A 72,089-nucleotide genomic window follows, 5' to 3' on the forward strand; every position below is an offset into this window, starting at 1 on the left:
CTCTAGCCAATTAAGCTATGGAACGATGTACTCGCTAGATCGAAATTTTCGATATGATGATTTTATATACGGTCTGAGATCAAAGTCGGTCTAAAAATGTTTAGGATTTCCTAATGTGTGGGGTGAACACAAAAATAAAATCGTACTAATTCTTTATTTTTTTGTTGGAAAGGATATCCTAAGTGTGGTACCATGAATAAACCATAATGAAACAAGGATCTGACGATGGGATCCCAGAGAAATCGACGGAAACCCTTGAAAATCCGCGCAACTTTTTACTGGGTGTACCGATTTTGATGATTTTTAATTTAATCGAAAGCCAATGTTTATCATGTGGTCACATTTAAATTTCATCGAGATCTGATTACAAGCTTAGGATTAATCTTTGATAATGGGTATTTACTTGATTATTTTTTCGTCTACCTACGTTATATTACGTGTCGATGTAATTGAAGTCGGTTTTTTTCGTTTGCCAGCAAACACAATTATTATTTATTAATTCATTTCGATGCAAATATTACAAAAGTGAAACCGAATACCAAGGCTACTTAACAAAATTTGCGAGGATTTTAACCTAATTCCAATCACCTGAAAACGACAAACGAGTACTGATGTTTAATTAAACGCCGATCACACGTGACAGATGAAGGCCACTTGTTCGACGACGCGAGATTCGTGTACCATGAGACGATTTTATTGAAAATCAATTTAAAACAATTTTCAAAGGTAAACTTTTTAGAAAATAAGTTTTAGGTTTTGTAACTATAATATGTAACAATGACGAGTTAGCGCAACGGTTTCACAGCACTGGTTTGTGGCTGCTGCGCTGGCGGTTGCGGGTTCGATCCCCGCACGTGACAAACATTTGTATTAGCCATACAAATGTTTGCCGTGGTCTGAGTGTTTGTGTAGTCCTTGTGGAACTCCCCACTGTGCCTCGGAGAGCACGTTAAGCCGTCGGTGGATTAACCTCAGATTCTTCCCCTTCTACACGGGGAAGGAGGCCTATGCCCAGCAGTGGGATATGACAGGCTGAAGCTAGCTAGTATATCTATAAAAATGTACCTATTACTGAAATGAATGTATGCGGATGTAAGGATATACACTCATGTGTGTATGGATGATTCTTTTTTGTTGTTGTGTGCTTTATTATCAGGCCGAGGTTTGTATATATGTAATTTAAAAAGAAGAAGGAAAGACATCATATTAAATCAAAAACATAATCTAATATATAAAATTCTCGTGTCATGGTGTTAAACATTGAACTCCTCCGAAACGGCTTGACCGATTTTAATAAAATTTTGTGGGCATATCGAGTAGGTCTGAGAATCGGCCAACATCTATTTTTCATACCCCTAAGTTATAAGGGGGGGGGGGAATTAAGGGTGTTAATAACATATATGGCAAAACAACGTTTGCGGGGTCAGCTAGTTTTTTTATAGATAAGGGCCAAATATCTGAATCAAAACTTTAAAGTCTTAATTGAAATATATCCAAATTATCTCGCTATCCCATCTCACTATCCCAAACCCACCAGTGCCCTGGTCACCGTTTAAAAAGTAGTCTGTGGAGTGGTCACACGTAACAGCTATGCTCTGTCAGTTATGATTGCGCTTAAAACTAGGGCTGCTACCGATCTGTGACGAATTTATGACAAGGAAAAACATTTTTAAAGAGAAAGTGCAGTTTTTTGCGCATTCTTCTCTTCAGAATCTAAATTCCTAACAGCTTCATATTAACTAAATATAATTTATTTATTAAAAACGAATATAATCCGAATTCATAAAATGACAAAACAAGACAATGACAAAAGAGACACAGGTTGTTTTTGATGCCTACTTGATATTTATGATAATTAATACGAATAAGAAAAAAAGATAGGAACACGTTTTTTTTTATCACACATATCCATCAGCCTTTAACAGTCCACTGTTGGACATAAGCCTTCCCTAATTTTCGCTACTCCATCCGGCCCTGCACCCTTTGAACCCAGCGGCTTCCCGCTGTCTTCTTTAGGTCGTCAGTCCTGGTTGACGGCCGGCCCGTGCTCCTTTTGTCTCCTTATAAATTTCTCGCTTTATAAATTTCACTCGGATACTTTTAAAAACCCTTTGCCCGAATACTCCTAAAATAAGAATATATCCGGTAAAATCTGGTTTATTGACAGCCCTATCGAAACCCATACAATACGGTAGTCGTTGGTTTTGACAACTCTTCGATTTTCAAGCGCTTTACCATTGATTGACGTCTCGTTAGCGTCGAGATTAACGCTGACCATTGTGGTCCTGAGTTCGATCCCATCTCGTGACAGTTGTTTTTAGAAGATGAGACAAATATTATGTTGATCTTGATTTCAGGTTTTTACGTATTTCGTTTTAACTTGAAGAGTTTACATTGATATAAATACGAAGAAAAGTTCGTTACTTGCAAAAAGTACTAATAATTCGGTTTTATCAATTACAATGAAACAACTTTTTTGGATTTTATCACGGTTTATTACGTTTTTTAGATGACCGACGTTTCTGATACATACTTTACAGCAATCATGGTCACGGGAAGACGCGTGACAAATCGTGTATATTATAATATAATTATTATTATTATTATTATATATTATTATTATTATTATTATATAATATTTCGTGTCCTAACTTTGCTTTTGTATTATACATTAAAAATTACAAAAAAAAAAAAAAAAAACAATATATCCTTTAATTTCTTTTTCTATTGATTTTTTATTGTTACAATTATTACTTTTTTCCTTATATATATCTACCTTAAGACTATTTCTTGTACGTCTTAAGAACGACTGGTAGTTACGGGCGTATGTATGCCTTTGAATGCTTTTGCCTCGTATGACTTTTGCGATCTTCTATCTATATAAATAAAAATGAATGTTGCTAAGCGCATAACTCGAGAATGGCTCGAACAATTCGGCTAATTTATGTTTTGGTATGTTCCTTGAGACCCACGAAAAGTTTTAATACCAAAAAAAATAAGCAATTGAAAAATTCTATAGACAATACCACCAAAAACTAACAATAAGTATGGAAAGAGAATTGACGACTATTTGATACCTGAATATGTTGACAAACTGCCCAGAGAACTGCAAGAAATGTGTAAGAGTACCACGAAAATAAAATCACGTTTTAAAAAATATTTTTTACAAAAACAAACTGAATTAACTGAGTGACTCTCTGTAGCCAGATAAACCCGCGAGGTTTTCGTGGTACTTAAATTGCAAAGTATAATATATTTGTAATGTATTGGCCAATAAATTTAAAAAATATATATATAATCTTTTAGTGGGATTTTTTCTCAAAATTACGCGGATGAAACCGTGGGGCTCAACTAGTAAATAATTAAAATATAATATTACCATGAGTCAAAAATATTCTTCTCAGCCTGTCTTAAATGACAGGACATGTCATTAAAATGAAAGTCTTAAGGACATTGCTTTGATAGCGAGTTCAAAAGCGAGGCAAGGCGAGGCTAGAAGAGATTCTTTGTTCTAAGTTAACGTGACCTCGGGGGCTTGACGACAGCTGTCCTGCATTCTAATACTGTAAAGGCATCTGTTTATTACGTTGTAAGCCTTTAAACAAATTTGTACATGACATGTGCCCAAGAAAGGGTTCAAATCTGAGTTTAAAATGGTTAATTTTGCTATGTTACTTTGATGTCACGCTCGGAAAAAGGAAGGAAAGCGTGGTCAAGAAAACGTATAGCACTTGGCGTGCTACGGCGGCTGGGGATCTAAGGGATCGTAAACAAAAACATGACAGTATTCTGATCTACGTATCGACCACCGATATCGGCGTCTGATCGCTTGATCGCTCATTTCTTTAAATCATTAATCTTACAACTATACCGCGTAAATAAATTTTTAGCGCGATCTATTTTGATCCGCACGCCATCTATCCGAGCGTTGGACAACTTTTATATACAGCGATATTTAATCATACACAATATTGGTAAACGTTTTAAACAGTTTGTACTAGTATTACCTAAAATATTTATTTAAGTATTATGTTGTACAAAATAGACAAAAACACTTAATCCCATTATTTAAAAAAAGATGAGGGGATGGGAGGTAACACTGGCGCTTTTTCTTTAAGCCAAGCTGAAGAATTTCAGAAACATATACATTATCCATACAAGCTCTTGTCCGCAGATCGCTCGCGTAAAACTAGGTTATATTAACAAAGAGGTGCTGAGTAGTACATAATTATTTAATTACAATGATTGAGGAGGTAATGGTATACCGCATTTATGGTTCGACTTTCGTGCACTAGAACTACCAGACTGCTCGTTGAGTTCGCTCTTGATCAGGCTTCATATAATATGTCAATTATCATTACAGCCTATACAGTCCACTGCTGGACATAGGCCTCCACAAGTACGCCACAAATAACGTGAACTCATGTGTTTTGCCCATAGTCACCACGCTGGGCAGGCGGGTTGGTGACCGCAGTACTGGCTTTGTCGCACCGAAGACGCTGCTGCCCGTCTTCGGCCTGTGTATTTCAAAGCCAGCAGTTGGATGGTTATTCCGCCATCGGTCGGCTTCTTAAGTTCCAAGGTGGTTGTGGAACCTTGTTATCCCTTAGTCGCCTCTTACGACACCCACGGGAAGAGAGGGGGTGGCTAAATTCTTTAGTGCCGTAGCCACACAGCATAATATGTCAATTAATGTCGCGACAAAGTCAGCCCTTCGGTCATCAACCCGCCTGTCCAGCGTGGTGACTATGGGCAACACACATGAGTTCACGCCATTTTTGGCGCGAACTTGTGGAGGCCTATGTCCAGCAGTGGACTGCGATAGGCTGATGATATAATGTCGCAGCATACCTTAAATTCTACTAATTATGTAAGTAATAAGTATGTTCATGTGGTACTGTAAACTATTTTCGAAGGAACTCTCAACTCTCTATAGTTTTATTATTATTGAAGTAAAACGACTTTATGCACGCTTGACTTAGGGAGTAAGCTGGTGAATGCGTGACGAGAGTGTTACGAAAAATATGATCACTTGAGGCGAACGGAACTTGAAAGGGAGATATAAGTTAGTGAAGATAGAAACAGAGAGAGTTGCGTTTCGTAAGTTTAACTTCGGCAATAAAAAACTTTACAAATTATGATATGGTGACAATAGACATCCTAAATTAATCTAGTACGTATAGACAAAATTTTTTGGAGTAAAACCTCTTTAGCTGCGTTAGGCACTTTATGATAAGGGAAAATCTAATGGGTTCACGTCACCGACATGCTCATGACTCGCGCGCAGCGACTGTGTGCTGTACGCGTAAGACTCTTTTTGGATGTGTAAAATCGTGCGTCGCGTCACCGACATGCAAATTTTAATACTAAATTTCTTAGTGTTCACTTCTATTGGCAGTCTCTATAATAACCGACAATTTTTTAAATTAAATCATTACATCAGCGCAATAATAAGCGTATAATAATAAAAAATCTCAAAAGAGAAACAGAAAGATCACAAACAATAAGATAAGCTTATGGATTAATAAGTGAAATCATATTTAAAACGTAAAATTGATAGAAGAAATTCTCAAAATTAAACTGATTTTGTATTTCGGTTCATCACAAGCTGTCATCAAACGGGACATCCCTTTACCTTCAACCTGACTGGCGTTGCTTTGTAAATATCTGACACAGCCGGGAGGTATGTATGTAACTTGTGTCAAATCCGTGGCTTGGGATTAAAGATTATATTTTGTTCTCTTAAATATGCTTTAGACATATTTCAAGTGTATAAGGACATCTGGAATCCGTCGAATTAATTTTGTAACGAAATTATGCCGATAAACGGTCAAATTTTGAGGTTAAATTTTTTTAATCGACGGGTCTTAATGATTTTTAATTTAATCGAAAGCCGATATTTATCATGTGGTCACATTTAAATTTCATCGAGATCTGATTACAGCTTTTGGAGTAATCTTTGATAATGCGTATTTACTTGACTATTTTTTCGTCTACCTACGTTGTATGACTTGTCGATATAATTGAAGTCGGTTTTTCTTCGTTTGCCTGCAAACACAATTATTAAATGTTCACGATCACTATCACATCTTTCTTTTAAAATTAACTTTATGAAATTATTGTTTTTAGGTTACAGATATTGCCAGGTCGTCTTACGACTATGGCGTTTGCAACGTCGCCAAAATATCGGGAATTTCAATACAATAGTCACGGTAAATACCGATCAAATGAAAATTATGAAACTGTATTGATATAATTTTTAACCGTAACCACAATTTTGACCACGAAACGCATAAATACGTACATATATACCTATGTTATAAGTATATATCTTGTGGTTTATGAATATAACTGTTCAAATATGTAATAATTGGGACTTTTATACTAATATAAAGTTATTCGGGTTTTCCGATGCTTGTTTTGTCATTGTGCGTCACCCAGAAAATATTTCAGAACGCATTATAGGAGTATAAAACTTCGAGCATTTCAGGATTTAGTCAATATAGTCTTCTGGCTAAAAATCGGCGTTCTGCAGGGTTCGATTTTGAATCCTTTTCTTTTTGTAATCTATATATTAATACGCGAAGCACTTTGTAAACTTTTTTTACGAAAATTGCGCGGAAGGAGGCGTATGAATTTTCGTACACTTAAAGTTTATATAGAGAAAAATACAGAATACTAATATATTTCTTTTTAATTATGCATTAAAATATAATAAATCAATAAAAAAATATTTTTTGATTACACACACTACAATGTATTTGACACACACGCGCATATTATATATACTTTTTTATATATATACTTTTTTGTTGATTGTCAAAGTCTGTAGTCAAATTGAATTTTTTAAAAAGGTTCTTTATTTTCATTATTTTTTGGTATCCTTTAATTTAAATTTTTAATTGTGGTCGAATTTCGACCTCTGGGCGACTACTAGTATACATAAATAGTCTTTCATTTTATGTTAACGATATTTGTATAGTGTTATTTGCTGATGATACATCGCTTATTTAATAAATTAAAGTTGATAGGAAAAGGGAAATTATGACATTAATGGAACTTTAGCATAGATACAGGACATGTTTAAAACAAACAACTAAGTTTGAGCGTTGTTGCGTTCCCGTAGAGTAAAGATTGACGTATTCCTAGACCGCTCCGTTACACAGGAATTTTTTTTTTTCAATTGCTTACGTGGCATTTCATTTTATATAAAGGAAGGTAAAGGCTTACGAGATATTTTGCCACTACTGCATGATTGTTAGTGTACACGAAACCGCGTGACTCGTATAGTATACTAATAACATCCGTTGATGTGAGCGTTATGATTCAATGATTCAACACATGACGCATCACGAAATGACCGTAATGAGTGACAAATATATAGATTTGCTTAAAAGCAATGTACTTTGATTACCATAAAATTTCGAAGAACTAACTAAGGCTTTTACTGTTAATGTTTATTCAATTCCTACTACAAGTTCACTCTCACTATAGCTAAATGTAAAATATATATTTAATTCTTGGATTTAATGGCTTTAAGTAATAATAATAATAAATATCTACACATTACACACACGGTCGTCTGTTTCTAAAGAAGCAACTTAATGCTTGTGTTATAGGTAACAGACGACTGGTATAACTGCATTTTTTTTTTTTCGATAAACATACTTATAAATAAAACTTATATAAATATATAAATAAATATTTATATTACACCCAGACTTAAGGTGGGAATCGAACCCACAACCCTCGGAGCAGAAAGCAGGGTCTACAAACTGCGCCAACAGGCTAGTCAAGTGTCACAGTATTTTAGTTTTTGTTCATCCACTCGAGATTAAACAAATATTTTTCAACTTATTATAGATTTTATCATGTACACCTGATAGCGATCGTTACTCATAGTAGGGAATGTATCCGCCAACCCGCATTGGAGCAGCGCAACGTTGTAGATTAAGCTCTGATCCTTCTTCTACATGGAGAAAAAGGCCTGGCTGGCTGGCCTGGCTGGCAAGGCTGAAGCGTAGATGATAATAATAACAATAATCAACCACTTTATTGCAACTAAAGATAATATACATAGCAAACCTTAATATTAGATACATGTAGTGCAATGGGCGATCTTATCACTAAATAGCGATCTCTTCCAGATTACCCAAATCTGGAAGAGATCGCTGATGATATTTGATGTTAACAAAATGTATTCGTTACTTAAATTTAATTCTTATTATCTTTTGTTCTTTGTGCTAAGCAAGAATTAACTTTAATTTTTTTTGTCAAAATTTCAAAATACCTACCTACTTATATAAAAAAATTTTTCAGCCTATAAGATCTAAAGATGTAAGTGTAGGTTATGAGACTATCACTTGAGGACACACACGGCGTAAGGGCTTGGTTTCTACTCCATTTTCAGTCCTTGTATACTGGCTCCTAGACTATAAGACTTTTTTGTATCACAACTCTGTCGACAAACAAATTACCGTAGTTTATAGACGCCTGTAACACCGGGAAATGCTCCTGCATTCGCAAGCGCATTGTTGTCACCATCGCTAAATCGGTCCCCACTCAGTCAAAACTTGAGGTAACGTACATAGAAAAAAAAAATACGATCGAATCGAGAACCTCTTCCTCTTTTGGAAGTCGGTTAAAAAGTATGTAGTTATCTAAATTCCGATGTCCACTTATGTTTTCCATTTTTCTATGTAAATAAACGTAAAGAAACTTTGTAGCTTTGTCAGAATTCTAGAAAGTTCCCGACTAAGTACAAATGTAAGTACATTCACAATTTTTTAATAAGTGAATGTTTCGATAAGGTGACATTTTTTCCTTATAGTCTATTATATTTTATGTAAATAACGTGTCAATACGGAAGTTAGTCCACAAGCTGGTTTTCTCGCGAGGTCTTTTTGATCCAATCAAGCTAATTTTAAGTATTTTATCTTTCCAAGCCAACATTTTAAATAGTTTTTTCATTAATAATAGTCCTTGACGATTTGAATATCAAAGTTAAGATTCATATATCCTAAAGAATTAAATTAACATAAAACACTAAATAACAAAGAGAGGTTTAAAAAAAGCGACATCTCCATGATATCATGGAGGATATTACCTCGATAATACCTGTTTATAAGTTTGATTGTATGTACATACTATAAATGTTCGAATATTTGTTCACACATGTACATAAGTTTTTACATATATCTACTTGATATCTCTTTCACGTACTAAAGTTATCTGGTATTATAAGGGCCTGTTCCATTAGCCTGTTCCACCGGTTGTAGATAACCATTGGATAACGCTATTTGACAGATGACGGCAAGCAACAACGGCAGGTAACCGTTTATAATATATTCTTTTTTACCATCGAATTCAACTATATTTGTGTGTGTAAGTGAATTTAAACGTTGTAGTTTATTTATCGAAGAGAAATAGGTCTTAATGACCTTATGTAATGAATGAGGAACTTATGTGTAGGATCAACATTATCCACAAACGGTGAATCTTTTTTTAAAAATATATACACTAGCGCTTGACTGCGATCTCACCTGATGGTAAGTGAATGGAGCCTAAGATGGTGTGCGCTTGTCTAGAAAATGCCTGTTCACCCTTTTAAATGAATAAATATATAATATGAATCCGGCCCTAAGCTGTTTAATTTACGATTAGTCTGCCTTTTACACTATGTTGGTACTATGTATACTTGATAATTAATGATTACCTGAATTGATTAATGATATCCTGTCATTACAATACTATAGTGAAATCTTTTCTAGTTTTTACTTTTTACCAGTAACTATTTCAAGCCTACACAAATCATTATACATATAGGTAGACTCTATTCACTAAATTGTCACTATTATACTAGTCAAAAATCCTAATAAATAAATAAAATGAAACATTTCCACAAGTAAAACCGCAGAATTAAAGTAGATTATCTCAGGAATAGCATCGTAAGTTCAAAGTGGAACGCAATAGCGCGTACACGGTAAGTCAACTCGTTTCAAATTAGTCATTGAGTGATATCGCAAGCAGACATGCGTTCCTTAGTGAGTTTTTTTTTTATTATTTTTGTTATATTGTGTTATTATTTTAAAATATTTTTTTAAAAATAATACACAGTTAAAGTGATTAATATATTTTTAATGTGTTATAATGAGTTTGTTTGTTGTTGTTGTTGAGTGGACTATATAGGCTGTAATGATGAATGAGTTTGTTTAGTTTTAAAAATTTAATATTTTACTTATTTCTAGTAAAACTAAAACGACAATTACAACTTTTGTGTTTGTCAGTTACCTTTTTAAACTTTAATATCTCGATAAGTATAAATATAGCTTGTTGTAAGTATCGTTCTGGTGCAATGGTGTAGTTGTCGGTGTATTTTTTATTTGTATATTTGTTATGTTATACAAATGTCCGTTTATGTCCGTTTCTGGTTTGGGTATCTGTCCTCGACCCTTATTGTCCCCGACATTACCTCGGCGAGCACGTAAAGGTGTAATGTTTTCTTTTTTTATATTTATTGACATGACTTCCGTTTTCCACTGATTTTTGTTGCCAGTGTCTTTTTTGTATATTAAAATTTGAACAATAACGTAATGTAATAGGTACTTATTTTTGTGCGTTAATTTGTTCATATTCTGTAAATAATTATATTATTATTACAGAAAGATTTTATAATAATTTTTGAACAAAATAAAACCAAATTTTTTGTACAAAAAATTTAAAGGTATTTCAAAAGTGTTAACGTGTATTAATTAGGTTTAGTCACTTCATGACTAATTGATTACTTGTTGTAAACAAATAATGAATGACTGTGTAGTCACAGGTGTAGGAAAGCGGTAAATAAAATTGAACCTAAATTGGTATATGCCACATTATTATAGATGTATATATGATGTGTATAATATACATTGCACTATTTTTGATAATAAAATTGCTCCAGCATTATTATGAGTTAGTAATTGTTTGCTCCGTTGCTCGCAAACGAAAAAGAAAATCGACTTCAATTACATCGACCAGAAATATAACGTAGGTAGACAAAAAAAAAATGGCCAAGTAAATACGAGGACCGGATTTAAAGGTCTGGAGGCCTAGGGGCAACAAAGGAGTGGGGGACCCTTGGCCCCAAATTATTTTCCAAATAAAATCGACAATTTTTTAAAAGGTAAAACGCGAGTTGTTCACTAGTCTGAATTTGAATTTTTTTTCCTAAGTCTATTGCCCCTCTTTTGTGAAGACCCCGGGGCTGTTGCACTCCCCTAAATTCGACCCTGGTAAATACCCATTATTAGAGATAACTCAAAAAAAACTTGTCAAATCTCGATTAAATTAATTACATGGCAATTTTAGTAGACGTTTGCTGCACAGCCATAATTTATATTATAAAATATCAAGTTAACAGAGTTGTTTCATTATGCCTAAATAACAGAGTGAAACTGATTTTTTTTATAAAGTATATTTATTTCTCTATGATTTAATGTAAAAGAGTAAAGGGAATATGTAAAAAGCACAAAGTTGTACATGGAATAAATTAATTAATTTAACTGATAAATTAAGAACTGAATTATGGAGGATAATTTAAGTTAATAACAATAAATTTAGGCACTAGAATTTTTTATTATTATATTTTTTTTAATTTTAGAAATAAATATTAAATATAATTTATAGTAAAAATTAACAAAAGTTAAGATATATTTAATCATCATTTTTAATCACAGTTATAATTGGTTTGTAGTAACTAAAATATGACACATGAGATCTAATTTTATCTAAGTTTCTAGAAAAGATGGCATCGACGGTGGTTTTTGTTTCTCGTTGTAGATTGTGTTTTATTATTATTAATTTTTAAGTACAATTCTTCTTCTAAAAATTGTATTAGTTGCTCTGAAGATTTAGAAGATGAGAAATTTATGTTAAAATCTCTAGAGAAGATAAGTGGAATTATGAAATTCCATATATGATAATTTTTATTGTCCGCTAAATATATGACATCCATCCTCATAATATTGTAATAGAGCTGAATGAAACTCTTGAATGTCTCATAATTTCTGACACGGTGATACGTAGATAACCGCCATGATGAAAAAAACATTATCCATTACGCACTGCACAACATATATAACTATAACTGCAGTACTTATTCTTCTTACGTGCATATCCAGCATATTATTCATGATTTTCATCCTTATTTGGTGTAATTAGATTGCTTGTATTTTGATATATTCCACCTGCACGAACTGAATCACGTTTTAAATGAGTAATATATTTGAAATTAGGTATATCACATGCATTTTTATTGTTCAGCTGTGTCTCGCATAGTAAGCAAATGTTACTTTCGTTTGTAACAGACTTATTTCAACCAACGCAATGTTTTAGGAGACTGATTGCTGTAGCTTAAGCTCCATTTGTAGTTGTAGTATTTGCTTTAAATGAAGAATTTGTTTTTCAAATTTTTTCTTCTGTCTATATTCTTTCATGTACTCATGACGACTTTTGCTGTTAAAAAAATAAATGATTAAATACAATTAAAACTATATTTGAAAAATAAAAATATTATAAAATGTACGTTAATACAGCCAGTTATTACTTTTTAACTAGGTCGACAAACAAGCGTACAACTCACTTGATGGTAAGCAATTACTGTAGCTTAGACATCTGCTACACCAAAAGTATCGCAAGCGCGTTTCCGATTCTATCCCCAAATATAAATCCCAAATATCAAGAGCTCTGATCACCTAACTCACCAAAACGAACATAGCACTGTTTGAAACAGTATTGTTTAGCTGTGATCTTCTGTAAAGTCGAGGTACAGCCCCAGCCAGGCTGCACCATATTTGAGCAGGAAATTTCCTGCCGTGCCCTACCCCAGTTAAAGTTAATAAGGATACAATAATTATGTCATAAGATATAAAAGGTAAATATTAACATTAATTAATTGGTATCTTACTTTGAAATTTTGTTTTTCTCATAATAAGTTTTGTTTATCTGTGCCTTGCTTTTGACAGATTTTTTTCTTTTGCAGTTTTTAGTTTTTTTTTCTCACGATATTCTTTACATTTCTGTGCATTGCTCTTTGGTTTTGATATTACCACTGGCACATCAATAGTCGATATTCGAGCTGATTTGCTGTCAATAAATATTTCAAAACATCAATAATTTTACGAATAATATGATAATTAAAGACAATTCTATTGTTATTATTACGATATATAGAATGTAAACAACGAAAAAAAACGATCAACAAATCACTGTAATATAAATAAACTATTAAAGAATTATTTATTTATCAGTCTTTATCGAAATATTATTAAACGTGAATCTATTAACTATGAAATGTTTTTAGCTTATTTTTCCAATCAGCTGTTTAACAGTCGTCGACCGCCGTCGGTCATTCATTCTGGTTGTCTCGTACATTTATCATAAATGTGTACACAAATAACTTACTTTATTTTATCACCACTGTCTTCAACTGTTACTAAATCATTTTTACACTCCATTGTATTGAACAAAAGTTAACGATGGATAACAAATTTTTGAGCGATCGACAAGCCGCGAGGTAAATACATAGGCATATTAATATGAAAGATGAAAAAAAGAGTATATATAAAAAAGATGTGACTTTTTACACAGCCAATCAGGCGAGTTAAGCTATACAATATATATATATACATAATTCAGTACAATTTTGAACTTATCAATGTACTTAAGGTGCCGCTCAAACTCGAAGTTTCGCTTTTTAGTTTTGAACTTTTGACTGGTTTTGACTTTTGTGCAGACGGCGCTAGGGTAAGTATTGAGGAAAAAAATATCGATATTTAAAAATATCGATTTTATTTAGAAAACGATTGATAGATATCGTCGATATTTTTAATGTCGAACTATCGATATTCTGTATTTATTTCAACCTAGAAGTCACGCTGACGTCACCTGCACCCCGCCGTAACCCTCGGAGGATGGACCGCGGCAGGTATGAGCTCCTGACAGCGGAGAAACTCAAAGGCGTCGAACTACCCGATAACCATGAAGGCACGGAGGACATTGATAATCATATCAACCAGATAACTGACTGCCTAATCACCAGCTTTGAACAAACATGCCCACTTTCATCACCTAGAGCGCGACAGTTCTGCAAAGGGCACTGGTGGGGACCGGAGCTCGAAAAGCTACGACGCAGGGTGAGGAAGTTGTTCAACAGAGCAAAGAATACTCGTCTAGAACACCACTGGGATGCCTACAAGCAGGCCCAATATCACTACAAAAGGCGCATCAGAATAAGGAAGAAGGAGTGCTGGAGGCGCTTTTGTACCAACATAGAAACGAACAATCAGGCGAACAGAGTTAAGAATATATTGTGCAGCGAACCGGTGCACAACCTGGGTAACCTGAAAAAACCGGATGGAACATACACCAAAACGGATCTGGAAACTTCAGAACTGTTAATAACTACACACTTCCCAGGATGCCAAATCGAAAGAATTGCGGCATGGGAGGAAGAGCCAAAGAAGACACCTGTAATGGTGGACTGGATCACCGCCAAGAAAATTGTCACACATGACAAAGTAAAATGGGCCATCAACAGTTTCTTACCATACAAGTCGGCAGGACTGGATAAGGTGTTTCCAGGTCTGCTAAGATGGAGTGATAGGAAACTTATCGACCACCTTGTCTCCATATATAGGAGTTGCTTAGCTTATTGCTACACTCCAAAGTTATGGAGGGAAGTTAAGGTAGTCTTCATACCTAAACCCGGCAAAGGAGACTACTCACAACCAAAATCATTCAGACCTATTAGCCTTACCTCCTTTCTATTGAAAGTTTTGGAAAGGCTAATAGATCGGGAGCTGAGGAGCACAACTCTGGTTGAGCAACCCCTGAATCCCAACCAACATGCCTACTCAATGGGCAAATCAACGGACTCTGCCCTACACAAGGTTATATCCTATATAGAGGGCAATCTCCATCACAAAATATCAACCTTAGGCGCCTTTATTGATATTGAAGGGGCCTTTGATAAAACTAAGTTCACCAGCATAAGCCGTGCCCTGACCAAGCATGGAGTCAATAACACGATTGCCGGGTGGATTGACAGCATGCTGAAGTACAGGGCTATCCAATTCACTGTGAATGAAATAACTAGAGGCGTTGTAGCGAGGGGGTGTCCGCAAGGGGGGGTCCTTTCCCCACTTCTGTGGAACATAGTGATCGACGAACTGATCACCTTGCTCAACGACCGCAGATTTCTAACAGTGGGCTATGCAGACGACTTAACTGTACTCATCAGTGGACCATCTGAGAGGACAGTCTGCGACCAAATGAGGGCCGCACTAAAAGTCGTTGAACAGTGGTGTACGGACCACGAACTAACAGTGAACCCCGCAAAGACGGAACTTGTGATATTCACAAATAAACGGAATTTAGGAAACCTTAAACTTCCTAAATTATTTGGCACCAGTCTTGCCCTAACCAAGGAGGTCAAATATCTTGGAGTAATCCTAGATAGTAAGCTTCTTTGGAACAGGCATTTAGACTCAAAAATCAACAAAGCCAGCATAATCCTCTGCCAATGCAAAAGGCTCCTCGGCAAAAGCTGGGGCATATCACCTAAAATTACTCTATGGCTTTACAAAACAATTGTCAGGCCTATAATCACCTACGGTGCGGTAATCTGGTGGCAGAGAACAGAACTTACAACCGTTAGAAACAAACTCCAGCGGTTTCAGAGAATAGCATGCTCTGCAATCACTGGCTGTATGCGTACCGCCCCCACAGCAGCTCTTGAGGTTATGCTTGACCTGGCACCGCTTGACTTGTTCATACAACAGGAAGCGGCTATGTCAGCTATCAGGCTGAAACACTTGGGCTTGTGGTGCAACCAGGAGGGTCCACACAATAGACTTTGGAGCAACCTTGTGAGCTATGAGCCACTCCTTGCTGCTCCTTGTGATAGGATTCCCAAACAACATATTTTCGAAAGAAAGTACCATATACAACCGTCTGAGGCTGAAAGAGACCAATCCGGCATACGCGAGGTCCGCATCTACACGGATGGCTCCAAAATGGGGTCTGGCACCGGTGCCGGAGTGTACTCACAAGACCTCAATATCAACTTATCACTAACGCTGGGCCAACACAGCTCCATCTTTCAATGTGAGTGTGTTGCGATAACCCATGCAGCCACCGCCGTCCTGTCAAAAGGCATTAGGGATTGCAATATCCGTATTCTGTCGGACAGCATGGCCGTACTTAAAGCGCTAGAGAGCAGTTCGACTAACTCTAGTCTTATATACGAATGTCATCAAACCCTGGAAGTATTAGCCTCACACAATGAGGTAATCCTCCAGTGGATAAAAGGACATAGTGGATCGCACGGAAACGATGCTGCCGACGAGCTTGCAAGACAGGGGTCCAGTACAAAGGTTGCCGGCCCAACCATCCTATTGCCGCTACCTTTTGGACAACTGCGCTCGTGGGTAAGGCAACGTACACGTGCAAATCACAATGCCCTTTGGGCAAACCAAACCGGCTGTAGACAGTCCAAATTGATACTCACGGAAGTATCACCGCACCTAGCGTGCCGACTGCTCAGTCTCAACCGCCTGGACATCAGAATAGTTGTTGGCACGATTACCGGCCACATGGCACTCAACCACCAACTATTCATCATGAATGCAACAGACAGCCCTCTTTGCAGGGGCTGTCTGGCTGCTGAAGAAACAGCCGCCCACGTAATCCTGGAATGCGAGGGAGTGGCCGCACACCGGGCTACCATCCTTAAGGATATAAGGACGCTCCGAGAAGCCTGTGAACGCCCCAGGAGGCTTCTGAGCTTCTGGAAGGAGCTGGGCTGGCTGAACTAGTCAGCCCACTTTTCACGCATAATGGACCACCTTTGCGTCTAAATGCGGAAAATCGAGCCCAACACAAATACAAATACAAATACAAATCTGTATTTATTTTTAAATATCAAATTCGATATATTTTTTAAATGTACTATTATTTTTTAACCACCCTTCAAATATATTTTTTAAATGAAACTTGTTTATTACGCACGCTTGACTTGGAGAGCTTGGAGATCGTTACGAAAAGTGTGATTGGGCGAGGCGAACGGAAGTTGAGAGGGAGATATAAGTTAGTGAAGAAAGAAAGTTATACTTCAGTCGTTTACTCTATAGCACACTCATTTTTTTGTATCGAAAAGGTAGTGCGTCATGTGGTAGGGTAGTGCGATCCGATTTAAATTTAAGTAAGATCTAACACGTACTTTTCACGTTGTATTATTTGTCGATGTAACTGAAGTCGGTTTTTTGTTTCGTTTGCGAGCAAACCTAATTTTTTTTAATATGTAGGAGGAAGATTTGAAAATTTATCCACCACACTGCTCCAATGCGGATGGCGGTTATATTCCCTACTATGTAATGATCGCTATCAGGTGTAATGAATGATAACAACCGGGACCGACAGCTTAACGCGCTCTCCGAGGCACGGTGGGGAGACCCACAAGGACTGCATAAACAATCAGACCATGGCAAACATCTGTATGGCCAATACAAATGTTTGTCATATCCTGGGGATCGAACGCGCAACCGCCAGCGCAACAGTCACAAACAAAACAGTGCTGTGACCGTTGCGCCAAAGCGTCGTCTACGCCAAGGTGTCGTACAAAAAATAATACAAATAAATAAGAAAAATACTTGTGTAACAAAAAAAAAAACTAATAAGAATACTTGTGTAACAAAAAAAAAAAACTAATAAGAATACTTGTGAAACAAAGTTTGAATATTAAATTCCAGATCCTACTTTTCACCGTTTTCTTGATGTCGCTATTGGTCTGTACGACCGCGATCAACCCCAAACGAGTGCTCATCAACCGTCCAACTGAGCGCTATCTATTCAAAAGATCGGCGCAACTGAAAGGAGCAAAACCCGATGTCAAAGGTATGATCAAAAAATTAAGAATTTATAACTTTTACGCGCAAAAAAAATTTACCTCATGTCATAATCAAATATAATACCACAGTTAAATCTATATTTATGACGATTGACTCAATAAATTATACTCTATTGTATAAAACAATAAGGTGAACATGACCATAAGAAATTATCAAGTAATGTCTTTAGTAGCAAAGGCTTACACTTTGTGTTGACTGCTGAATCGCCAGTGACAAGAGAAACATCGCATGCGTTGCTGACTCTAACCCCCGACCCTCCCTAGGATCTCTGGTGACCTTACTCACCACAGGAACACAAAAATACTTGAGGGTAATGCTATTTAGGTGTGACCTTTTCTAAGGTTGAGATATTTCCCCAGTCGGGCTGTTCCAAATTTTAACCAAAATATTTCCATCTGTCTTAGCTTATTACCTTTTATTAGTTAACGCAACTAACAGTATAGGTAACTAGTAATTTTAGTATTGTTTAGTCAAGTTGTTATTACTTTCAGTCGATTTTTACTTGTTTATTCCTAAGCTGAAACAATAATTGTTTTTGGATTTTTGGTATCATAAAAAGCAGCGCACTGCCATTCATAGTTTAATGATTAAAATGAATTCTCGAATTTTTTAACAGCTATATCACTATAAAAAAAATATTTTCTTTATTCTTATTTTTTTTTTTTTTTGTTTTTTTGATAATGCTCGTGTTAGAATCACAAAAAGGGCATAATTCGACTTGTCACTTATCACAGGAAGCCCAGGTATATATTTAGTGTTGTAACTAGATACTGGTTGTCCTTTAATAAATATAAATACCTAATACGACAATATCCAGAGGTTTTACGCTAGATTAATAACTTTTACAATTTTTTTTTATTTGGTTACAGGCAACCATCACGTACCATCCTTAAATCTTAGGAAGGGAGAGTATATATGCGGCAACAAGGTATGCAAACTACAACCAGGAGTAGTTCCTAAGAATTGCAACGGAGTCTGCCAGTATCCAGTATAGACTGAACTGAATTAAAAAATATGACGAAGAAAAAATATTATACACCTAAATATTTTTTATATTAGTTAAAAAAGGTAAAAAATTATGTTTTTAATTTATTTAAAATAAATATATAATAATAGTCGACATAATTACAAAAACGTGTATGTCAATAGGAAATTGTGTCTTTGGCTTCTAAGTAAAAGTTAATTATTTTCGTAAATAAATTAAAATTTATAATAATATGAGTATTTATTACTGTACTGTGTGGCTACGGTACTAAAGAATATAGCCACCCCCTCTCTTCCCGTGGGTGTCGTAAGAGGAGACTAAGGGATAACACAGTTCCGCTACCACCTTAGAACTTAAAAAGCCGACCGATGGCGGGATAACCAATAACCAGGCCGAAGACGGGCAGCAGCGTCTTCGGTGCGACAAAGCCAGCCCTGCGGTCGCCAACCCGCCTGCCCAGCGTGGTGACTATGGGCAACACACATGAGTTCACGTTATTTTTGGCGTAAACTTTTGGAGGCCTATGGTCCAGCAGTGGACTGTATAGGCTGTAATGATGAGTATTTATTTATCAAATATGTCTTGAAATCATTATTCAATTATAAAATTACTAGCGACCCGCCCCTGATTCGCACGGTTGCAAAAACTATCAGTGTCCCTCTACTATATTATGCATATATTATACATATAATTCTTCCTCTGGGATCACTCTAAAGAAAACCACATCAAAATCCGTTGCGTAGTTTTAAAGATCTAAGCATACGGACAGCGGGAAGCGACTTTTTTTAAATCGAATTCCAAAAAACGGGGTTCGCGATCCGACTGCATTTTTATGTTTTACCTCATAGCTTTTTATGGGTGTGTGTGTGTGGGTCTTCCTAACAGGCCCGAGGGTCTGTCCGGGTACGGGCCTCGAGGTTACCCTCTTTACCCGGGTTTTCACGGGCTTTTTATGGGTATAGGTACTGATTTTGATGATTATTTTTAATCGATAGCTGGCGCTTGTTGTGTGTTCCATTAAAATTTAAGCAAGATCTGACAAGTAGTTTTGGAATTATCACTAATAATGCGTATCTAATTGACTACTTCTTCAACTACCTACGTTGTTGATGTTCTCGTTTTTACACACACACACACACACACACACACACACACATCAGCCTATCGCAGTCCACTGTTGGACGTAGGCCTCCCGTGGTTGTGCGATGGGCGTAGTTGTGGGTCGTGGTGCGACGCTAGCGGTATTTTCCTATTACAAAATTTGTTTTATGGGGGTAAGGGGTTGAAAAGTTACTAAAAAAACTCGAATAATGGACGACCCCTTACTGATAATTAAACTAAACTAGCGGTCGCTCAGAGGGCGAAAATCGACCATAATTAGGTAATTTAAATTATAAGTTTAAACATTAAACCTTTTGACCGCCACGCCTCAAAACCATTCCCGTGCCCTGTACGCCAAGGCATAAAATAAACAAAAATACCTACGAAAAAAATAGTGCTGCCAAGAGTCGTTATCGAGTACCACACAGTGACTTGTTTTTGTTGGTTTTTATGCAATAAATGACTACTTATATAATCTAGGAAGGTTTATTTTTTAATATTTTTCTTGTGTTATCTTGCACTCGTTATATATACTTACAACAACATAAATAAAAAACAAACATTACAAAAATAATCGTAGTAAAGCACAACACTCTTTTCTATCGCCATGACGTCATTGTCACGACTGGACGACTACGGCGCAGCTGACCTACGGTTATGAAACTCTCTTTAGAGATGTCCTGTGTCGCACGCAAGGAAGCCGCAGGCTATATATCGATTTCGAATCGAATCGATATATACATGAAAAGTAATTTAGAAAAAAATTAACCGAATTCAAATTTGTAATTTTTTAATCGACTTCAAAAAAGGAGGAGGTTACTCAATTCGACCGATTCGATATATATTTTATATATTTTTTTTTTATTTATGTTCGGGGATAACTTTGTCGTTTATGAAACGATTTTGAGAATTCTTTTTTTGTTGGAAAGGAGATAACCCCGGTATAGTACCATGCTAAGGAAACCAGGTTTTTATAATGAGATCTCGAAAATCTGCATAACTTTTACTGGGTGCACCGATTTTGATGATTTTTAATTTAATCGAAAGCCGATGTTTATCATGTAGTCACATTTAAATTTCATCCAAACCCGATTACAACTTTTTGATTGATCTTTGATAATGCGTATTTACTTGACTATTTTTTCGTCTACCTACGTTGTATTACTTGTCGATATAATTGGAAGTTAGTTTTTTCGTTTGCCTGCAAACACAATTATTATCTTATTAGATAATAGTTTATTATTTAAGGTTGAAGGTTCATTAGAACAGTATTCCACTGTGCCCTGTTCCATAGTGCCCCATAAGGCCAACGTTTTAAACGAGTTTTATAAAAACTTAGGTTATTTTTTGAACTTTCCACACAATTGTCCCAAATGATTAAAATTAATGAAAAAAAATATCATTTACCTATTCTTTAAACTTTTTTACTAAAAAGAAAGTACTTTGAAAAGAAATCTCAACTTTTGAACAAGAATAATTGTGTTTGCTCGAATACAACGTAGATCGACGAAAAAATATGATCCGATGAAGCAAATTAATATAATCGGTGCGGTCGATGCCAGCCTTAGTTTAAAAGAAATATTTACATGCGTTAAATATTTTTTTGCTTAGGTAGCAAATAGTACTAAAACAGTACTGAGTAAGTAGCAATATTTCAAATCAAATATTTCACGACACACGACACGACATGGGTCTTAGAAAAAAAGCTTTTATGAGAGTGGGGGTTAGAGATGATATTGATGCTGCCAGATGATTTTGAGAATGAGAAAGAAAATCGTAATTTCGCTCTTACCCTAGATAAAAAAAATGAAAAAAATATATATTTTTTATTGTATATTATTAAAATCATCGACGCCTTCCAAAATACGACGATGTTCTAAGGTATCGCTCGTCTTGCACTTCACTAGTTTTCTCGCTATTCGCTTATGACGTCATCAGCGTGTCGTCTATACTTGACAACGGCGTGTAGAGAACGGATTAATGACTACGCGCTAGAGATGCGCCAGATTTGAGATATCAGATTTATTATGGCGATTTGATTGATTTTAGTTGATTTGATTTTTTATTCATTTGCTATTTATGTGTTAGCTGATGATAGTTTTATGTTTTTTACCTTTTGTTTTATTCAAATATTAAATTATTTATAGAAAATATAACACGTTTGAGTTGAATTTTGAATAGCTAATTGCAAAAATGACTTGTAATTATGATTTTTTTAAAGTGCAATAAAGAATATATAAATCATCTATACCATTTTGACTAGCCCGTTGGCGCAGTTTGTAGTGACTACAGGTCAGCGGTGCTTTCTGCTCCGGAGGTTATGGGTTTGATTCCCACCCCGAGTCTGGGTATAATATATATTTATTTATATTTATATGTATGCTTATCAAAAAAAAATAGCTATACCAGTCAGCTGTTACCAAGTTATAACACAAGCATTAAGTTGCTTACTTTAGGAACGGATGACCGGGTGTGTATGTTGTAAATATTTATTTATTTATTATTTATTTATACCTCTTGTGTCACATCCCTAGCGGTCAACTATAGACGACTTCGGCGTTCTCGACATATCATTTATGTGGAATAAAAATGCATGTTTTTATCTCAATGTTTCTCAGTACGTGTAGCTCTAAAAGACTTGTTTTTTATACTCAAATGTTGCGGGGATATTCTATTTTCATAAATGTTGAATTAAAATACTAGAAATATTTTTTTAATAATTTTATTTAATATTTTTGTGGTCCGGGTTTTTTGTCACCTATAGACGTCGCTGGCGCACAGGACTCGCGAGCCCTTGTCAAGTATAGGTGACTACGGCGGTCAAAAGGTTAAGGCTCTGTTGTCAAAAACTATACTTCTATACAATAAACTAAAAAGGATATATGCGTGTGTGTCAAATACATGGTAGTATGTGGGATGTTTTTTTTTTATTGATTTAATGTATTTTTATGCATAATTTAAAAAAAAAATTAGCATTCTGCACTCCTCTGTGTAAACTATAAGTGTGCGCAATTTTCGTAAAAGAGGTTACAAAGCTTTTGCTTCACGTAATAGTCTATACATGTAATAAAATGGTAGGAAAGTCAAAACTGTACATTGATTATTTTTTTTAAAGAATACTTGGGGTGTGATCTACAATCGACACCGAAGCCAAAAATATAGTTTTTAGAATTTTTGTCTGTTTGTCTGTATGTATGTCCGGGATAAACTCAAAAAGTACTGCATGGATTTACTTCAAATTTGGCACGAATATTATTAAGAAGTCGGGTCAACATATAGGATACATATTATCACGCTATCACCTACGGGGAACGAGCAGTGAACCTTTATTTCTTCAACGCATTCTGTAACAACGTGTAATCTAACGACGCGTATTTGAATGCTGTTGTTATTACGTTAATAACCATGCTATATAAGCTAGCTTCACACTATAAAAATCACGCAATATAAGTAACTAAGCCGATAAACATAATTAAATAAATATAAAGTAGACAAGACAATTTTAAAGCAGCGCCATCTATGACATTTTTCTGTAGATATGAAATATAAAGAAGAAACGGGTAAATGAATGTTATTTTAAAAGGTATAATCGTAGGTATTTTTGGTGCTGTATAGCGTTCACGTAGACGACGTCGCGGGCAGCAGCTAGTATATATATATATATATATATATATATATACTAGCTATATATATATATATATATATATATAATGAGTCTAAATTAACACTCAATAATTTTTTTAAATATTTATTTATCAATTTTCTTCCTACTTTCTTCCCATTTCTTCTGCGATGCCTTAAAAGTGTTAACGTCCACTTTAGCAGCTATCAGCCTCCCGTAGTTAGTACTGTTGAGTAGATTGCTCTTGTCTGATATCTCGGTCATTATCTTGACCTTCTGTTCGAGGGTAGCCGCCTCGAATATTTGTTCAAACGCTCTGGAGCCGTGCTGTGACAGAGCTAGCTTTTGATAGTATCCCTGAAAATCGAAGTATAAACTGATTTAACTGAGGTAGGGCATAGCAGGAAATTCTGCTCAAAATATGGAGCAGCCCGACTGGGGAAGTACCTCGACCTTACAGAAGATCACAGCTAAATAATACTGCTTTCGAGCAGTATTGTGTTCCAGTTGTTGAGTAGGTCCACAAGCTAAATTTGATGTGGTCATGTGGAGCATGCATGGGCGTGGTGGAGGTTTTTTTTTTATATCACTAGGTCGGCAAACAAGCGTACGGCTCACCTGATGGTAAGAGATTACCGTAGCTTATAGACACCTGCAACACCAGAAGCATCGCAAGCGCGTTGCCGACCCAATCCCCAATCCCCCCAGGAGCTCTGGTCACCTTACTCACCATACCCATACCTTTTAACCAACTTCAAAAAAGGAGGAGGTTTCTCAATTCGATCGCATATAGAAATCTATATAATTCTTTTAATGTGTGTTCGCGGATAACTTCGTCAATTATGAACCGATTTTGATGATCTTTTATTGTTGTAAAGGAGATAGCCCAAGGAAACCAGGATCTGATGACGGCATGTCAGAGAAATCGAGGGGAATCTTCAAAAATCGTAGTGGCGAATAGAGCGTTCGTTAGCTTTTTTTAGTCTAATTAGGTTGTATTACTTGTCGATGTAATTATAGACATTCATTATAATATGCAAGTTGAATATTAATATTACCTTAAGTTTCCATATAAGCTTGTCCCTCGCCTTAACGCCCACAAACTGTCCCTTACAAAAGCCATCAGCTACGTGACAGCCCTTCGGGTCACTGAATATATACAACAGCTCATCAGGAGAAAGTTCAAGGAGCCCTGATACTGCTTTTGCTGGACGCTGGAATGTGTATAAAAAGATGGAATTTAATTTTGTGTTTAGTATTAGGTAAGAAAATTTTATGTATTTATATATGGTAAATGTAATTTTAAAGATATGTCATTACCGCCGACTTTATCTGTTCATATTATTAACTATAATATCGCTTCAGCCTGTAATAACCCACTGCTGGGCATATGCTTCTTTCCCCGTGTGAAGGATCAGCTATAATAACATATAGGCTATTTTTTACATCATCATCATTACAGCCTATACAGTCCACTGCTGGACATAGGCCTCCACAAGTTGACGCCACAATAGCGTGAACTCATGTGTTTTGCCCATAGTCACCACGCTGGGCAGGCGGGTTGGTGACCGCAGTACTGGCTTTGTCGCACCGAAGACGCTGCTGCCCGTCTTCGGCCTGTGTATTTCAAAGCCAGCAGTTGGATGGTTATCCCGCCATCGGTCGGCTTCTTAAGTTCCAAGATGATTGTGGAACCTTGTTATCCCTTAGTCGCCTCTTACGACACCCACGGGAAGAGAGGGGGTGGCTAAATTCTTCAGTGCCGTAGCCACACAGCACATTTTTTACATAGTAAAAGTTAAAACCGGAATAATTTCAATAAATAAATAATAAAGGTAAGCAGTCGGCTGATATAGATAAATATATTTTATTTTAGTCACAAATGTAATAAATAAAACATTTAAAAATAATCATATATTACACCCAGAGTTGAGGTGGGAATCGAACCCAAAACTAAGCCACACACAGGCCGGTCAATATAATATATTAACAATGGTCTTAAAAATACTTACTTGAAAATCTAATATTGTTTGCAACACAACAGACCCGTGGACGTTAATGAAGTACTCCTTGGTGTCGTTAGTACTGAGAGGCAACATCTTTAGACACTGCACCGGGAAATGCTTCTGATTTTCTGCTTCTGAACAATTTAGTGCTTTTTCTAGGTTCTGAAAAAGACAAAACCGGTAGTTCTTACAATATTGTGTGGATTAAAATCACTTTTACTTATATTTTTTCTACTTTTACAAATTAATCCCTGAACTTCTTAACTCAAATAGTAATTTATAAATAGATAGATGTTACAAGTAACTAACAGTAACTAAAGCTATATCTTGCACTGTCTGTCCTGCTATATGAATCTCTACAGGGTTGCCAGATCACCTAGTGGCCGGACATTAGTTTTAAAAGACACCCTAAATTATTAAGTATTTTGTGTCTTAGTATATTGTATACGAAAAAATTATGCTCGCTAGCAAATTGAGCTTTGGAAGTGCAAGGTGACTGGTCAAAATTAAGAAGCCTAACGAAATCTGTATAAAATGGACACCGTTTAATTTTGACCAGACACGTGTGGATTGCCCGGCAACCCTAAACAAAATCATGGTTTTAACAAACAAAACAACTTATCAACTTTTGCAATTAACCACTATATTTCTGTACATATTTTTTAAAGCGCAATAAAAATTAATACAAATATTAATTATATATTAATAATAACCTGTATAAACTGCATTTGTTTCGCCTTCATCCTGAGACAGGCCTTCGCCAGTGCTACCAACACACCAGTGTTGCCACAAGCCAGTAACGCACTGTATTTACTTGACAACTCTTCAAACATTGGTTCAAACTGAAAATGTTACAGAAATTAGTATTGTTTTCATTAGCAATTAGTTCTGATATTTAAAAGAGTAACTGGGAAGTTTCTTGCCGATTCTTCTCTGCAGAATCTGCATTCCGAATCAGTGGTAGCTTCACTTTTAAAAATAATAATCACTTTTAAAACTTTAATTTGTAAAAAACGACGATTCGAAAGTGCTTTTGAGGCCTATTTAAAGTTATTTTTCAATTTTGATTATTCCAATATTTTGGAAACTATCTAATATATAAAATTCTCGTGTCGCTGTGTTTGTAGTTAAACTCCTCTGAAACGGCTTGACCGATTCTCATGAAATTTAGTGTGCATATTGGGTAGGTCTGAGAATCGAACAATATCTATTTTTCATCCCCCTAAAACCAACCCTAATTTTTTTTTTAATTTTTACATAAATATTTATATTTATTTTTTTATGATACATCATTAAAAAATACATACAACCCTAAATTTTCAACCCTCTAAGATCAACCCCTATTTTTGAATAGCGTTTAGCGGCAAGACAACGTTTACCGAGTCAGCTAGTATTTAAATAAAATACACGGTCGTCTGTTCCTAAGGTATAGTTCGCGTCATGTAAAAAGAACGCTGAAGGAAAATAGAGGGGGTGCGTTTGCGCATGCGTATACGCGCGCACAAAAGTACTATTGTTTTATTTTTTAATTAGGCTTTCACTCACGGCTTCCTATAATGGTTATTGGTAGATACATTAAAAATAATAAAAATACCAGTGCGAATACTTCGGACTAAATAAGTATAATAATTATCACTTTACAAAATTACATTTTTTTTTCAAACAAAAGCATTAACAAATTTTTTAGTTATTGAAATGTCGTATTCAAAAATATTAATTATCTGTACTCTCGATATTCGTATCTTAATAGTTTTTATGTATTTAAAATGATAAATTGATATATATTTTTTTTAGTTATATAAATAATAAATGGAGCTTTACAATTGTCCGTATGCTAATGTGTTGTGAAAGTAAGTGATAAATGCGAAAAAAACGTGAATTACGATTGACAGTGGTTTGTTTACCAAATAAGATTGTTTCAAAAAATGGACAGTACGAAAAAGTTTTTTCAAGAGTTGGCAGCACTGTAAATCGCCTTTTGCGCATTTTGACAACCAGCGTTCTTTTTACATGACGCGAATTATATATTATAAATAATTTTTCTCACTTCTCTATGTAAAACTATTTCGTAATTTAAAACTTTAGTGCGCGATAATATTTTGAGTCGACGTCGAACTGTCAACCGCAGTCAACCAATAGCACACCGGCAAGCATGCGACACGTGATAAACACTCCCGTCCCCTACCCCGTACCACCAAATAGACCGATAAATCGCTTCTGCGCAGCTTCAAGGCCAGCGTTCTTTTTACATGACGCGAACTATAAGTAATGTATGCTCTGTGTCTGAGGTAACAGCCAACTGCTATACCTACATAGTTTTTTTTTTCGATTAATATACAACTTAAATAATATATCTATCAATAATTGCAAATATACATTACATCCAGACTTCTGACAGGAATGTCCCACAACCCACAGAGCAGAAATCAGGGTTACTACAAACGCCAGTAACAGGCTAATGAAATACAAACAATGTAAATTTGATTGTTCGCCATTTACATTAGTATATATAATTTTTTTCTTCATATTTTTAACACATTTTAAAATCTAACATGCTATGGGACTAGTTGTCGAGACCAAAATTGGCTTAAATTTGCCTAGTTTACAGATTAAATATTACGCTTTTATGGCTATAAATTATAAATAAATAACAACAATCACCTCTTCTTTAACATGACAAGTGTCGATGAGACGTTGAACTGTAAAGTTCAACATGGGCATAGTGGCGAGCTGCCCCAATCTGTTGATGAAGCAACGGGCGTATATCTGTGTGTACATTTTTTTCTTTGACACAAATAGCGCTGCTTCAAGTAACCTGCAATGATTATTTATTTATTAAACAATTTTTACTATATATATTGACGACCGCACCAGTGTAATGGTGCGCCGTATCGGGCGTTCTAAACACGATTGTGAGTTCGATTCCCGCTCGGAGTGGATATTTGTGTTTATACCAATATTTATTTCCGGTCGGGTTGTTAGTACTTGTGGGTCACGTTTAATCACACTTTTCGTAACGCTTTCGTCACGCTTTCACCAGCGTGCTCCTCAAGTTAAGCTTATGTAGTTTTACTTCAAAAATGATAATTTATTCATGGAAAGAAAATACATAATGGTAGCATCACGTATATTCTTTTTTTATTGTAGAAGTTTGCTAAGTCAGAAAGTAATTAGTAATAAAAAGTCAAATCACCTGACAGCCGATTCAGATCCAAACACAGGAGGTAAATTACTGGCCCTAACGCTTTGCTCATTATTAGCTTCCGCGTCAATATCAGCTTTATCTTCCTTTTTCTCATCCATACCAGTTGTCTCCCAATCCTCAGGAGCAAAGCTTTCATTCAACAGCTTTTTTACTAAGCTTTTAGTTAAATTTTTATCAACATTTTTAACGGCATATAGTAAAACTTGTAACAATGCAGATGTTAAGTTTTGATACGGTAAATCTTTAAACTGTGGCCACACTGTTAATCTGTGCACAAATTGCGTTACTATTTCTTTGAACTCATCTGGTACAACTTTATACTTCATTTCGGTTTGATGCGGAGGTATTCCCTTGTTGTCTTGGACTGTTTCTTTAAAAAGATTAACTTTTGGTTTCTCTCCCGGTAATAAAGTGATACCGCTTAAACATTTTAAGGCGCTACGTAGAATATGATTAGCGTATTGGTCCCAAACGAAATCTTCCAAGTTATTAACGGCATATTTACATACTTTAAGTGTAAATTCGTGGCATACGTTTATATGTTCTTTTGTATATCCACTTGATTCCTTTTCCAGTTTAACTTTCTTCCTTGGTGCTTCATCTGGATGATCATCATTATTTTGTAAGTGTTTTGTAGCTCTTTCACAACAGACACGTAATAATGTTTCAACGACATGACTCGTGAAGTTATCTGAACACAGCCTACGTACTTCCGGTGACAGTACATCAATGTACCTTTGTAAGTCTTCTTCCGAGGAGTATGGTAGGAGAATTTCTACGAGACGGCATCCAAGCTGATTACCGATAACATTGAACTCTTCTCCCTTGGTTCTTTCTAACACGTTGTTGACGAGTGATGCTGAAAACGATTCATTTTATAAGTTATTATTTTATTATTATTTATATATATAAAATGATTATAACAGGAATATTTTGTTGCAGATAATTACTTAATCAATATTTTTTTCTACAGCCTACAACTTTTTAGGCAATAATAAATAAAAGTGACTAAAAATAAACAAACATTTCTTATTTGTTATTTTGGCTTCGCGATTTTTTGGACACTATTGAAAGTATCGTGATTGCGGGCGCACCAACGGCAAAAATCTATGAATATTATAGAACTGAGGGGGTTTGACTGTGTAAGTGCGCTAAACTAAGGAACTACGGGGCTGAATTGAAAAATTGTTTTTGTTTCGGTTAGTCCATTTACCAAGGAAGGCTATATGATATAATTATGGTATTTTAGTATGTTTTTACCTCAAATTAACGCGGTTGAAAACGCGGAGCACATCTTGTGGTAAATATAAGATTGAGTGTTGACTGAAAAAATTAGTAACTTACTTCTTTCTTCAGGATCTTCGATTCCCTGCTTAATTACATCAAGAATTCCCACGAAGTACTGGTACAATTCGTCTGGGATCTTAGTACCGCGTCCCATTTGACCCTTTTTCGCATATTTCTTTGCATTTGATAAGAAATTCTTACGTTTCTTTCTTTGCCTTTTCTTATTCGGATTATTATCGACGGATTCTTCACCCATTTTTGTAGAATTTATTAAGAAATATAAAAGAAAAAAACAATGCGTCGGTGCGTCCTCTGGGCTCTAGGTTATATTTCAATGTGTTATGTCAAAATAATGCTTGATGTTGTTTTAAAATTTATCCCCAATAGGGAAAGGCAAAGGACTATAATCCATACAGCCTAGTCTGAATTTGTAAGTTTCGTTCTGATATATCAAAAGGCCGGAGCCAAGTCTGAAGTAACTTTATTGTTCTTCTGATTCGATGACTGGTAGAGTAAGGCCGAAACCAAGTCTGAAATTTCATATTTTCGTCTACTCTTCTTTGTCTATAAGTGATAGGCGAGGTCGAAACCAAGTCTGTAATAGGCCGAAGCCTGAAATATCAAAATAAAATTTCACATCCGATGAATGAAGGTCCTGATCCTGTTTCAAATATCATTGATAGTATTGCAAATAAATTCAAATATACTAGTATAGTTATCCAAATTAGTCAATAAATCTTGTGTATTGCGCGGGACATTTTTTGGTCCAGAAGTTGATAACAAGTTGGCTATAAATAAGAGGCGTTCCAGATTAAAAGCGGAGCATTCAAAAAATATGTGATCTAAAGACTGTGTGGAGTTGTTGGTGCAATGTGGGCAAACGGGCGATGAGATGATACGCATACGATTCAAATGTGCATTAAATCTGCAATGTCCAAATCTCAAGCGGCATAGTATTGTATAATATTTTCTGCTTCTATGTTGATGCGATTTAGTAAACCAAGGACTTTTTCCAATATCTTGATTTATCTGAGCATACCAAGATCCTTTTCTTAACAAGGTTTGTCGCCAAAGATCACGCCAATCAGATAGGATTTTTGATTTAATAGCAACTAATAGATCAGTGTATGGTACGGCAACATTCTCATCAACAGGGCTGCCGCTGTCACTGTCAACAATTGAACGTGCCAGAAAGTCCACATGTTCATTTCCCCTTACTCCTATATGTGAAGGTGTCCACAATAATTTGATGTTGTAGTTTCTTCTGGATAGTTGATAAAGGAGATGTCTTATTTCTAAAATGATGAAGTTTGTATTAGCACTGAATTGATAATTATCTAAAGCCTTTAGAACGCTCATACTGTCAGTAATGATCAGCCAATATTGATTAGTTTGTTTTTTAATGAATTCTAGGGCAGCAGTAATTGCTAGAGCTTCAGCTGTAAATATTGATATCTCCTTTTTCAATCTGACGCCTTGGCCAAACTTCAGATGAGGTACATAATAGGCCATGGAAACATTTATATCATTTTTTGATCCATCTGTGTAAACTTGTTTGAACTTATCAGAGTATTGTGCTATGAGGTTGTAAACTTCCTGGCGCTCTTTTAGCTTATGGTCAATAATAATATCGATTTGATTAATAAGACAGTCAAACTCCTTTTCGTAACACATCCAATTGCTAGAACTGTGTATTTTGTGTTGGTTATTTAGATTTAACATGAATGAATATTCGAAGAGAATAAATGGGTTATTAGAAGTTAATGGAGCATTTACAGGATATTTACTATGTAAGTAATTAAGCTTTTTAATTAGAGGATGATTACTAATGGAAAACAGTTTTAGCAAAAAACAGTATTTCAAATATTTAAATCTAAGGTGTAAAGGGGAAATGTTGCACTCGACCTGTAACGAGTTAATTGGGGTTGTTTTCATGGCGCCAGTGATAAGTCTCAGGCTGTGATTTTGAATAATATTTAATTTGTTAACCAACTTGTCATTAGCAGAAAAACATAGAAATCCATATTCAAAATGACTGCGTACAAGAGATTTATATAGGGTAAGAAGGATTTTTGGATCAGAACCCCAATATGTTTTTGCAAGAGACTTTAAAATATTAAGAGCCTTAAGAGCTCTATCAACTATGTGGTCTACATATTTGTTCCATGATAAGTTATTCATGAATATAACACCTAAAAATTTAACTTCATTTGTGATAAGAAGAGATATATTATTATAGTTTATTTTAATTCTTTCAGACCCTACTTTATTAAAAACTATGACTTTAGACTTTTCAAAGCTAATGTCCAATGCAAGATAATTAAAATAAGAATTTAATTTAACTAAAGCTTCGTTTAACTTAAGATTTAGGGTAGTTATATTATTACTAGAACAATAGACTACCAAATCATCAGCAAACTGTAAATTGTATATATGAGAGCCTAGAATTAAGTTTAATCTATGTATATAAAGTGTGAAAATCAATGGACTCAAAATGCTACCTTGACATGTACCTTTATGAGAAAGCCTTGGACCAATAAGTCTATTATTATACTTAACAAATACCTTCCTACTGTGCAAAAAATTAAAAATCCATTGTATAACTTTTACAGGTAAACCAATCGCAGCTAATTCCGTGGATAGAATATGATGGTTAACATTATTAAAGGCTCCAACTACATCGAAGAAAACTCCAGCGAGAGCTTGCTTTGATTGTATAGCATTATAAATATCAAGATGTAAGTGAGCAATGCTCTCCCTTGAAGACCTGCCTCTTCTAAAACCAAACTGATTAGAAGGTAAAATATGATTAGACTCTATGAAATGTTCCAATCTTTGTTTTAAAAGTTGTTCAAATATTTTTCCCATGCAAGAAGTCAATGCTATAGGTCTATATGAATCAAAGTTAAACTTGTCCTTGTTGGGTTTTAAGATAGGTACTAAACAATCAACCTTCCAATCCATAGGAATAAGATTATGCTCCCAAAGAAGATTCAGGATATTTAATAAAATTAGTTTAGATTGAGAAGACAGGTGTTTAAGCATTTTATATGAAATGTAGTCAAGGCCAGGTGTAGAGTCTTTTCTGGATGAAATAGCAGAATTTAATTCGACAATGGTAAAAGATTTTATAATAAAATTTTGATTAGGAAGAATATGGCAGAAATAATTAAGATTAAAGGCTGGCTCTACAGTATCTGGAGTATATTTTTTGAGAAAATCAAAGATCCAAGAATAGTCAGAGTTGTTATGGGAAGGTGGAGAATAGCTTTTGTTAAATTTTCGCATATACGTCCAAATGACTGATATAGGAGTCGATCTGTTAAATTGTTCACAAAGTTTTATCCAACTGTTTCTTCTCTCATTTCTGATAATATATTTTTTGGTGGCTTGTAGTCTTTTAAAATTAATGTAATTAGCCTCAGTGGGATCAGATTTAAAAGTCAAATAAGCGTTTTTGCTATTTAATACGGCTTTGGTGCAATTGAAATTCCACCAAGGAAGAAGTTTTTTTTTTTTATTTAAGTTAGAAGGAGAGCATGAAGATAAAGCTGTATTAAACAAAGAGTGCTTAGAAATAGAAGATGATTTCCACAGTGCTGAGTGTAAAATATCTGTAAATTTTGTGTAGTTATGAAGGGGGTCTTGTGTATCAAGAGAAAATTCAGTGAGCAATAGTTGGACATTTAAATTATAAATGTTCCAATCAACGTTGTTCAGGTTAGGGAAGCAGGGTAGTGAGCTACTATTGGGAATAGGAGTGGCATTGTAATGATTGTTATTAAGTAAAATTTTTGTGATTACAGGAAAGTGGTAGCTGCCTAAGGGATCGTCATGTACTGACCAGTCACACTCTAGAGCCAATGAAGGTGATACTATGGTTAAGTCAAGAGCATTCTGTCTCCATATGTGCGAACCAACAGTGGTCATACTTCCGTCATTAAGTATAACCAAATTATTGTTATTGATAGACTCTAAAATGTCTTTGCCTCGACAATTAGAAGTAGAACAGCCCCAGGCTGAGTTTAGGCCATTAAAATCTCCTGCTAGGAAGATTGGTTCTGGTAAACTTTTAATTAACCTGTCTAGTTTAGATTTAGAAAAAGCAGGATTGCAATTAGTTGGACTGTAAAAGCTTATGATAGTAAGTTCTTTGTTGCTAGAGTATTTTATACGAACAACAACATTTTGAATGGAGTCATCATAAAAAGTATCAATTTTAGAATAAGAAATAGAGCTATGTATTAATATGGCTACGCCATTGTGGGTGTTTCCTGAATCAAGACGAATTACATTGTAATGACGTATCTTAAATTTTTGACAAGGCTTTAACCAAGTCTCACAAATTAACGCAATGTGAATATTTTTGTCCAAAAGGAAATAATTAAAAATATGTTGATTGTGTAGAATACTCTGAGCATTCCATTGCACAATATTTAAAGTATCCATAAAGTACAAATTATTTATTAGTAACCTTTTTTAATGTATCTTGCAGGACATTTTTAATATTTTGGGAAGAGATAGGTATTTCATTATTTTTGTTTAGTGTTATAAGTTTTACTAAAGCTTCTGTAATAGATTTGAGTATTATTTCGGAATTTAAGAGAGATAAGAACTGATCAGTTTTGTTTAATGATGGAAAGTGAGAGCTGTTTAAAACATCAACAAAGCTTTTTTTCTGAAATTTATCTCTGTTAAGCTGGATTTTTTCTTTTTTAACAGGGCATGCAGGGGATATGGCAATGTGATTGCCAGAGCAGTGACAGCAACTGGCTGCAGTATAAGGAGTCTGACAATCTTTAAAATTGTGACCTTCGCCACAAATGCTGCATCTTTGTGAATTTTTACAGAATTTTGCAATATGACCATACCTTAAACACTTTAGACACTGCTTTACTGGCGGGATGTACTGCCGTACTTCGAACCGCCAGCTGTTGAGGTCCACACTATCTGGTAAATTGGGACAGGAAAAGGTTATAGAAATTGTTTTTGTGGGGATTAATTTTATTTCTCCATTTTCTCTTACACGTCGCATAAATCTTCGTATAGATATAATATTTTTCGTGCTAGTTAGAGCTGAATATATTTCTTTATTGGATAATTCTATAGGCACATGAGAAATTACCCCAGTGACCTCTGTAGCGGCAGCCGGAAGGGAAGCTTTAAGTTTGTACCCATCAAGATATTTTTTGTTGCCTAAGACCGCGTTAGCAAAAGCAGGTCTATCAAAGATAACTCCAACTTTACTTTTATTAATGCGTTTTAGTTGTTTCACGCCTTTATTATATTTTTTTATGCTATTAGCGAGTGTCATCATGTCTCTTGTTCCGATTGGCTTGTCAGCCTCTGTACTCTCCAGGAATACAATATAGTCAAAATTACCCCCGTTTTCAGGGTAGTGCCGCACGTAATCGGCTACCCGAAACGGGGCATACCTTTCGGCGTCTGTTAGCTCAACAGATTTTATGGACTCGGAGTCGGAGCTCAACGAGTCGTCCTCAGCGTTACCTTCCTCCTTCTTTTTCCTTTTCTTACTTCTCCCCATCTCTTGATTAATTTATAAGTATTTATTTATAAAAAACTCCAGTGAATGAATTATAAAATTAATAAAATATTTTTGAAAAAAAAAAGACCGCCTTTTCACTTCAAAGTTCCCGCGCTTTTCCCTTTAGTTTCATTAATGCTTGAATATTGACATTACGAAATAAACAGAGCTTTATTATGGAACAGACTATAAAGTTCTTTTTCATTATTTTTTATTCTACATGATGACATTAGTGAAATAATCTATATCTACACAAATAAATAAAATTGAAGTATCTATTTGTAATATTAAAATAACCGCTTTTTACTAAATGCATTTGGATTTTGCGTGTATACACACGGCACATACACCAAAATGATATTTTTTACAATTTTTGTCTGTCTGTCTGTCTTACTGTTTGTTCCGGCAAATCTTCGAAACGGCTTGACCGACTTTGATGGGACTTTCACTGGCAGATAGCGGATGTAATAAGGAGTAACTTAGGTTACCTTTATTTTAGAAATTTATTTATTTTAGAACTCTGCGAACAGAACAATAACTTTTTTGTTCAGTTCCACGTGGACGAAGTTGCGGGAACAGCTAGTAGAAAATAAAATGCTTATAATTAGTAAATGTTTTAATTAATTATAAGCGCCAGCAGATTTTCTTACATTAATTGACGTATAAATATTATTGCAATAGAAAAAAACGTTATACATGAAGTTTTTTTTATTGCTTCAAGAATTTATCAGGCTCTTAACATCTAGGAAAATTATTTTTTCTACAATGATACAAGTAAGCCTACGTAAAATCTCATCATCACCATCATTATCATTTCAGCCTATCGCAGTCCACTGCTGGACATAGACCTCCCCGATTTCCCGCTAGACATCCCGGTTTTCCGCAATCCTCTTCGAGCCTACATCAAAATCAAAAAGGCAATCTTACGTAGATCGTCGGTCTAGTGTAATATTTATATAATATATAACAATTGATTTTATTTTTGAAGTAATACTTCTTTGCGCACGTTTGACTTGGAGAGAGCGTTGCGAAAAGTGTGATCGGGCGAGGCGAATGGAAGTTGAGAGGGAGATATAAGTTAGTGAATAGTTTAGTGGCACGAATCCCACGGGCTCTCAGTTGCAGGTGACTTTTTTTGTACATCACGCAAATATTTTTTTTCTGTATGAGTATTTTTTTTGGCACTTCTGGCCAGCCTAAGTCTGCTTAGAAACGGTAGGACTTACGATTTTTTACCACGCTTTTATTAGCTTGGGTTGTATGTATGTAGAGGAATCTTTGAACACAATTTTCACCGATTTCCAGAAGTTTGATTAATTTGAAACTTTGCCCACGTATCCAAGGACCGATGACAATGCAATCATTCAATAACAGTTTCCCAATACCCTTATTACGACCGCCAGAATTAATAAATTCTTTCGTGGATCCGCTGTAAGGAAGTAAGAGAGATAAAGCTAGCGCGTAACTACTTGACTATTTTTTCGTTACGTTGTATTACTTGTCGATGTAATTGAAGTCGGTTTTTTTTTCGTTTGCCTGCAAACACAATTATTACCTTGTTTACTACTAGTTGTTTCCCGCCCGCTTCGCATAGCGTAAGTTCGTAGCTTCGCTCCGCGCGGAATAGTTATTCTTTTATTGTTTATATTAATAATGGAAAACTGTCATATGTCCGCAAGTAACTAATTGAAAAATCAAACTAAAAAATAAAAATAAAAATTACAGTTTTTAAAAAAACTACGCTTTTATAGCTAATCGAACTAAAAAGTTGCATTTTACTATATTTTCATAACTTTTTACTATGTTTTTATAACCCTCCGCACATAGATAGTTCCAAGTAGAATAATTGTTTAATATATCAAGCACCCCACGCTTCTTACTCTTAATTGAATTATTCTCTTAATAAGTTAAATTTTATTATAATTTTATTTTGAAGTAATTAATTATGATTGACTAGCGACCCGCCCCGGCTTCGCACGGGTGCAATGCTGATACTAAATATACTACAGAATGTCTTTATTTATAGTGTGAAGCTAGCTTATGGCATGTTTATTAACATAATAACAACAACATTCAAATGTGCGTCGTTAGATTACACGTTGTTACAGAATGCGTTAAAGAAATAAAGGTTCACTGCTCGTTCCACGTAGGTGATAGCGTGATATTATGTAGCCTATATGTTGACTCGACTTCTTAATAATATTCGTGCCAAATTTGAAGTAAATCCATGCAGTACTTTTTGAGTTTATCCCGGACATACATACAGACAAACAGACAAAAATTCTAAAAACTATATTTTTGGCTTCGGCATCGATTGTAGATCACACCCAAGTATTCTTTTAAAAAAATATTCAATGTACAGTTTTGACTTTCCTGCCATTTTTAACCGACTTCCAAAAAAGGAGGAGGTTCTCAATTCGACTGTATTTTTTTTTTTTTTTTTTTTTTTTTTTTTTTATTTTACATCAGAACTTTTGACCGGGTAGACCGATTTCGACAAATTTTGTTTTAATCGAAAGGTGGTGTGTGCCAATTGGTCCCATTTAAATTTATTTGAGATCTAACAACTACTTTTCGAGTTATATCTAATAATGCGTTTTTACTTGACGCTTTTTTCGTCGACCTACGTTGTATTATACCGCATAACTTTCTACTGGATGTACCGATTTTGATAATTCTTTTTTTGTTGGAAAGGGGATATCCGTAGTTTGGTACCATGATAAGGAAACCAGGATCTGATGATGGGATCCCAGAGTAATCGAAGGAAACTCTCGAAAATCCGCAATCACTTTTTACTAGTTGTACCGATTTTGATAATTTTTAATTTAATCGAAATCTGATGTTTATCGTGTGGTCACATATAAATTTTATCGAGATCTGATAACTAATTTTTGAGTAATCTTTGATAACGCGTAGTTGCTTGACTATTTTTTCGTCGATCTACGTTGTATTACTTGTCGATGTGATTGAAGTCGGTTTTTTTTTCGTTTGCGAGCAAACACAATTTTATTATATGTATAGATTGTTCGATCTTTTACTACTGTAATATAAACTCTTTGTAATTAAAAATTATTTTCTACTTTTTAGTTCGATAAGCTATAAAAGCGGGGTTTTATAGTTTTTTTTAAACTATAATTTATTCTATTATATGTTAACAACATATATTATACTTATTAACAGGTTAAATGCTACAGTCAAAACAGCCAACTATCATCTACAGACCATAATTTATTTGAACCTGGTGTTATATTTTTGTACATTCGTTTTTCGGTCAAAATACCTTGTTTTGTAATAAGTTACTAACCTATAATTAAACTGGTATACTTAAACTCTTTCGAGGCATTCTTAAAATCATATTGATACAAAAATACGCCTACATAGATAAGAAACGGAATATTTACTAATTACTACAGAATAACAAATAATTGTAAAACATTAAACTGAAGAGGAAATCCGCAAAGTTAAGTGTATCAAGTACAAATATAAAATATAAAAGAGGAATTTGTTTTTTTGTTTGTTTGCGATAGATAAGCTCAAAAACCAACAAAACAGCAACTGCTCTGGTGTGTCGCTTAAAACACAGACAGTTTGCGTGTTCGATTCCCGCTCGGGGTGGATATTTGTATTTGTATGAATATTTCTTCCCGGTTTGGATGTTTATCCTTGTGGATTTCCCCACCGTGCCTCGGTGAGCACGTTAAGTCATCGGTTCCGATTGTTATAGCTACGTCATAACGATCGTTACTAGGGAACACCCGCTAACCCACTGTAGAGCAGCGTAGTGGATTAAGGTCCAATCTTTCTCCTACATGGAGAAAGAGGCCCATGCCCAGCAGTGGGATGTTACAGGCTGAATGCGAACTGAATTTTTTTAAGGGATTTTAAAAATTCTTTGACCGGTAGAACGTTCGCTAACTAGGTAGTTTAGCTACGTTATCATTGCAATGAGTGCTATAAACTTGATAAACTTTGTTTTAACATGCCAAAATGGAACACGGGAACAGCCAGAATTCTGTTGTCTACACAGGCGAAACCGCAGTGGAAAGCTAGGGTATATTGGTAAATAATTAATTACATTGCATAATGTGTCTAGACTTATTCGATGACAACTATGTAATACAAGTATTTCTAGTTATATATTGATTACCAAAACCAAACGCTGCTTGAATATTGAATAGAATTCCATCGTAGTACTTCAATGAATCACGTTTTAAACATTATAAAGTTTCTTAGAAAGCCGGGAAGAGGGTTACAATGTATTCCTCACTCGCTCTAACGTTAGTAAATTTGAATGCAAGCCAAGTAAAGGACAAACAGCAAACTAGTTTGTTGAGTTGTTTCCCGCCGGCCGTGGAGCCGGGCCGCGTCTGCAGTTTTTAACCAAAGTCAAAACGTTAAAATAAAACTTTTCGAGAGATAAGTGCAGTGGAAAAAATTAAAAGGTTATTTTTATTATTAATTATTGTTATTTATAATTGTGTTTAGTTGTGTTAAGGTGTGCATCGTGATAATTAATTAAAAAATATGTACGAGAGTGGACAGGTCGTTGACCTACAGTTTTTCGATACTTTCTTTACTTTTAATTTATTATATTTTTTTTATTTACTCGTAGTTATTAAGGTTCGTTACGTATATAAACTAATTTTTTTGCTGTATATCCCAGAATGTAAATAAATTATTTTTAAAGTGTGATTGTAAACTGAGTTACAAAACTCGATTTTTATTTTATTTATTTTTTTTTTTTTAAATATAAGTCATCGACCATAATGATACTTTAAATAAGGTCGATCAATTTAAGCCTTTACTTGCATTAGTCATTTTGATTAATTTCCTTTAATCTGCTAATAATTTTAAGAAACTTTATTTTTGCTTTATTTTCCTTTCGTTCTTTAATTCTTGTATCAAAAAATAAGATTCGCATTCGCATCGCATCCCATTCAGCTTCTAACATCCAACCGCAGGGCATACGCCTCTTTCTCCATGTAGGAGAAGGATTAGAGCTTAATCCACCACGCTGCTCCATTGCGCGTTGGCGGATATGTTCCTACTATGAATATAAAAATAAGCTTATATTTATTTATATGTAATTAAAGATTGTGTGTATTTTAGTTTTTATTTACATGTTTATTTAGATGTCTGTCTGTATGAGCATTTATAAAGTCCTCCGAGACGACGTACTGCAGTTATCAATCGCTAAACGTCATTCACAATTGCAACTAAATGTACAACAAATCTAATTTGACAAATAGTCGAAAAGTAGGTATACATAAGATAATAATTAACAAATGCTAAAACCAAATGATCAACCAAACAATCATTCAATCCAATAATCAATCATTCAATTAATTGACACACAATTAATACTATCCATCGTCTGTCAATGTCCATAAAGCATGACATTAGCGGAATCATCTGTACTATTTTGGCACTTATGAAAGCCATTTAAGGCGTTAAAATTTCTATTAACATCCCTCATTCAATCACATAAATAAAATGAATCTGTTTTTTTTTTTTTTTTTAAATTCTATTTAGAAACCACGCACAGACAAAGAACAGTACACGAAGATCGAAAAATAAAAAAGCATTAAACCTTATTCAAGTTTTTTTTTTTTTTTGTAATTGGAATTACAGTGTGAGTCTCAGTCGGACGATCTTAAAATATCTTAAGCCTGCATTCTGGTTTGTGGCTGTGACGTCATCCCTTGGACCATTACTAAATTGACCCACAAATAAAACCTGGCCTAAGTGTAAAAATACAAGTGGTGATATTCTTCAAACAAAGGAGCCTTTTTGTATTTATTTTTAACCGATTCAATATAAAGGAGATTCTTAATTCGACTGTATCTTTTTTATGTGTTTAATCAAAACGTTTTACCGGGTGTACCGATTTTGAAGACTTATTTTATTCGAAAGCTGGTGTTTGTCGTGTGGTCGCAATTTAATTTAATCGAGATCTGACAATTAATTGTTGATTTATCTCTAATAATGCGTATATAATTATTATTTTTTCAACTGCCGAAATTATATTATGCAAGAAAAAAAAAGCTACAAAATATTCATATATAATGTTTATTATATGTGCGTCTTTACTCATTGTAATTATAAAGTAGATTTAAATTTTTATCTTTGTATTGTACAAGTAGTAATAAGTAACGAACTTGTACCAGCAGCGTTTCCATACCGAATACAATTTCGTATGTTCCAATATCTTAGACGTAGAAGCTCGGTCACAATATTGATTTAATCTGACGATCTAGTCTTCTTTATTATCCAATATACTAAAGGTTAAATAAAGGTCAATTGATGGTTTAAGAGGGCTCAACGGATAAAGTGTAATAAATGGAAGTAGTTGAACTTTTTAGGGATTTAACGAATTGAGAAATTTAAGGTTCATTTAAAAATTTCTATGTAAAAAAAAATTGATTCAAGGAGACATCTGGGGTATCCAGTATCCTTATTCTAAAGGATAAAAATGCTTACAGTGAATTGGAGATCCTCCTCCTTTTAGATGTCAATTAAAGAGTAATAAAAAATTGTTTTGCCATAACTTTAAACCTGTTTCTATAAACCATGGAAATGAAAGTAGATAAACAGTTTTGATACGTAAATGTGTGACCATAACTGTAAACGAAATTTGTGTGGTTTCCCCATGAAACCTTAGACGCCATAGAAGGGGATAAGACTGTTCTTTACAAACAGAATAAACTCTACAATTAGGGAGTTGTCTTTTGTTTTAAAATTTAGTCTATTTTATGTAATTCTATTACAGAAAAATGGTGGGATTACTAGATACTTTTATATTCATCGAGGTAGGGCAGAGTGGGAAATATCCTGACCAAAATCTGGAGTAGCCGACTGGAGAAGTACCTCAACTTTACAGAAGATCACAGCTAAATAATACTGCTTTCAAGCAGTGTTGTGTTCCTGTGGCGAGTAAGGTAGCCACTAGTCAGAGTTCCCGGGGAGGGTTTACGGTTAGAGTCGGCAACGCGTTTTGCGATGCTTCTGATGTTGCAGGCGTCCATAAGCTACGGTAATCGCTTATCATCAGTTAAGCAGTACGCTTGTTTGTTGCCCTAATTTAATACCTAAATAAAAAAAAAATATTAAATTAAAAATTGTGAATTGTAATAATAACGAATTGTGCAATAGGTTAAACACCAAATAATGATATTATAAATATATCCATTTATAATAAAAACAAGCTTTAAAGTTTTCTCGCTTGTTACCATGGTGTCTGCAATGTCGCCGAAATATCTGAAGTTTTAAAATGTCAAGCGCGGTAAAAGTCCCATGAAAGCGTAGACTCAATTAAAAACGAAAATTAAAAATTATTATATTCAACTAGGCTTACATAATATAATTACATTACTTTTCTTTAGTGAAACTACCGCCGATTTGGAATGTAGATTCTGCAGACAAGAACAGGGAAGAACTTCCGCAGTTACTCTTTTAATTAATACCGTCGGTTTGTTTATACGCGGATATCGAACGTCCGAATTTGTTTGAAAGTTTTGACTTGACTTGCGCCGCATCTATCTCTCTTCCTCTCGATTAGCCTATGCGTCCGAGATGTTTTGTTATGACGTTGTCACGTTAAACTATCGTCCGTAAACCAATTTTACAGACAACCAATACTTTTTTATTCTTTTTTTTATTCTTCTAGGAAATGTTTTAGTTATGTCTATTTGTCTAATGCAGGCTATCATTTAAACATCCTAATCTTAATGCAAATTTGCTTTGAGAGAAAATCCGATCTAAAATATATTTAAAGATTTATTCGTCATACCTCTAACCGATAATGACTTTTTTAAAAGTCTCCAACAAACTGTTCCACCATTATAAACAGACACACAACTATATCCGGCATGAAAGCCAGTGCCAAATGCTGAATGGCCAATACCCGTATTTAAGATTTAAGTAAGTCTATTTATCACAATAATAACATCCCATACACACTTGGTCACAAATGACATTTGAATTTGAGTAGGAAACGTTTACAGATTACTACTTACTAAGTAAAATATAAAATATTTTGTGTTCCAAAGTTTCTATAAATGGTAAATAAGTCGTTCCAATTTGAATATAAAAGTTAAAAAAAGAGTCGTGAAAATTCACTGTTTTAGCGGACACCTTCCCCTTGACCTACACTTGACATACTTGTGTCATGATCTCCATTGTCCCCATTTTAAGCATAGCTAAAATGTTTACATTTATATTTCTTTATTTATACTTTATTATACAGCACGAGAACATTATGAAATTTACATAAAATGGGCGGAATTATCATGAACTTATGGCATTGCTTTCAAACGACCCAAATAAATTAAGGATAATTTAATGCTGAGATCACATTTATAAAGAACATGTAATGACCAAATGAACCTCTTATAGATAAATGTTAACTTTTACGTAAATTTTTGTTACACTATCAGAGACTTTATGAGTAGAGAGTAAAACGGGCTCGCGGGACAAAATTACAGCTTTGGCTTTACATATTGAAGCTACAAATACCTAAAAATATATCAGGAACTTTCAACCGTACGATTATGTCAATTATCTGAACCTTATCAAGATCCGGTAGAGTTACCATATTTTTGTTGAATATTGAACCAGTACTCCCCAATGATAATCCAAATGATAAATAATTTCTAACTTGAATAAAATCATTGTTTTAATACTCTTAACTTATCAGACGTGGCATTGACATTTAAAAATTCGAGTAAATTGATTTTGAATTGCAAATTAACTTAATATTTGTTTTAATTTGCGACTATTTTTGTCAAGAAATACCTGGAAATAAATATAGAATATTAATGTACTAAGAGCGCCTCATCACCAACCCGCCTGCACAGCGTGGTGACTTTGGGCAAAACACACGAGTTCACGCCATTTTTGGCCCTATGTGGAGGCTATGTCCAGCAGTGGACTGTATTAGGCTGAAGTGATGGTGATGATGAGGAGCGCCTCGTGGTTTTGCCTGTGTAACTTAATGCAAAGCTAAAATCAGTCAGGTATATTTAAATGACTGGCATGACTTGATTTAAATATAAAACAATACACAGTATTTTTATATGGCTGAGTTACTTACGGAGTCTTCTGACAAGTGGAATAGAGTACGTAGTATAAACATTTCAGAATATAAATTCCTTCGTAACTTCAACTAAAAACCAAATTGCGCAATACTTAAGGCGCTATATCCATTAAATCGATGGCATATAAAATAAATTCCATTGCCAATAGACAGCGAACAGCAGTAAATTCTAAAATAAACAAACCTCACGAATCAATTTAAGAGCTTAACTAAGAACTACGTCGGATTCTTGGCAGGGAATTGCTCATAAAACTCGCTTGAACTGTTACTCAAACAGCTATTTAATAAATTGTCTTGATGTTTGTCCATAAGTTCACCAATTTAATCAAAATCTAATCAAAAATTCCCCTGTTCAAGTAGACTTAAATTTAACTTCTAAAACGTCATTATACAAATTACAATTATATTAGACTATAATAAATTATTTATCGTTGACGTGAAGCAACCACCGATTCGGAATGTGGACCAGAGAAGAATCAGCAAGGTCGGAAAAACTGTAAATAGTTAAAAAAATTGTTACATCTTGCATAAAACACAGCGTCACTGAATATAATTAAAAGTAAATGTTATATTTGACAAGTCAGTCAGTCAGTCAGTTCAGCCTATTGCAGTTCACTAATGGACATAGGCCTCCCAAAGTTCGCGCCACACATCCCGATTTTCCGTAATCCCCATCCAGCCACCACCGGCAATCTTACGTAGATCGTCAGTCCAACGGGCGCGAGAACGTCCCACACTACGTATTCCAATACGCGGTGTCCACCCCAGGACACTTTTGCACCAACGGCCATCGGTCCTGCGGAACAGGTGACCAAACCACTGCCAGTTCAACTTGCTAATTTTGACTATGAGTAAAACCCTCATATTTGACAAATAAGAAAATAATTATCATTGGGATAGTTTACTCTACGTTGTTTAATCTTTCATCTAATAAGTGACAAAATCAGAAGGAGCGTGGCTTTGCAACAAACATGACAAACAGTACAAAAGACGCGATTCTCACTACGATATACTCCGTGCTGTAACAAAAACTGTTTGAAATCTCGATTCAGTCGTGTTGATTTGTTACGTTGTTGATTTTTTCATTAAAAGTAAAACATGTAACATTACGGTACAATTTCTAGAATGTTCTTCTTTAATTATGTTTTAACATTAAAATATCATAAAATTACTGTTCATACAGACATTGCCCTAACTATTACTTGTCAAACGAAAAAAAAAAAAAAAATTATAATTTTCTGCGTAATTTTCCAAAAGTCATTAGTAGTTAGTTTTGTAATCATTATTCCTTTTCTCAAGAAACTCCTTTTAAAAATTTCGAAAATCAAATTAGCAAAAATTGTCCAGCTGTTCTTAAGTTTTGCGCTCAATAATAAATTTCGCGATTAATTATTTATTATTTATGTACATCATCTTAGGTAGATTATACCATTACCGACTGAAACCTGGATTCTCGCCGAGTGCTCTTGACCGGCAATAGCATTGAACAACATCGTTGGTTCACTTTACGAGTCCAGAAACAACAAGCAACTGAAACGAGATAAGTTATGGCGTCTACGAGCGTGAGATTTAATACACACATTTACTGAAAGCTAGTTTGTTTTATTTCTGTCGATTTTGTACTGAATATAAAGATAAATTAGAGTACGCGCCCAAACATCAGCGATCCTATGTTCGATTTCCGTCCGTACTAAATATTTGTATTTGTAAAAACGGATTTATTAACGGTCTGGGTGTCTGTTCTTGTGTGTACTCTTACGGTGCCTCGGAGAGCACGTAAAGTAGTCGGTCCCTGTTGCTATCATATACACCTGATAGAGATCGTTACTCATAGTATATCCGCCATCCCGCAGTGGCGCTGCATGGTGGATTGGGTTCTGACCCTTCTTCTACATCTAGAAAGAGACATACGGCCATCAATGAGACACACACAACACAAAACAGGCTGAATCAATTACTCTATATATTTTTTTATATCTATAATATATATAAACGCGAAAGGTCATTCATCACGAAATCTCCGAAACTATAACACCTACAAACTTGAAATTTGACAAGTAGGCTCCTTATAGGACGTAGACATCCGCTAAGAACGGATTTTACGAAACTCAACCCCTAAGGGGGTAAAATGGGGGTTGGAAGTTTGTATGAGAGTCCCATGTTTTTGACGTAAGAGACTTGAAATTTCAAATGTAAGCTCTATAGATAGATGGTGAAAAGGTGTCCAAATAATGTATCTTTAGAAATCAACCCCTTTTTGGGTTAAAACGGGGGATAGTAGGTCGGCTCACTGATCACGAAATCTCCGAAACTATAACAGTTAACGTAGTGGCACCAATCGTCGACACTTTAAGGAGATAGTGGACTTCTTTATAAAATTAAAGGTCATTTAGTCATCTTTAAACCAAAAGTAACAATTGAGTATGGTAAGGTATATTCTTGATATAAGAATAGGATGTAATATTTTTATTAACTATATCCGGATTAGAAAAAAATCCTAAAAATGGAAAAAGTGTATAAATCTCCAATCATCGACACCGAATCTCCAGTAATCGACAGTTACCAATTACCGACTCCCAGTTATCGACTATTACCTATAATGTGTATCTGCCAAATCGCGGCCTCCTTAGTGGGTCGTTAAAATAAAATTAACAGTTTAATAAGTATTCATCACCAATTTTTTCGGAACCATCTGTAAGAACCAATCATCGACACATTATTTCCCAATAGTCGACACTTGTCGATTACTGGTCTCTCGACTTTGTTTAGTTTACTTCAAATATCTACCAAATACGCAAAGTAAGAAGAACTACATTCGCTTGTCAAACGAAAAATGTTTTCAAAAATTATTATCGACCCGTGTCGATTATTGGTAAAAGTCAGTTTATGAAAACCAGTGATCGACACCAACATTATACTAATATCAAAATAACCTTAAACTTTCGTTAGAACAAAAATCGATCGTATAGTTCTTATAATAACCCGTGAAAAACATAAAATCCAAATATGTTAGACTACATTAGTATAATTAATAAAAAAAATGTACCCACTTCCTTAAGGATTTCACTAAGAAATGTTGTAATTTTCACCGGTACTCCAGGCGCAATCAGTTGTCACACCGTCATTTTCAAAAAAAAAGACGGATATCGCTCAAAAGTCACTGGGAGCCAATCAAAAGTGTGCTATCTATGGTACAGTTTTGCTATATTAAGAAATCGTTTTCCTACTCTTATTTTATTGAATCAAAATATAAAGTGTCGGTTATTGGGTCTTGTCGGTCATTGGTGCCACTACGGTACAAACTTGAAATTTGGCAGAAAGGCTCCTTATAGGGCGTAGACATCCGCTAAGAACGAATTTTACAAAATTCGACCCTTAAGGGGGTAAAAAGGGGGTCGGAAGTTTGTATGCAAGTCCCATGTTTTTGAAGTAAGAGACTTGAAATTTAAAATGTATACCTTATAGATGATGAGAAGGTGTTCAAATAATGAATCTTTAGAAATCAACTCCCTTTTGGGGTTAAAACGGGGGATGGTAGGTTAACTTACTCATCACGAAATCTCCGAAACTATAACAGCTACAAATTTGAAAATTGGCAAGTAAGTTCCTTATAGGGCATATACATTTGCTAAGAACGAATTTTATGAAACTCGACCACTAAGGTGATAAAACGGGGGTTGGAAGTTTGTATGAAAGTCCTATGTTTTTGAAGTAAGAGACTTGAAATTTAAAATGTATGCTCTATAGATGTTGAGAAGGTGTTCAAATAATGTATCTTTAGAAATCAACTCCCTTTTGGGGTTAAAATCGGGTATGGTAGGTTGACTCACTCATCACGATATCTGTGACACTATAACAGCTACAAACTTGAAATTTTGCAGATAGGTTCCTTATAGGGCGTAAACATCCGCTGAGAACGGATTTTACGAAACTCGATCCATAAGGGGATAAAACGGGGGTTGGAAGTTTATATGAAAGTCATATGTTATTAAGGTAAAAGACTTGAAATTTAAAATGTATGCTCTATAGATGGCGAGGAAGTGTCCAAATAATACATCGTAATCTATATATATAAAAGAGAAAGGTCACTGATTGACATCACGAGAACTCAAAAACCGCTGGATGGTCCATCCATCCAAGATGGACAAAGATGAAATTTGGCAGGGAGGTAGATTATAGTTAGTAGACGTCCGCTAAGAACGGATTTTGCGATATTCCATCGCTAAGGGGGTTTAATTGGGGTTGATAGTTTGTATGAAACATATACAGTAGCAACAAGTTCGCCTGATAGGTTATTCATACTTCAGCCTGAAAATAAAACTAAAAATGTGGTGTATAGAGAGGTTTTATAAAAATAACTATTAAATTATACTAAATTGTGCCTTTGAAAAAGTTACTCAGAGTGATAAGCATTTCAAGTGACTGAAATAAAAAAATAATTTGCGTTAAGCATCTTAATAGTAATGCATATCTTCATAACCACGCGGAAGTAGTCGCGGGCAATAGTTAGTGTATTATAAAACAAAGTTCCCAAAAACGTATGTGACCGATTCCCTCAAAATCTACTTAACGGATTTTCATGCGGTTTCACAAATGGATAGAGGGCTTCAAGAGGAAGGTTTACGGAACGGCAAAGCCGATTTTGATGAGAGTTTCACTGGAAGTTTGCCGGGAAAACTTTGTGACAAACTGATTTCAACGCGGGCGAAGCCGCGGGCACAGCTAGTATATTTATATAAAGAAATGTTTGTCTGTATGTCCTCTATAGAATCGTAAACTATGCATTTGATCATGTCATGATCTTTAGCAAAATGTTGCGCACGAGCCCACAGTTTTCGGAGTTGGTACGACCAAAAAAATTAATAAAAAATAGCGTAGCAACGCGCGCAGGGTACAGCTAGTCAACTATAAAGATAACTAGACGTTGCCCTCAATTTCACCTAAACAACTAATTTACCATAACAACCTGTATACTGCTAGCTACTTCTGAGCTAATAAAAACAAATTAACTATCTCGCTTACACTCGTATGTTTTTTGTAATCGTCTTTTGACCATACCGTCGATGATAGTATTGTTTAATTAATAAAAGACAAGCTATTTTTAATAAGTAGGGTAGACGCAAAACTTTGTTTAGCAAAAATTATCTAAGTGTAGTATAAATATGATTTTGTAATCACTGTAGTTTGTAAATGTTATAGCAATATATTATAAGTCTTATGTAAGATGTGTGAGACTGTTACTTGCGGACAAGCTTAAGTGCTTTTGCAAGTAAATATAATGTAATGTATGCTTTTCTTAATGTTAAAAATAAATTAAAAAAAACCCTGCTTTAAAGGAGAAAGGGACTTTTGGGCCAAAATGTAATAAGAAGAGATATGGTTTAAAAAATTGGTCATATTTTTTTATTTTAAAATATAAAATATCAGCTCAATTCTGAATCTGGAAGCGGAGAAAAATGAGAAAGATAGTTTTTGCCAAATTAATTGGATATCGATTAAACTATAATCGATTACAAAATTCAAAAATAAACTGCTTGCACTAGTTTATTAACTAAAAGTATATAGATGCATAATTGAAGTTTTAAAAAATAAAGTGTATTTAAATAAGGCTACTTACGTTAATAGCGAAAATATCAATTAATATCTGATAAACCAAAATGATAATCGATATCGTATTGATTTAAAATAACATCATATTTTTAATGACAGCTGACTGACAACTCCTCCCGTGTCCGACTCCCGTAACCCGTTACTCGTTTGCTGTATTCCGATGCGTTCTGAGTGTTTTTCCTATTTTTTTCTATTTTCAACGACCACCGCTTTGTTAATTACGGATTTCGACCCTGCCTCCATTGAACGACCCTTGCTTTCACACTGGACACTGAAGATTGCTTACGTATTTGACTTAGATTTTTCTTTTGGATTTTTCTACCGACTTGATTGAATATACTTCAAAGCATGGATCGCTGTATAAATTGTGGGATAGCAACTAATCACTGCAATAATCTAAGCCTAAGACGCTTAGATGATGAAACAATTTTGTCAGTGATACAGCAGTGGCTTGCACATAAGTCTGTAAGTATATAAAACCTATTACCTATCTAACCAAATGGCAGGCTTATAATATATATAATTATAACTTTTGTAAAATGTTTAATTTTAAAATAATGTCATTGCACACTCAGTCATTCATTATTATTGAAATGGGTTAATAATATTATTGTATTTGTGAGGATTTAAAACATTTTGCAATTTTTAGGTAAATAGTAATGACTATATTTGCAATGCATGCTGGGACTTGGCTCAGAGCCCAGATGTTGATGTCCAAAGAAGACTACTTGGCCACCGTAATGTCTGCATCCGCTGTGGGCACTCTCTTGCAACAAAAACCAGTCATCTTCTACATAGCGATTCAACCCGTGAATCCAGAATTTATAATGTCATACTGGAGTGGATTATACCATTACCTGTAAGTAGTAGCAATTTAAATGTTGTTCACTGCAAGTCATAAAATATTTGGGTACTACTTCTCCGTTAGAGGGGCCTAAAAGTGAGCCATGAGTTACAAAGTTGGGTCTGCTGGCACGCTATACTCTCTGGCTGAACTTAAGATTAGCTTAACATGGCCTAACCTTATATGACTCCAAATGATGTTGCAAAGTTCAACAATGTGTCTTTGCCAATATTTTAAATACACAGAGAAGTTCCATTGAATGTTTATGTACGCTAAAATAAAATAAAACTCATATCTGGTGAAATTATTTTGTCATAAGCCATAGAACAATTATTATCATTGTTTGTATTGTATTTTCTGTAAGCACAAACAGATTAATGAAGTTAGGTAGGTACTAACCACAAAATGACTGAAATTATAAACTACAATATGAAAATAGCCATGAGGAATCGTAATACCACAGTAATGGACTCATGATACTACTATTATTATCAATTATATATATATATATATTAACAAACATACATGTTAACATGTTGATTACATTAAATTCACATTATTCACACAATTTTTAATATTTAAACTAATTAAAATAATAAGGTGGGCTTAACCAGGTATTTAATAAATAGCCAATAAGGCTAGCACAGCAATATATATAATTATATTATAAACAAACTTATTAATGTGTAAATAAAAGGTATAGATAAAGAGATAAAGCTTGTAGATGTAGGTAATAATTAAAAAAAAACAAATTAATTATCTTAATAAACTCCAATTTTAATTAAGTATGTTTGTTACAGATAGAAGCAGGAAGTCGTGTGTGTCATGGTTGTTGGGTGGCTGCAGACAGAGCTGCTGTTCACATGGTCTCAGGCCCGTCTTGTTCATCTCAACAAGACAGGTCTCAAGAAGACAATCCTGCTACTGTGTCCCCCAATGATGAAGTTAGAGGCAACCAACCAGAACCTACTATTGTATTGCCAGAATACATGAGAGCTTCTGAAACTGAAAGTAGATGCTTTATCGAAAGATGCCACAGAACAGACAGATATAGGGTTCCACTTTCTACTAGAAAAATGTTACTTAACCAATATAAATATTACATACCTGAAAATAACCGTCTTTGTGGTCAACATTTGATTATCGAAGCATGGGATTTTCTTGACAGTTTAAGGTCCAATTATGTACAGTCTTTTACTGCAAAACACATTCAAGACATGATGTCTTTAAAAGAAGTTTTAGATGGTAGATTACTTCATTTTGAAAATATAAATGATATGGAAGACCATATTGTACATACATGGACTGGATTGAATAAAGCTCAGTTCCATCAGATGTGGACTGAAGTTCCTCAGTTGTTAGAAATTCCAAATGCAACATTAGCTTTGGCTGCTTATCTTATGAAACTCAGAACTGGCGATTCCACTGAAAGATTGGCAATTTTGCTAAAAGTGAGTAGGCGAAGTGTAGAAAAGTGGTTACAAAATGTAAGAGAATTACTCACAGAGTATTTTGTACCAGCCAATCTAGGTTTAAATCATATAAACAGGCAACAAATAATAGATAGAAATCTAACAATACCCAACTCACTGTTTGGAAGCTTTGAGGGTGTTGAAAAGCCAGTAGTAATTTTTGATGGCACCTATAGTTATGTAAAAAAAAGTTCTAATTATTTGTATCAAAAAAAATCATATAGCATGCACAAATATAGAAATCTTTTAAAACCATTTTTAATTGTGTGTACTGATGGCCATATTATTGATGTTTTGGGCCCATACCCAGCTACAACATCTGATGCTGACATCATGAAAAACGAATTTTCAAATGGAAGACCTTTGCAAGAATATTTCCAACGAGGTGATGCATTTATATTAGATAGAGGCTTTCGTGATTCACTACCTTTGTTGCACCAATGTGGATATAGGACATATGTGTCTTTTTTCGCCTCTAGAGCTCATTGGAAGCAGACGTGTGTTAAGAATATTACCATTTTAAATTTTACAGTAGTAAGCTAAAATCATCTTTATTGTACAGTGTTTAAGTTAAATTAACATTGTAGTTGCTTAATCACTCAAGACCTTTGTGTTTCTAACGCGTAACTACGCCGGCGCGCGCGCAGCACCGCTCACCCCCGCGGGGAAAGAGAGCGCCCGATATTTTTTCGCCTCTTCGCACGCATTTCGTTACAACAACATGAGTGTACAAAGAACGCCGCCTAGGGCTACATTAGCAAGTGCCAGCGAGAGCGGTAGCGGGTCTGCCCCAAATTTATCCACTCTAAGCGACGGCGAGGACTTATACACTAACATTAATACAAGAAAGCGAAAACAGCGTACGGAGGAAAGTGATTATAAAAAAGATTTCATGGACTTCCGCATGGAAATGATGAACTTCCTTAACAACTTCAGCAAAACTCAAACTGAAAACCTGAACCAAATCAAAGAACAAATAGCGGATATTAAAAACGAAATAAAGACGGTAAAAATATCCACAGAAAATTTTTCTAAGCAACTCGAACGTGCGAATACAGACATCGAAAATATAAAAACCAAAACAACCGCTACGGAGGTTAAAATAAAACATATAGAAACTGAAATAACCCAGATTAAAACTCAACAAAGTGCAAAATGTTCGACATTGAAATCGCTCGTCGAGTGTCACGAAGACCTCATCCTGGAACTCAAGGACCGCTGTGATCGCGAGAAAAATATTGTGATTGTGGGTATATCGGAAATAAACGACAAAAATTTTAAATCGAGACAACACCATGATAATCAGGAAGTCTTGAAGGTTATTACAATGATTTCTGAAGACTGCCCTAAGCCTATTAAATGTATGAGACTAGGAAAATATGTGCAAAATCAGAACCGGCCCCTAAAAGTTCATTTCGAAAATTCTAAGACCGCAAAATATTTGTTAAAAAATAGAACAAAACTACCTGAAAACATAAAACTTTTTTTTGATCAAACTCCAAAACAAAAACAATATCTAGAAACTTTGAAGGAAGAGTTACACAAGCGTACACAGGATGGTGAAAAAAATCTCTCTATTAAATATGTGAAAGGGACACCTAAAATAGTTGTCGTAAATCAAAAAAACCAGTAAGTTCCCCATTACAAAATGCCAAACCGACGGATAGTACTAGCAGATTATGTCATCAGGTGGTAAACAAGTACGAGGACATCCCATTGCATCCGTCTTCACTTAGATTTTTTTACGCGAACCTACGCAGCATTCGCAAAGCTGGGAAATTCGACGAAATAAAATGCATTCTAAAGGCCATAGAAATGACTACTCATCTGCTGATTTTTACTGAGACGTGGATTAACTCAGAGACCGATGCGAAGTTATATCAACTACCGAACTATAATCATATCTACAACTATAGACAAAACTGTAAAGGCGGAGGCGTTTCTATTTACGTGCACGATAGTATTAAATATGATATCACAGAAGAAATATGCGAAAATAACAATCACTATTTATGGCTATATATACACAAATTATCGTTAAATATTGGAGCGATTTATAAACCTGGAGACACAAATATAAATAATTTTCTGGAAATATATTCATCCCAATTGGAGCGACGAAGAAGATCACTAGTTTTTGGAGACTTCAATATAGACTTACTTAGTACAAACAGTAACGTATCAAAATACCAGCACGAAATTCAAGAAACCGGCTATAGAATAGTAAATAAAATTGACAAGGCATACAGCACACGAGATACGGCCTCAACAAGCACAATACTGGACCATGTTTGTACTAACATAAATAACCATTCTTTCAGCCTCTCGATAATTGATTCAAGTCTTTCTGATCATAAGCAAATCTATCTCCAGTTGGGACGCCTGCCGCCTAAAATTAACAAGAAGAAAGAGTATAGGGCATTGGACTATGAGAGATTGTTCAACAGTACACTAGAAGCAAAATACAACAATGATGACCACGACTTCTACCACCTTGAGACATTTATCTCACAACAGATAGAAAATAACAAAATAGACAAGATTAAAATCCTGAACCCTCTTCAAAATGATTGGATTAATCAAGACATTATAAACTCAATCAACATACGAAATAACTTATGGCAACAAACTAAGTCTGACCCAAAGAACAACGCTGTACGAAAGGAATTCCAGAAAGAACAAAAGAAAACGAAGATGCTAATAAACACACATAAAAAGACTTATTACTATAACCTATTCCATAACTGCAGCAATCAGCCAAAAAAAATGTGGGACCTGATTAATAACCTAGGATTAAATAAGCTTAAGGACAGCGCTGCTCCTCCCAAATTAATGTCAAACTCCGGACTTCTTACAGAAGGTAACTCAGTATGTGACTTGTTCAATTCTTTTTTCTCATCTATAGGCACAGACTTAGCAAAAAAAATACCCGACACATATCACACAAATACAGGTAATACACTAATGTATAACAATAACTACACACATGACATAACACTAAACGAGCTGACGCCCTGCACTACAGAGGAAATAATAAAAATTATTGACGACCTCGATAGTAACACTAGCACTGGCCTGGATGGTATCAGTACTAAGGCAATAAAATGTCTAAAAAATATAATTGCTGAGCCACTAACTAACTGTATAAACAATTGTTTACTACATGGTACTTTTCCCGATACGCTTAAGGGGGCTAGGGTCAGTCCTATTTACAAATCTGGAAGTAGAACTGACCCAAGTAACTACAGACCAGTGTCAGTGCTACCCGTAATGTCCAAAATTTTCGAACGCGTATTATGCAATCGCCTAATCAAGTATTTGACACACAAAAAATTCCTAATAGACGAACAATACGGCTTTCGCCCGAAATCAAGTACTCTTACAGCTGCAACGGACTTAATTACAAAAATTAAAACCTACATAGATCAGGGCGGCTATGCTTTAGGAATATTTATCGATTTAAAAAAAGCATTCGACACCGTGAGTCATCAAAAGCTACTACTAAAGCTAGACAACATAGGTATCACAGGCACAGCTCACAAAATGTTCAAATCGTACTTGGAGAATAGACGTCAAGTCGTTAAAATAGGAGATATTTATAGTAGTTCCGTCCAAAATATATATTACGGCTGTCCCCAAGGCTCCATAATAAGTCCGTTGCTATTCTTAATTTACATTAACAATATTAATAAAATAGGGTTAACAGGATACCTACAGCTATATGCCGACGACACTGTTCTCTTTTAGGTTTAAAGAATTTATTTCTCATAAAAACATAACGTTCACTTATAATGAGATACAATCAATATAAATAGTAGTATGTAACAATTTTTACCTCTGGAGCGCTTAATCGAAATATTTATAATTACAATGTATAAACGTGTTCTTTTAATTTTGATTTAAAAATATTTATGTTGTCCGAACCTTTAATATGATTTGGTAAATTATTATATAGCTGCACTCCCTCAAACAATATTGTTTTCTGACCATACTTTGTACGTACACTAGGCAGCATTAATTTATCCTTGTTTCTTAAGTTGTGTTTAGTTATTTTTTTATCAATTTTGATGTTTGAGTGTATTGAATTGTTGATAATATTCTTAATTAGTATGCAGGTGTAATAGGTGTATAATTGGTTGATATTTAACAATTTTGTTTCTTGATACAATTTGTTGGTTGATGTAAAATAGGGATAGCGAAATAGCACTTTGATAACTTTATTTTGAATTCTTTGTAATGGCATTAAATTTGTCTTAGCGGCACTTCCCCACACTTCTATTAAATATTCAATGTTAGATTTAACTAAGGTATTATAAATTATCATTCGTACTTTATTAGGAATGCAGTTTGATACATTTCTCAATGCGCCCAGTATAGGTAGCAGTTTGGCTCTAACGTGTTCTATGTGTCCTTTCCAAGTCAACTTATCATCTATCCATAATCCCAGATATTTTTCTTTTGCTGAGGATTGTATGATCTTATTGTTAATTGTAAGGGGTGTGAAATTAGGTATATGTTTATTTTTTGCACAGAAAATCATATAGGACGTTTTATTTATATTTATTGTAAGCAAATTGTACTGTAACCACTCACTTAGCCTGTCAAGATCATTTTGAGCTTTACTTATTAAGTCCTGAATAGAGCTACCGTAATAAAAAAGGCATGTATCATCCGCGTACAGTGTCAGTTTTCCAATTAGATTAATGTTAATAATATTGTTAACGTAAATTAAAAACATTAATGGACCAACTATGGAGCCTTGTGGAATTCCGCACGTAACATTTTTAACAGAACTGGTAAAGCTATCTATTTTTACAACTTGCGTCCTGTTTTGTAAGTATGATTCAAAGATTTTGAAAGCCCTGCCCCTGATACCGATATTCCCTAATTTCAACAATAGTTTACCATGGCTTACCGTATCGAAAGCCTTCTTCAAGTCAATGAAGATTCCCAAAGCAAAATTTTTTTTATCGATTTGGGACCTTATTTCTGTAACTAAGTCTATGGCGGCGGTAAGAGTGCTCGATTTTGAACGAAAACCATATTGTTGACTAATGAGAAATTGTTTTTCAGACAAGTAAGTATTTAAGCGTTTGTACAGTATTCGCTCGAATATTTTGGATATCACTGGTAACACGGAAACGGGTCTATAGTTATTTGGATCACTTTTACTACCACATTTGTGAATGGGACTAATTTTTGCAATCTTTAGCGAATCGGGAAAGGTGCCGTCAGACAAACACTTGTTTATACAATCAGCTAATCTTTGAGATATTATATTTTTTATACATTTAATAGCTTTGGTACTAATTCCGTCTATCCCAGTACTTGTGTTGCTATCTAGATTATCAATTATGTTTGATACTTCCTCACTACTACACGGTGCTAACTCATTTAATGTTATATTATGCTTATACCTACGGTCATACATTAATATGTCATCACTATTAGTGTGATATTTGTTAGGTATTGCACTTGCCAATTCTACGCCGATTAAAGAAAAGAAATCATTAAAGCAATTACAAACCGCATTGCCTTCCGTAACAGGTCCAGAATCCAATACGAGTCTGAGGGGAGCACAGCTTTCTTTACTCTTATTTAATGCTAAACTATTGATGGTTTTCCACATTTTCTTCGGATTATGACTGCTGGTACTAAACAAAGAATAATAGTAATCTTTCTTGCGGGTCCTTATCAGGTTTTTCACTTTTATACGCTCGTCATCATACTGCCTTTGAAGGTTTTCATCAGTTGGATTCACTTTAGTTTCTTGCCATAATCTGTTTCGCATATCAATCGAGTCAATTATTTCTTTATTTATCCAATCTTTTTTAGGTACATTTAAAAATTTTGTCTTTTTAACTTTATTATTATGTATATGTTCTAAAATAAACTTTTCTAAGTTCTGATATTCTTTGTTTTCATTGCAATACTCTGCCTTTAAAGCATTTGCGTAGAGATTTTCGTAATTTAGGGCTTCATAGTGTATTTTCCTGGTTATTTCCGGTGCTAGGGTGCCAATTTCTAGAAAAATCTGTTTATGGTCGGACAAAGATGAATCTATTATCGACATGTTGAATGAATGATTATTAACATTTGTATAAACATGATCTAATATTGTGTTTGTTGTGCTTGTTTCGCGAGTACTGAACTTACTATCTATTTTGTTTATTATCTTAAATCCGCTTTCCTCTAATCCGTTCATGTATTCAATGACATGGTTATCTGTACTGAGTAGGTCAATGTTAAAGTCTCCAAATATTACTGCTCTTTCTCTGCGTTCTAATTGAGTCGAAAACAAATCCATAAAGTTTTTGATATTGGTGTCACCAGGTCTATAAATAATACCAACGTCTAAGGTTAATTTATTCATATGTATCCACAAGTAATGATTCCCATTTTCACATAATTCCTCTGTTGTCTCAAATGAAATGCTGTTGTGTATGTAAAGGGAAACACCACCTCCCTTACTTTTATTTCTATAGTTATATATATGTTGATAGTTTGATATGTTGTACAAGTTCGCCTCATGTTCCGAATTAATCCATGTCTCAGTAAACAACATTAAGTGAATAGTCTTAGGTATTGTTTTTATTATGCATAGTAATTCATCAAACTTTCCCGGCGTACGGATACTACGTAGGTTAGCATAAAAACATCGTAGTGAATTAGAATGACACTGTATATCTTCGTACTTTTTAAAAATGTAATGTTCTAATCTACTATATTTATTTATACATGTATTCTGTAATGGTATTTTCTCTAGTTTTTTTGGTTATTTTTATTTGCAATTATTGTGGGTATTCCTTTTTTATATTTAATTATAAGATCTTTCTCGCCACTTTGTTCACGTTGTTTTATTTCCTTTTTTAATGAATCTAAATACTGTTTCTGCATTGGGGTTTGATCGGAGTAGAAATGGGTATTACCAGACAATTTTGTTTTGTTGCGTAGTAAATATCTCACAGTATTAACATCACTAAAATACGCCTTAATGGGACGATTCTTATTAGGCTCATATTTACCAAGTCGTACTATTTTTATTGGTTTGGGACAGGATTCATATACCGATGTTAACAATTTCATAACCTCCGCATCATCATAACACTGTCTGGTCTTATAGTTTGAATCATTTTTTTCCAAAATACCCACAATTACAATATTTTTCTCGCGCTCACATCTGTCTTTTATTTCTAGGTATAGGTTTTCTTGCATAAGCGGAAGCGGTTTCAATGTTGAGCATTCAGTGTTTTGTGCCTTTTTGATTTCTATTATTTCGCTCTCGATACACTTGATTTTTTCTTGATTTTTACTATTGGTAGTTTTAATATTTTCTATTTCAGTATCTATTTGATCAAACTTATTGTTTAATTTCTCAAATGCCGATTTAATTATTTTTACCTCGTTTCTAATGCCAGATATTTCTTCTTTAATGCTGTTCATATTTTCGTTTTGTTTTTTTGTGAACTCTTCTAAGAGCTTCAGTATGTCTGATCGGAAGTCCTCGAACTCCATCTTATAGTCTTGCTCTTCAGTGCGATTATTTCGTTTTCTAATAGTTATGTTGGAGTAGTCCTCATTGCCATAGTTCGACGGGTTAGGTGTTGAACCGCTAACACTCCCGCTTCCGCTCACTAATGCAGTTCCGGGCGGTGTCCGTTGCAAACTCATCGTAAGAATTTACGTACGAGTGCAATAGAAACAAAAAATGCAATGCTTCTCTTTACTCGAGGGGGTGAGGGGAGCTGCAATCCTGCTGCTTTCGTGTGTCGTGCGCTTGCTTGAGAATCAGAAGGTTATTAGCGTAAACACTGTTTAATGTGAATTGAACACAACTACTTTGGTTTAAAGAACACTTTGAAACTATGAATTTTTGAGAAAAAAAAAAAAAAATAAATAGATATAATTTTTGCTGCAACTTCCATACGCGTCCACTTACAACGAGCACCAGAGGCTATATCAATATCAAAATATATATTTCGATAAATCAATTCATAACATCATAAAGGACGCTCAACGTGATCTCGATCTACTCAACGAATGGTTAAAATACAACCTTCTAACAATTAACACGTCAAAAACCTCTTTCATGATTTTTACTACTAAAAATAAACATATACCAGACTTCTTGCCTCTTAAAATAAATGACGAAATAATAAAACGGTCAACTAACGAAAAATATCTGGGGTTAAGGGTAGACGAAAAACTAACTTGGAAATTACACATCGAATATCTCAGAAACAAACTAACATCATTATTGGGAGCATTACGGAAAGTAACAAACTGTATTCCAAGCAAAGTGCGCACTATTATTTATAACTCGCTAGTCAAATCACATTTAGAATATTTAATTGAGGTATGGGGTTCAGCAGCGGTAACTAATTTAAATTCACTTCAAAGAGTCCAAAATAAAATAATTAAAATTCTATTCCATTATCACCACCTAACTCCTACAAAAACCTTATACGAAAAAACCAAATTATTAAATATTAGACAGCTATATATTTATTATACTTGTATTCTTATCAAAAACATTACAACTAACTCGATTCAAACTAATATACAACTAAAGAAAAAAACAATGTCACATAATTTGAGAAATAAGAACAAACTTGAGCTTATCAGCGTACGCACTAATTACGGTAAAAAAACCATATTGTTCGAAGGAGCACAGCTGTTCAATAGATTGCCGGCCGATATTAAAGAATGCGATAACGTGAATACATTTAAAAATAAGCTTAAGAAATATGTATGTACACACTGTAACTTCTAATACTCTAGAGGTAACTTTACTTTATTGTGTTATTATTTTTAACTTTGTATCTCATTATAAGTGGACTGTGAGTTCTTATGAGAAATAAATTTCTTTAAACCGATGTGCCTGCTTCGTTGGAGGAGGGTGAAAGACAGCTATCAACTAGCAAGGCCAATAAATCTAGAGCAGTCACCATTTGTCGTTGGGTTATTGAAATTGTTAATGGAAGATTTAAACGTGATTTTAAATTATTTCGCCAAAATTATTTCAATAAATCCAGTAAAACTTTCATGAAAGATTTTGAGGTGGCTGCTGCCCTTTTAAATAAGTTTCACCCTCCTATAGTTGATCGTGTAGATGCTGGGGAAATAATACAAGAAATAGATAAATATATGAATACAGAAAATGTATTAGCTGATTTTATTATAACAAATAATTATAACAGGCATCAAGCTAATTTTGAAAGTATCACAATACATAATGATAATTTAAATGATTTCCCACAGCTCTCCGATAGTGAGCTTATACTTATTTCTTTAGGAACATACCAAATAAAGCAGGCACGTTCCTATTATGGTGAACATATTAGAGGAAATGATGGTTTTATCATAGAAGTGTGCAGGGAGGTCAGCCGCAGCCTTATTCGAGAGCTGTCGGCCTCAAGTACTTCGTGGTTACTTAGGGGTCGCATACAATCCCGACATATAAGTCGAAAAACTTATTTTGTTTATATTTTAATCGACAGCTCTCGTAGAGGAAGGGAAGCAATTCTTATGTATTACTGCAACTGCATTGTAGGCAGACGAACTGTTGGCTGCTGCGCTCATATAATGTGTATTATATGGTATTTAAGCTGGGCTAGGTACCAGGAAAATATAGTTCCACCTGCACAATTTCTTGATGACATTTTAATAATAATAGAAGACGAATAAAATATGAAATAAATTCAAAGGCTTTTTTTTTTATTCTGGACTCCTTTTCGATAAATCCATTCCTGATATTTATTTATGGTTTCAAGTTAGTGATATTTATAATGAGTTTTCAAACATTCTTCACTAAATATAATAAATATTATTGCTTTAAGAACTTAGTGATCGAGGTTTTTTATAGACATTGTAACATAACCTCACTTTTACAAAAAGTCTAATAACTCCACTCTCAGATAGCCAAAATATAGATAATTTTCAGCGAAGGATCAATAAGCCTAAATGCATTAATTGATACTATTTTCATTTCATTACATTTTGGCCCAAAAATGTATGGAATCGTAGCATTCTCCTTTCGATACATCACAGATTAATTACAAATTAAGATTTCTATGGAATATTTATTTTTGACTATGTCACAGTATTTAAGCTATTTAATATAGGTATCAAAAATTCAATGGGAGACCGTTTCTGAGACGCCTACAAAATCGCAGTTGTTAAAACCTCAATCATGCACGGTAAGGACTTTCAAGATCGTTCCTTTATATAAATCTATACACAAATAAAAAAAATTGAAGTGTTTGTTTGATTAAAATAACCGAATTTTATTGGATGATGTAATAAGGAGGAACTTGGGCTACTTTTATTTTATAAACTTATTTTTTAGTTTTAAATTCCACGCGAATGAAGTCGCGGGCACAGCTAATGTTAATAAAAAAAATCGTGAGAGAAAGAGTTGATGTAAAATCCGCCGTATACTACGGATATCGTGCGGATATGCTTGTTTTGTAATATTAAAATAGCCACCTTTTAATAAATGCATATAGATGTTTACACGGTTCATATACCAAAATAACATTTTTTTTTTTACAATTTTTGTCTGTCTGTCTGTTTGTTCCGGCTAATCTCTGAAACGGCTCGACCGATTTTGACGGGACTTCAACTGGCAGATAGCTGATAAATTAAGGAGTAGCTTAGGCTACTTTCATTTTAGAAATTTATTTATTTTGTAACTCTGCGAACTGAACAATATTTTTTTTTTAATTTCACGCGGACGAAGTCGCGAAGAACGCTATATGTGTTATACATGTAAATATACTATACATAAATAAATTATGAGTTTCCCAAATCTTTACCACGAAAATTTAATTACCCTGTTTTAATTCTGAACAAGAAGTAACTTTTTGGAAGCAGGAAATATGTTCCTCAAAATTTGAAGCATTGCATTGAGTCGCCTAGAGTCGGAACCCGTAGGTTAATTTACTTTAGCCTATTGACGGCTGAAACACCAGCGTTGCCAACTCTATCCCCCTACCGTCTCTGGACCGGAGTTCTGGCTGAACCTTACCTATAAATTGTTAATGCATATCAATGAAAAAAAACGCCACTTGTGTACTATTATTTACAATCTGTAAGGTACAATAGCTACCTACAGCCCCAGTATGAGCAAGTATTTTCCTACTGTGCAATAATCACTTCAGCCAATCGCAGTCCACTTCTGGACATAGGCCTCCACAAGTTCGCGCCAAAAATGGCGTGAATTCATGTGTGTTGCCCATAATCACCACGCTGGGTATGTTTGTGACCACAGGGCTGGCTTTGTCGCAGCGAAGACGCTGCTGCCCGTCTTCGACCTGTGTATTTCTAAGAGAGCGATTGGATGGTTATGCCGCCATCGGTCGGCTTTTTAAGTTCCAAGGTGGTATTAGAACTGTGTCATCCCTTAGTCGCCTCTTAAGATAGCCACGGGAAGAGAGGGGGTGGCTATATTCTTTATTGCCTAGCCATATAGCTTGTATCCTGTTCACTACCTCTATGAAACCTAATACTACCTCAACGAAATCGACTTACTTCTTGTAAATACTACTAAAAAACCCATAAATTCCTCAATTTAACTACATCTCAAGTACTTGTAATGTGTTGTATATTTTGCAAATGCTTACGGGCGTAGCGCCAAATCTCAAAGTGTTAATAACAATAGCTTTACGATTGGACACGTTGTAAACAATCTGTCTGTTTGTACGATGTATTACGCTATCGAGAGATTTAAAGTATTTTCAAGGACGTTTTAAGATTTTTTTTCATACCAATACCACATGTATTCAGTTTTGTACCAAAGTTTTTGAGCGTATAATTGTATCACGATTAGATTTTGGAAAATCTTCTGTTCACGTACACAAAAGTAATTTACGGGAATACGACAACGTACTTGCAATGCGTCGTCTGTGATGCAACGTCTATTAACTACGATAACCGCTTAGCATCATGTGAGCCGTACGCTTGTTTTCTGACTTAGTCGGATAAAAGTAACTAAAAATATCGGCCAGCAATAAGTACATTTTATCTATCTATAATATATATAAACGCGAAAGGTCATTCATCACGAAATCTCCGAAACTATAACACCTACAAACTTGAAATTTGGCAGGTAGGCTCCTTATAGGAAGTAGACATCCGCTAAGAACGGATTTTACGAAACTCAACCCCTAAGGGGGTAAAGTGGGGGTTGGAAGTTTGTATGAGAGTCCCATGTTTTTGACGTAAGAGACTTGAAATTTAAAATGTATGCTCTATAGATGGTAACAAGGTGTTCAAATAATGTATCTTTAGAAATCAACTCCCTTTTGGGGTTAAAACAGGGGATGTTACGTTGACTCACTAATCACGAAATCTCCGAAACTATAATGCTAACAAACTTGAAATTTAGCAGGTAGGCTCCTTATAGGGCGTAATCTATTGCTAAGAATGGATTTGACGAAACTCGACCCCTAAGGGGGTAAAACGGGGTTTGGAAGTTTGTATGAAAGTCCCATGTTTTTGAAGTAAGAGACTTGAAATTTAAAATGTATGCTCTATAGATGATGAGAAGGTGTCCGAATGATATATCTTTAGAAATCAACTCCCTTTTGGGGTCGAATCGGGGGATGGTAGGTTGACTCACTCATCACGAAATCTCCGAAACTATAACACCTAGAAACTTGAAATTTGGCAGGTAGGTTTCTTATAGAGCATAGACATCCGCTAAGAACGAATTTTACGAAACTCGACCCCTAAGGGGGTAAAACGGGGGTTGAAAGTTTGTATGAAAGTTCTATGTTTTTGAAGTAAGATGCTTGATATTTAAAATGTATGCTCTATAAACGATGAGAAGGTGTTCAAATAATGTATATTTAGAAATCAACTCCCTTTTTGGGTTAAAACGGGGGATGGTAGGTTGACTCACTCACCACGAAATCTCCGAAATTATAACACCTAGAAACTTGAAATTTGGCAGGTAAGTTTCTTATAAAGCATAGACATCCGCTAAGAACGGATTTTACGAAATTCGACCCCTAAGGGGGTAAAACGGGGGTTGGAATTTTGTATGAAAGTTCTATGTTTTTGAAGTAAGATGCTAGGGTATTTAAAATGTATGCTCTATAAACTATGAGAAGATGTTCAAATAATGTATATTTAGAAATCAACTCCTTTTTTGGGTTAAAGCGGGGGATGGTAGGTTGACTCACTCATCACAAAATCTCCGAAACTATAACACCTAGAAACTTGAAATTTGGCAGGTAGGTTTCTTATAGAGCGTAGACATTCGCTAAGAACGGATTTTACGAAACTCAGTCCTTAAAGGGGTAAAACGGGGGTTGGAAGTTTGTATGAAAGTCCTATGTTTTTGAAGTAAGAGACTTGAAATATAAAATGTATGTTCTATAGATGGTGAGGAGGTGTCCAAATAATGTATCTTTAGAAATCAATTCCCTTTTGGGGTTTAAAGGGGGGTGGTAGGTTGACTCACTCATCACGAAATCTCCGAAACTATAACACCTAGAAACTTGAAATTTGGCAGGTAGGTTTCTTATAGAGCATAGACATCCGCTAAGAACTGATTTTATGAAACTCGATCCTCAAGGGGATAAACGGGGGTTGGCAGTTTGTATGAAAGTCCTATGTTTTTGAAGTAAGAGACTTGAAATTTTAAATATATGCTCTATAGATGGTGAGAAGGTGTTCAAATAATGTATCTTCAGAAATCAACTATCTTTTGGGGTTAAAACGGGGGATGGTAGGTTGACTCACTCATCACGAAATCTCCGAAACTATAACAGCTACAAACTTGAAATTTGGTAGGTAGGTTTCTTATAAGGCGTATTTTACGAAACTTGACCCCTAAGGGGTAAAATGGGGGTTGAAAGTTTGTATGAAAGTCCTATGTTTTTGAAGTAAGAGACTTGAAATTTAAAATGTATGCTCTATAGATAGTGGTATATATATATATATATCATTATTTTATATATATATATATATATATATATATATATATATATATATATATATAAGAGGAAGGTCACTGACTCACTCATCACGAGAACTCAAAAACCGCTGGGTGGTTTCTATCCAGCATGGACAAAGATAAAATTTGGCAGGGAGGTAGATTACCTATAGTTAGTAGACGTCCGCTAAGAACGAATTTTGCGATATTCCACCGCTAAGGGGGTTTGATTGAGGTTGATAGTTTGTATGAAATATATGCAGCAGCTATAACTTCGCCTGATAGGTTGTTATTTATACTGCAGCTTAAAAATAAAACTAAAAATGTGATGTATAGAGGTTTTATAAAAATAACTATTAAATTATACTAAATTGTGCCTTTGAAAAAGTTACTCAGAGTGATAAGCATTTCAAGTGAATGAAATAATAAAAATAATTTGCGTTAAGCATCTTAATAGTAATGCATATCTTCATAATCACGTGGACGTAGTCGCGGGCAACAGTTAGTGTAGTATTATAAAATAAAGTTCCCAAAAGCGTATGTGATCGATTCCCTCAAAATCTACTGAACGGATTTTCATGCGGTTTCACCAATGAAGGGCTTCAAGAGGAGGGTTTACGGAACGGCTAAGCCGATTTTGATGAGCGTTTCACTGGAAGTTTGCCGGGAAAACTTTGTGACAAACTGATTTCAACGCGGGCGAAGCCGCGGGCACAGCTAGTATAATTATAATTATGTTTGCAGGCAAACGATAAAAACCGACTTCAATGATATCGACAAGTAATACAACGTAGGTAGACGAAGAATTAGTCAAATAAATACGCATTATCAAAGATTACTCCAAAAGTTATAATCAGATCTCGATGAAATTTAAATGTGACCACATGATAAACATGGGCTTTCGATTAAATTAAAAATTATTAAAATCGGTACACCCAGTTAGTTATGCTAGTTAGTTAGTTATGTGGATTTTCGAGTTTCCCTCGATTTCTCAGGGATTGCATCATCAGATCCTGGTTTCCTTATTATAGTACTACACCAGGGATATCTCCTTTCCAACAAAAAAAGAATTATCAAAATCGGTTCAAAAACGACGAAGTTATCCCCGAACATACATTACATATATACCTATATACTGTCGAATTGAGTAACCTTTTCCTTTTTTGAAGTCGGTTAAAAATGTAAAATTAATCAAAAGTAGTTCACGGCAAATCATAATATAAATTGCAGCAGAGAATATTGGCATTTTGGCGTTATATCCTTACAGTAAAACCATACAGTGTACTTGACTAAGTTTTCGTAAGATTAGTCTCAGAAACCAATACCTATCCTATTTCACCAGCCCTAATTACCGTCAGGTATTCGTAACTACCGCAATGGACGAGTCAAATTGCGTCTCAATATTCTGTTGAATGCCTGAGTTGTGCCTGCGACTCCGTTCGTATAGAAAGTTTCATATTGAACCTTATTTTTAATCGACTTAAAAAAAAGGAAAAAAATTTCAAATCGAATGTATTTTATGTGTGTTTGATTTGATGTTTCTATTTTAATTGAATGCTTGGTGTTTGTCACGTAATCCTGTTTAAATTTGAGCAAAGTCTGTCAAGTAGTTTTTGAGTTATCTTTAATGATAAAGTTGATGAGGCGAAGTTATTTCTGAATGCGATCTCTAGCAGCTTATCCATAAAGTTCACCATAAGTAACACAGACTATTTTGCATTTAAATGAGCACGAACAATGGTGTATTGATAGTCGTTTAGTGTTATTAGCGCTGTTTTTGTGGATCTTTTGATTAGAACACACCTGTCGGTAGACAGAGGCTTTGGATTGGGGAGGACACCTTGATATATAAACGTATCAAGGTCAATTTGATATTATAGTTATACTAATCAAGTGTTAATTTAATTTTCATGATTACTACTTTGATGCAGTACTGCGCGGTCGCATTAAAACCGAACGCATCATCGCACTTTCTGTGCGCGTTATGGGCAGATAGTTGTATGTTCATTTGTAGTCTGTGGTCTCCTCAACGTGCCTCAAACAATCAAAAAATCAAAAATCAAAAATAGTTTACTTAGCTGTAAGGATACACATTACACGTAAGCCGTACGTAGCCGTACGAACACGTAAAGCCGAACAGGCCAAAACAAAGCCTTCTCATTTTTCTCAATTGTTATATCACAGTAAAGAGAAAATTCGTATTATTATACTTTTACTTCTTTCAACATTTTATCTGAACACGTAAATTTCTATACCATATTATTTTCTATCAAAGTACGAGATGTTATTTATGAAAATAACTTTTGCAATCCACGTTTTATATCTATACATATTAGTACACATATATCTACTGACTTATCATAAGTTAGTTATTTTAATAAATAAAGAAAAAAAATCGTGTCCTGATCAAGAAGACATTATTTGTAAGAGTAAGAGTTCATCACATATCACATGTAGGTTTCCTTTACAATTAATAATAAAAAACAACTAATAATTGTTTATCCATTGTATTTTTTGCTTGTTATTAGATACTTACCCTTACCGTGTAAAAAGGGTGTCCGGTAAAATTATTGTAATACCATGGATCTCGAAGGTTTTAAACTTTGTTTAAGTATACATTTTATAAACTAACAAAAATATGGACATACGTCTGAAATAAATTATTATTATTATTATTATTTAATTAATATATATATAATTAATAATAATTATTTATTATTAAGTCCGCCCATTGTACTTCACTGTCTGTAACTATCTTTATGCTTTGTTTGTAATATATTTGTGGTGTACAATAAAGTATAAAATAAAATAAAATTATAAAAATAAACAAACCTTTATAGTGTATAGATCATAAAAAGTTTCTTAACTTAATTATATTCTATTAATATACATGCATATGTAATAAATATGTAAATAAATATTAGACCCAAGCTCGCAACTGGAATCAAGCCTAGAGCAATACGCAGAGTCAATGCCTTAACGATGGTCAACATTAGATATAACGAACCTTGGTCAAAAAAATTTACTATTAAAAACGAACTAAATCAGTATTAGAAATTACTTTTAGAATTAATTCAATATCCTCACACAGAAGACGAATGGATTCTTTGAATCGTCCACTTAAAAATTATAAACACACAGAAACACACAGGCTTAATAACATCACACTTTCATTCACAGTAAGATAACAGTAGCAAACAATGTCAACGCGAGTGGAACCACGAGGGAGATCAAGAATTTAACCGAATAGCGTTACAATTGAAGCATGTCTAAAACATTCATTGATGCGTGACTTGTAAAGTTGGACTCTTACATCTTAACAGTAGAATGAGGTTAATGATTGATAGGGTTTTTATTGCCTTTTTTTATTATGTAAACGGTAAGGAAGATTATCTTTAGTTTTGATAAAGTAGATAATTAATTATGATGATTGACGACGCGTTTGCTTCGTTTTCGATCGGCCGTCTGCGCTTGTGTGCTGTTTGATCTCTGGACATCCCCAACACGAGCTTTAAATCCTAGTGAGAAAGAGTTTGAATTGCGCTGGTGGCCTCTTCTGTAGTGTCTGTTGATTGTGAACCATTGAGTGTCGTTTCTATCTAAAAGGATTGATTTATCATTGTCTTGCAGGCAATTGGCTATGGTCAGCATACCTTTTGTCCGGGAGATCAGTTTGCTTAGAAAATATTAGCGTATCTGCTAAAGCTACATTTCGTATGAGTTGAGGAATTTGAAAGCAGTCATCATCTCTTTCCTCATATTTACCTCTTTTTTGATTTCCTTCATCACTTTTGCCAGCAACAAGTTTTTAGTTTCTACAGTGCTGTGATCACTTAATATGATCACTTAACGTAACCTACCTTGGTTTGCTAGACTCATAAAGTATATTGAATAAAAAAAAATAGTTTGTTTTAATTTTGATCAATAATAATAATTAAAAATTTAAGTAAAATAAATAATGAAAAAAAAATTCTTCAGTATTAATATAATAGAAGATAATATTAAGTAGATATAGATAAGATAGTCAGAAAACTACTAACCCAATTCTATATTATAATGCCCTCCAACGGCAAGAACATTTTGGCGGCAGTTTTCAAATTATGTATGTAATGTTAACATAACATATTTTATACGTTTTATTCCGTAACCGTTTGTAACCGTTTACTATCAAACGGGCCGAAAGCTGCTACTCTACTACAGAGAGGAAGTTGGGAAGGGCTAAAGTTATCATCGGTTGTTTTAGGTGGCATAATGCGAGAGAGCCTTCGACGGCTGGCCTCGGACGACGGAATGGTCTCCCGGTCCAGCAACGGCAGGGTCAGGGTTGAACTACTCACGGGAGACTACACCACTGTTAATGTTGAGGTACGTACGTTGTTTTGTGTTGAGTTCACACCATTTTTTAACTGAGTTGGTTTGAGGTTGTTTTAACTCAGGTAGGGCACAGCAGGAATTTCCTGCTCAAAATATGGAGCAGCCCGACTGGGGTAGTACCTCGACCTTACAGAAGACCACAGATAAATAATACTGTTTTCAAGCAGTATTGTGGTTCTGTTTGTGAGTAAGGTGACCAGAGCTCCTGGGGGGGGGGGGGTTGGAGATTGGGTCGGCAACGCGCTTTCGATGTTTCTGGTATTGTAGGCGTCTATAAGCTACGGTAATCCCTTACCATCAGGTGAGCCGTACGCTTGTTTGCCGACCTAGTGATATAAAAAAAAAAAATTTTTGGTGCGAACTTGTGGAGGTCTATGTCCAATGGTGGACTGCGATATGCTGAAGTGATGATGATGATCTTCTGTAAGCTCGAGGTACTATCCCAGTCGGGCTGTTAAATATTTTGAGCAAGCAGGAAATTTCCTACTCCACTTCAGTTTAAAAACGGCGAACAGAAGACCCCAGATGTAAGTGACACACGAAGGGATTTTGTTTCCCAAGTCACTTAAAATTATAATAAGTTATAATAGGAAATCAACAACTTGAAAAAAGCTTCGCTTTGACATTTGGTACATTAGAAACATCGGTAGTACCAATGTTACCAAATGTACCAGCAATCGATTAAATCACAAAATGTATTGAAATAAGCCGTTTTCGTAAGACGTCTCCCCTCTATTCTGTCATCGGTTTTAAGTTCAAGTGAAGTATAAAAGAAACATTCTTAAAAAATTTTGATCCACATCTCACGTCGTTTAATACGATGGGCAGAAGAAAGAATTAATTGAATGACTTAAGAGATTTAGTATTTCAAGAGTAATCTCTTCAAGTCCAGGCTTATTCGAAATCTCTGATAAGACTTATCACTTTAAGCGTATTACATCTTGCATTATGTGAATTACTGATTCGCATACTTACCCTGGATTATGAGATTAAAATTTTATGATGTTTGTAATGCAGGGAATTATAAAGTTTAATACATTTACCAACACACGTCATC

General features: G+C 34.7%; 3 protein-coding genes and 2 long non-coding RNA genes across 5 annotated transcripts in view; 2 read left to right on the forward strand and 3 right to left on the reverse strand.

Moving 5' to 3' along the window:
• Positions 1-9,956: 9,956 nt before the first annotated feature.
• LOC123665576 lies at positions 9,957-19,161 on the forward strand. Its single transcript, XM_045599865.1, has 3 exons — positions 9,957-10,043; positions 17,787-17,931; positions 18,815-19,161. The coding sequence occupies exons 1-3, from the start codon at positions 10,032-10,034 to the stop codon at positions 18,937-18,939; spliced, it is 282 nt and encodes a 93-aa protein (XP_045455821.1). The 5' UTR covers positions 9,957-10,031; the 3' UTR covers positions 18,940-19,161.
• On the reverse strand, positions 11,671-13,736 carry LOC123665577. The gene is made up of 3 exons (XR_006745070.1): positions 13,441-13,736; positions 12,944-13,122; positions 11,671-12,492 (listed from the first exon to the last, which is right to left on the reverse strand). It is a non-coding gene; the product is annotated as an uncharacterized LOC123665577 (long non-coding RNA).
• Positions 19,162-23,752: 4,591 nt separating the features above from the next.
• Positions 23,753-30,488, reverse strand: LOC123665517 (nucleolar protein 9). The gene is made up of 7 exons (XM_045599809.1): positions 30,209-30,488; positions 28,853-29,723; positions 28,321-28,474; positions 26,373-26,501; positions 25,666-25,821; positions 24,712-24,867; positions 23,753-24,010 (listed from the first exon to the last, which is right to left on the reverse strand). The coding sequence occupies exons 1-7, from the start codon at positions 30,405-30,407 to the stop codon at positions 23,780-23,782; spliced, it is 1,896 nt and encodes a 631-aa protein (XP_045455765.1). The 5' UTR covers positions 30,408-30,488; the 3' UTR covers positions 23,753-23,779.
• Positions 30,489-52,000: 21,512 nt separating this feature from the next.
• Positions 52,001-52,726, reverse strand: LOC123665678. The gene is made up of 3 exons (XR_006745100.1): positions 52,545-52,726; positions 52,352-52,441; positions 52,001-52,249 (listed from the first exon to the last, which is right to left on the reverse strand). It is a non-coding gene; the product is annotated as an uncharacterized LOC123665678 (long non-coding RNA).
• An 18,183-nt stretch (positions 52,727-70,909) lies between these two features.
• The window catches only part of LOC123665528 (protein 4.1 homolog), a 9,117-nt gene continuing 7,937 nt past the window's right edge, over positions 70,910-72,089 (forward strand). The window contains exon 1 of the mRNA XM_045599820.1: positions 70,910-71,023. Within this exon, the coding sequence (XP_045455776.1) occupies positions 70,910-71,023 (114 nt within the window). The remainder of the gene's footprint in view (positions 71,024-72,089) is intronic.

Source organism: Melitaea cinxia, chromosome 24 (assembly GCF_905220565.1).
Source record: "Melitaea cinxia chromosome 24, ilMelCinx1.1, whole genome shotgun sequence".
Lineage (NCBI taxonomy): Eukaryota > Metazoa > Arthropoda > Insecta > Lepidoptera > Nymphalidae > Melitaea > Melitaea cinxia.

Bases quoted from the DNA above. Each gene is read 5' to 3' on its own strand.
- LOC123665576 (XM_045599865.1), top strand. The intron at 17,932-18,814 runs GTATGATCAAAA...ATTTGGTTACAG, and splicing joins AGCAAAACCCGATGTCAAAG to GCAACCATCACGTACCATCC.
- LOC123665517 (XM_045599809.1), bottom strand. From the start codon at position 30,407: ATGGGTGAAGAATCCGTCGATAATAATCCGAATAAGAAAAGGCAAAGA. The intron at 26,502-28,320 runs GTGATTGTTGTT...TAACATTTTCAG, and splicing joins CTTGTCATGTTAAAGAAGAG to TTTGAACCAATGTTTGAAGA. The intron at 24,011-24,711 runs GTAATATTAATA...TTCGATTTTCAG, and splicing joins AGCTTATATGGAAACTTAAG to GGATACTATCAAAAGCTAGC.